At 43.3% G+C, this 68,760-nt stretch overlaps 1 protein-coding gene across 1 annotated transcript; it reads right to left on the reverse strand.

Annotated features, from left to right (window-relative positions):
* Nucleotides 1-22,869: 22,869 nt before the first annotated feature.
* On the reverse strand, nucleotides 22,870-30,252 carry LOC148336754 (alpha-2Db adrenergic receptor-like). The gene is made up of 2 exons (XM_088296421.1): nucleotides 29,494-30,252; nucleotides 22,870-24,121 (listed from the first exon to the last, which is right to left on the reverse strand). Exons 1-2 carry the CDS (start codon nucleotides 29,803-29,805, stop codon nucleotides 22,967-22,969), a joined length of 1,467 nt encoding a protein of 488 aa, XP_088152547.1. The 5' UTR covers nucleotides 29,806-30,252; the 3' UTR covers nucleotides 22,870-22,966.
* Between the last annotated feature and the right edge of the window lie 38,508 nt (nucleotides 30,253-68,760).

The following is a 68,760-nucleotide window of genomic DNA, read 5'->3' on the forward strand; positions in this document are numbered from 1 at the left end:
AACGGGAATTTCATAAAAAATATTTTCTCAGGTTAAACAATCCTGGGAGCTAGTTTTCCTCGACGTCATTGGCCCGCTGCATGAAACAGACAGAGGAAAAAAGTATGTTGTCTCCATAACTGACCTCTACAGTAAATGGGTTGCTGCGGAGTCCGTGAGTTGTAAGAGTGCAGACCAAATAGCTGAAGCCATCATGGCCAAGATGTATACTTTTGGCATCATTAGGAAAATCATTACTAACCTACGCATGGATATGGTGGATGCGGTGAGACATGGTTCATTACACATTGACGTTCTTCTTTATTTGGTTTAGTTTGCATTTCATAAGTCATCTATGTAACTTCTCTTATTGCTGAAACATCCGCAGATAAACAAATGCATCTTTGAGAAGCTTAAAGTCAAAGAGATTGTAACTGCTGAGGATAACACCAAGACTAATGGGAAGGTATGGGTTTTTTTTGGTCCTGTTATCTTACATGAGAAGATACATGTCTTCTGAGTTTATCATGGAAAACAAATATATCTGAACTGTATTCATTTGTCTAGGAACAAAAAATAAATCCTAGTATAAAGCGCGGTTTGAGGAAGTACTTCAATGAGACGGATAATGATTGGGACCTCCTGCTGCCGGCAGTGGTATACGGTCTGAACACAGCTTTGAACGTGAGTCTTCTTGTTTGTTTCATCAAATCTTTTGTCGACATCAAATAGGGATACAAAAATGCATGTTTGTTTTATGTATGCAGGCATCTACTAGACATACCCCCTTTTTCCTGATGTTTCACCGGCATCCTAATTTACCTGAAGTCATGAATGCATGTTCCATGAGCAATGATGTGGAAGTGGGCGATCCAGAAGAGGACATCGACACCATTGTTCAGGAAAAGTCACAATTGACCGAGATAGTAAGTTTCGTTCAAACTTCAAAACAGAATATGTGACCCTCCAAGTACAAAACACATTACTTGAGTCAAATTTAGATACTGTATGTACATTTTCGGAAAGAGCATTGAAAACATGCTTTTTGATGTTCTTCTGTGTTAATTTAAAGATTAGAAACTGGGGAGCTGTATCTTTTTTCCCCATCAGAGGTATTAAGGTAATTAATTGACATCAATTCCAAGTGTCAAGTGTGAGTTACTGTTTTTTTCTGGTCTTTGAATCACAAATCTGAAAATAGATTATTTTCACATTAGTCGTTGCTTTTTGGACTCAAGCTCAAAACTGCTGTGTGACTTCCAATTCGATTTGTGTTGGAGGTTCACATATGCTTCATCGGTGTATTAAAATTCAACTCAACTTCAAATCGGAAATGCCGTTTTTTTGTTGTGTACGATATTCTGACATTATAAATGTCATTTTTAATTACAGGTTTTAGACAACATTGAAAAGGACAAACAGAGGAAAGCATTGGAGACCCAAAAGAGAAAATTAGTTCCAACGTGCTCAGTCAACACGGAAGAACTTTTGGTCCCTGAACAGCCAAAGAAGCAGCATTTTATGGAGACTCTGCAATCCTAAAATTATGGACGATGTAGAGAGGACCAAAAAAAGAACTCAATGATTGTTATTGTAAAGACTCTGATACTTTGTTCAAGATCACAATCCCTGAATTAGCCGCTCATGGACATGCCCAATCCCCTGCATACCCTCACTAGGCTTGGAATCAAGAAAATAAATGAACACTTGCGACTGAAATTACCGACTACCTAACTACAATAATTATGGTTCGTACAAAAGAGGTTCACCAACTCCTCTCAGTCCGGGGGGGTCTTCGCTCATCTTGATCCTGCAAATAGAACTCTTGATTGCGTAGTCTGTCAAGATCCATGATAATATACAGATTACAGTATTTTCCGGTCTATAAGATGCTACTTTTTTCCTAGATTTTGAACCATGTGGCTAATACAGCGGTGCGGCTTTTCTGTGGATTTTTCTCTAGTTCAGAACAAATGCGAAATAATTTTTTTTTTTTTTTTTTTGTATTTTTCTTTCTTTTGGGTCTGTTCTGTTTTAATTAGTAACGTTGTTGCTGTGTTACAAGGCACTGTTTTAAGAATCTGTTTATGTACCTTTATGTGCATTCCCAGTACAAAATCATTCTGTACATGCAATAAACAACAAATTATTTTTCTACATAGAAAACTGTGGCTAATAGTCTGGTTCGGCTTGTATACCGTTTTGGTTTTTCCCGGAACCGAGTTGCTGCGGATTATATATAGGTGCGTCTTATAGTCTGGGAAATGCGTTACACAGAAGGCTTTCTACACATCCCTGTTCAAGTGACAGTTTTTGGAGTTTGGTGGGGGAGTAAAAATAAACAACTGAGCTAATATTAATTTTACTTTACCTGTATTCTTATTATTCAATTGGAGTAGTGCAGGTTATTGGTCACAATGATGGAAAAAAAATTCAAAAGATTTATTGGGGTCTAATTTTGTGTGTCCAAAAATCCTACATTACATCATACTGTCATTTCATACAGGTAGTGCACAATAACTTGTATAACAGGTAAACTTGGCGAAGAGAGGGCTTCTCACTCCTTGGGGGAAATTGACATCTCTACCTGGTTACTTATAATGATACAAAAAATTAACAACTGTGTCTTGGGGTTTTGGCTAGTAGGGGGTTGAATTGCCTGACTGCTGAGTGACACCGAGGGCCATGGCGTTTCTTTTTTCTTTTTGTATTATTCACGTCAGTGGTGCAAAATGTATGTAGGGGCGCCACGCTAGCGGGGCGCCAAAGCGATGGGCGCAAAATAATTTCTGAGTGGCCATTTTATTTATTAAACTGCTGTTTGTTCACGGGTATGGTTTGATCAAATCACCAATACTAATAGAGGCACTTCACTGATGGGTCCTTGAGTGTCACCGGCGCCCTCCTCCTGCGCGTCACGCGCACACACAGACGCACACAGTCCAGTGCGAGCGGTGAGTGTTTACAATTCAAACGTCTGATGATGCGAAAGATGGAGAAGCAAAATAGAAAGTGCACAGGGGCACAAAACCGATAAAGAAAGGGGAAAAAAGATTATGCAGGCATAAAAAACAACTTTTCAAAGTGGTTAAAAGAAGGTAGGTAAGTTGTGATGTGATGTGAACATTTATAGAGTACATATAGAAAATGAAATATTTATTATTATATATATATTATATATTTTTTTTTTGGGGGGGGGGGGCGTCTGTTATGTGTCTGCATACCCCCCAGAAAGTAGGTAGTTGCAACCCGGATTCACGTCGACGGACATCTGTAGAAATGGGGTGTTTGCGCCATTGTGGGAGTGAACACAGCTGGCTTGTTACGTGGCCAATGGAAGTGTCTCCTCTTCCCTTTTAATTCAGTGCACACAGTCTTTGATTTTGTGGGAGCAGAAATAGAGCTTATGCAGAAGTACGAATCATGCCTAGCACGCTTATAAGGAACTGCAAGCAGAGCTCCACGGGTGAGCGTTGATCAGCGCTGTGAAGTGGACACTTGGGGATGCTTTCGACCTGCATTGTTGGTGTCTCTGTTTAAGATTTTGGTGGGCCTTCAAAAATTTTAAATTGGACCTCAACACTGTTTTAAGTTTGGCAATGGCTGCATGCTAAGAGTTTGAATCACAACACATGTACCTAAAGCGTTCTAGATTGTCCCAATATACAGATCACTTTTCAAGTATCTTGGGTATCTATTTTCAGCATATCTTGTCTTATGTTACATTTGTTTTAGAAAATTGGAAGTTAGGCTTTCCCTTACTCGTTCCAGACAATAAATGAGAAAATCAAGTTTTATTTCAATCCCTTATTCTATGTTGAATAGCTTTTTCCAAACATAATATCCAATTACCAAAGGAGAACACGGACCTGCATCTTACACTGGGTCTGGCTGCAGAGATTTAATCAGAAATTGTTTTTACTTGGCGGCTTGGATGTTGTCTTAGGCTCCAGCAGGGGGGCAGGCACACTATTGATAGTCTACTATTTCCTCATCATGGACTCAGGAATGAAGCGAGACAGCTTCCTATACATGCGCTCCTCTTCCTTAAATGACATATTTTTAATGAGAGCAAGCATTTGATGAAACGTCAAACATCCCCTCCAATCGGACACCTTAAAAGAAAAGTCACTTGATCTGCTTGCGGTGCGCAGCAGTTTCATGTCATAATGAAGCTATGACTGTTTACAGACAGCAATTCAGACACAACACCATCATCTTGCCTCTCATATTCTTTTGACATTTCCCTTTATTTCTCTCATTTTGAAAAATGTCATCAGTGTTCAAATCCCCTTCGGTTCAAAGTAAAAAAATCTACAAAGGCAAACAAGTCTCCTTGCTGCAGCGCCGTGCTTATCTAATAGTGGGGCGGCCCCCCTTTTGGGTGCGGTTGATGCTGAGGGGAACACGTGCGAACCTGGTCAACATGCTTTTTTCCTCCGTACGACAAAGTGTAATTGCCCATCCACTCCAATAGTTAGCAGTGGCGCTCTCCTTGCCCACTGTGCGCAGCGAGTATTAACTCTACGGTGTAGGTTTGTTTGCACCAAAAATGCTGTTATTTATAGTTGCGGCGGAAAGTGGGTGGTGGGGGCGTGCGCATATTGTTTTCTTCTTGCTTCTAACAGATAAGTGAGAAGCACTGCTGTAGCCAAAGTGGAAGGAAGGTAGTGACAGCAGCCTTTTGACCTCAGAACCAAAAATAACACCTTTTGGCTTGATGACATCTCGAGTGACTTTTCAGTGGTATCCGAAAACTTGGACCACAAAAGTGCGAGGATATTTTCCAGGGACCGCTGGAAAATAGTAGCGGGACTCTTTAAGCGCAGACACAGAGAGATATAATTTTAACAAAAGGTATTTATTATTACAAATGAAAAACACAATAGCACTATATATCTATATCAATAATCAACACGCGACACCGACAGAGATCAAACGAAAATTGCTGGTGGAAAAAACTCACACCAGGAAAAAATGACGACGGAACAAAAAGCGCTTGCAGAAGGCAAGGAATACAAAATAAATTGCTTACCGCGGAAGGGCAAGAAAAAACCAATTGGAGCGAACGAGAACCAAAACGAGAAAAACCTTAACTGAAAACGGAGATACATAAACAGAAAAACCATATGCAGAATGCAATACCGAGACGTCTATAATTCACCACGCGGATCATGAACAATGCAGAAGAATCTTCCGACGCTGAGTAGCCAGCGTAGGAGGCTTAAATAGTGGCATAATCAGTGGGTTGACGAGAGACAGGTGCGTGGCTGGTGGGCGCGTCTCTCCAGCCATGACGACATGAACCAAGAACGAGCGCTGGAGGAAACGCCCCCACTCAGCTGGGAAAACAAAAACAACATGGCATGACAGAAACGGATCATGACAAAAAGAGCTCAGCAATCAAGGCTGAAGTTTTCTTAAAGCAAGTTAAACTGTTACCTAGACATTACCTGCACTATAAATACTTGTTTTATGGTTGCGAAAGTTCAAACCTTAAACTGATTAGCGATATAAATTTTGGAAAACTGTGATTCTAAAACAGACACCCTGTGTGGTTGCAAGATTACAGAATGGGTAGTGATCAGCTTTAAAGAACCTTGTAAAATGAATTCAGAGTTTTGCTTTTTTGTTTTGATATAACCACAGATGGGCACTTTATCCTATTTTGCCGGTCCGTCCTCCGTTCATGACATGGGTGTCCTTCCGTCTTCGTCTCTCTCTCCTTATTCTTAAAATAATTGCCCACCGTCCCTGTCAGCCCCTGTCCATTTAAAGCACTCCTGTCCTTGCATCTAACCAGTCCACCCCCCCCCCCAAAAAAAAGGCAGGGTACACCCTTGAACTGGTTGCCAGCCAATGGCAGGGCACAGAGAGACGAACAACCATCCGCGCTCACACTCATACCTCGGGACAATTTAGTGTTCAATCAATCTACCATGAATGTCTTTGGAATGTGGGAGAAAATCGGAGTACCCGGAGGAAACCCACGCAGATACATGGAGAACATACAAACTCCACACAGAAAGGCCGGAGCCGGAATCGAACCCTGCAGCTCTGGAGGCCATCGTGCAAACCAGTCGGCCGCCGACACAAGAATTTGCTATAAAAGTCTGCCAAGATACAAACAAATGCTCTTCAGAAACACACAAGCTTTATCATCTGACACCTCTAGTGGATAATCCAGAGTTCATCCCATGAGTTAAAAATGCTATATTTTGAAAACGGTACAATTCAAGATAAAGAGTAATTTATTTGAAGTTGAAATTATGGCCTTTGAAGAAATTCCGGGCTGGACTCAAATTAATCTCACAAGACATAGTTGAGCAAGCTTTGAGTAACAAAATCTTCCTCAAGGTACTGCATGACACCAAACTCTCTGAAGGTCCAAACAATTTCAACCCTTAAACATGGTGTGGGTGAGGACTGAGTAATCCCAGCAATCGTCTTGGAACTCCATGGAAACTGGCACTCACAACTGTTCCTATTTACCCATGATTTGGCCAAGTGGATACGCTACAGTGACCCCCCTGAGGTGGGATTTGCTACAAGCATATGTATCCTATTTTTAGTGAAATATGTGAAGTCATGAAAATCGAGCACCAGTATCGTTATTGCCGATAATAGCCCTGTTATTATAAAACACATTTTAGCTGAGCATGCATGCACGCTAAAAGATGTTTGCATGCATGCGTACATTTTTGAAAAGGCAGCGGGAGCATAACCGAGTTTGGTTTTACTTTATTGTAGTACTTAAATAATTAGCACACCAGGTTCTTCTTATCATTGTCAGAGTCAGTATTGTTGTTGTGCAGCCTGTCAGAAATTATGCCGGCTTTTGCAAAAGCTGGGACAACTGTGCAAGTGTGGCGGAATTTGCCCGGTGGTGCCTCCCAGTCATGGAAAAGCTGCGTTCGCCGTCTGTCATACATCGCTCATAACTTCATTTTGAACACCCTGTTTCAACAGTTGGAGTTCCTTTATCAGGCACCTTGGAATGATGGCATGTTCCCAGTTCATTTGCTGCACTATACAGTGTACCGGTACCTACTGGGGGCGTGCCTTTAACATCCTCTTTCATGCGCACCTGTATTAGTCCCTACACAGTAATAAAGTTGGTCATGTTTTGGTAAAAGAGGTTGGATACCGTTTTATTTAGCTTAAAGCAGATGTAGGACCCAGACAAAAACTAGTTCCCACTCCCACCAGGTAATGTTATAAAACTGCAATCAATCCTCAAAATTTATGTGAACGTCTTTCCTTAGGTCGTCAACTTTAGCCGCTCACTGCAAATTTGAAAATTATTGGCCTTAACATTTTTAATTTTGTGAGCATGACGTCTTCCTTGCCATAGGCGCTCACTACAGCTTACTGACAAAAACGTTGTCATGATCCGCGTCGGATATGACTGGGGTTTTGTTATTGTTTTCAGGTTCATGCGGTTTTGTTATTGTTTTCTTCACCTCCCGGCCATGTGCACTTGTTATTGTTTTGATCTGCTGAGTAGGGGCGTTTCCCCTCAGCACCTCGCCCTCACCAGCCACGCACCTGTTCCCCGTCAGCTCACACACCTGATGCCCATCCGCACTCCTAATGACTGGACTATATAAACACCTCATCCCAACAACTCATTGTCGGAACATTACTCCGTTTGGACTGTCACGACCGCTCCCTGATCTCCTTCACGGCCATGTTCTTGCTCTCGCTCCCTCTCATGTCTCTGGTTTTTGTCACTGTCTTGTTCCTCGGCTTTTGTTCTGTTTAGTCACGTTTAGTTCGTCTTAGTCTTTTTGCACCCTGCCACGTTTGTTTGTCCACGCCATGTTGTTTGTCCTCATTTGATTAATTTAATAAATTCCCTTTAGTTTACCCTTTTCCCTGCTTCCTCGCACCTTTGGGTCCACCTCCTCCTCGCCTACCGGCGAACCTGACAAACGTTCTCTGGATTTATACTATTCTTTTTATATATATATAATGTAATGAACAACTTCTTTGTATTGGATTCATGTTTTGATTTATTTTATTTTAGTTTTTCATTATTATGCAGTGAACAGAAAAATGGTCAGTAAATCTTTTTTGAGCAGGGCAAATGTATATGTATTCTAAATCGATAATGGCCGGATGTATAAATAGACATTTCTACTGTATTGCAAATGTCAAGAGAACTGCATCTATCCAGTTGGCAAATTAAATGTGACGGTCCAGTAAACGTGTCTTTCTGTGTACTCTGAAATGAATCAGAGGCTCTCCAACTACTTTCTGGGTTCTAGCCCCATGTCCCTCAAAGTTTAATTTTCAGAGTTTTCCCCTGTGAATCCAATCAGTTGAACTGTGACTGCAGTACGTGACAGGCAGGCCAGAAGACACGCTGTGACAGAGGCCTCAAATTATTCTTGGAAAAGATGACAAATGACCAAAAGCATTTTTCAGGGTTATATTTTATGTGGTAATTCAACACCACCATCCAATAAGATTGTATTTCTAAATAAACATAAAACATACTGGATTGCCATCCTGGCACTCAGTTTGTACATGATATATTGCACCTGCATGTGACAAAAATCAGCAAATTACACTGCAAAAAATGACTGTATCTACAAGTAAAAAAATTGCCAGCAAAGTATTGTACAAACAAATTGAATTACTGTAAAAATCTACTGCAACATATTACTGTCATTTTTTTTTTACAAGTTTTTACTGTATGAAAATTCCAATTACTGCAGCAATTTAGTGTAATCTAGTTTACAACTGTTTCTTTTATTCTAATAAATTACAGTAAAGTTGCCAGTAAATGCATGTAAATCAATACCATAACTTGTTGGAAAATGTTTTAAAAGTTAATAATGGTTCCACATTAGCTGTTTTGCAAAATATGCAGATAGTGAATGAAACAAATAACTCCCTGTCAGAACTGCTACAAAATACTTTTATTAAATTTCAAATCCAAATATCTAGATGCAACCCTGAGTCCAAAATATTAGCTGTGGTACAAAATCCCCTTCAGTGGTAGTAGTAGAAGCTGTTGGGCTTCAGTGGTGGTGCTCACACGGATCCCTTTACTGCTGGAGCAATATAAAGCACAACTTAGAAAACTTGTTAGCAGAGGAACAAACAGCAGGAAAAAAGAGAAAACTTTTATACATCCCATTTAAACACAATTCCTACAAAGTGATCTTTTCCAATTTGGTCCAAAAATGTAACCGAATATAACTTTCTCTACCGACGTCAACATAACCTCACCTTTTTTCCCAAATGCCCGTCTGCAAATGAGTACATAAATGAATGTTACTACTTATAATGTTGCTGTTTATTTGAAAAATGTGACGTGTAGACGATGCAATCTGCCAAGTCAAGTCAAGTCAATTTTATTTGTATAGCCCTTAATCACAGACAGTCTCATTTTGCCCTTGTGCAAAATGTTACATCTGTCTCAGTTAACGCGATGGAAAATTACCGTTGATGAAACAAAGTTACTCACCAATCGGCTGAATTTTTAGTCTTGCTCTCCTAATATCCTCAAAATTCTAACCTCGAAAATCAAAATAATATTTACCTGTAATTTATATATATACATATATATATATATATATATATATATGTGTATATATATATATATATATATATATGTACGTATATATATATATATATATATATATATGTATATATATATATATATATATATATATATATATATATATATAATTAACCGCAAAGTTATGCAGCAGGTTATTGTAAATTGTTTTCATGCATACATTGTAAAATAACAAAACAACAAGTTACTGTAGGTTTTTTTTTGTTACAGTTACAATTTGTTACGGTGTACAACTCGACACACTCAAGATGTCAAAATTATCCAACCCAGTACAGGTAGAGATGAGGCCAGAAAAATCAGCCGACCATTGCACATCCCTTGTCATACTTGAAGGAGTTATTCTAATACAACAAATTTTGAATGTGATGCAAACTTTCCAAACCAATCCTCATTTGAAAAAGTATATTGAGGTACGATGAAAGTTTATTACCAGGGATGTCGAGGGTGGTGTGCTGGTTGTGGCACCTTACATACCAAACTCCACCGTTCACTTGAAGTGGCTTTTCTGGTCGCAAGGGTGGTTAACTAGGGCACACATATTTTCGAAAAATATTCCACTGACTGTTTGTCAGCATGTGCAGTACATGTGTTATAAAACATTTTAAACAGTTTATTGGTGGTAGAAAGACAAACAGCAACATCTTGTGCGAGCGCACAGTCCAACTCCCTGATTTGGCAGCCTTCTGCGCAATGCCGAGGCCCGCGGCGAGGAGACTCCACTTCTCCGTCCTCACCATCGCACAGATGGTCACTACGCAGGCTGTCGGCTGTGTGTAGGGCATTGCTTCTCAATTATTTTCTGTTGCGCCCCCCCCAAGAAGAAAACAATTTGTGACCCCTCCCCACCATCCACTCTCCTCCACAGCTAGAAATGAAAGCATTTGTTTATAAAATAGTTATACACACACCTCAGCATAACCTTGTATTATTTTTTTTACATAAAGAAAGAGTTCAACTTACAAGAATAATCTTTTTACCATTGTTTATTAGACTGTAAAAGAAAATATTTTAAGTGCATCAATTTGCCTGAAATTTAAAAAAATAATATCCTTGTTTAAGCATTTAAACATTTTTGACAGGCTTGCTGCACCATTTGCTGCTGAAAATAAAATAAAATAAAAAATAAATAAATTGACTTCAGCCGCATTAAATCAGGAGCACAATATATATAACACTTTAACCTGCAAAACATTAATGAATAAAACAATCTGTGCTGATTTTTATTTAATCCAATGGGCAATGAGAGCGCCACTGCCAACTACTGGAGTGGATTGCAATTACACTTTATTGTAGTATGGCGGAGAAAAAAAGCACGTTCCACAGGGTCACACGAGCCCCCCTCAGCATCGCACCGCGCTCCCCCTCTATTTGAGAAGCACTGTATTAGCCTGATGGGTCGGCCGCTGTGTTACTGTTCAACTGGATTCCACATCAGCTGTCTTCCGATGCTAGCTGTGGCCGTTAAGGTAATAACAGTCCAGTCATTTTGTGTTTCCCAAGTCTTAACCTTAACTTAACTTGATAGCGAAATACAATACATATAACGTGTTAGACATGTTTTTTTTATGAGTCTAAAATCTAGTCTACTTTTGTAACCTAATTATCAGATATGTTGAAGAGTGAGGAACACATGCCCAATGAGACAAAGTGTGTCTACCAAATTCACAAGCACACCGAAGTAGACTACCCAGGTGCGTGCTACCTGACCCCAAACACGGTAAACACACTTTTTAATAATAAATAACACATATGCTCTGCCACAAAAATACAGTTAATGCCGGTTTTTACAGCAAAAATAGCCCTTTGTTTGTAAGCTTGACTTTATTTTTTTTCTTCTTCCATGTAAGCAAAATTCCATGCTTTTTCTTTTTGTTTGTTCCCTGTGGGGTTTTTTTGTGTTTGTACTTTAGTTTGTAGTTTTTACTTGCTTCACAGACATTCTCACTTATGAAAACGTTTTAAGTCATTTGTTTTCATGTTATTTGTTGAATTTGTGAATTATCTGGAGATACTTCCAGAAACCTTACTTAGAAATCACCAAAATGCAATGTAAAAGCACAAAAGAACAAGCTGCATTTTCACAATATTCTCTGAAAGAAACATGCTCATTATACTCATATGACTGTGCAAATGATTCTTGTCCTTGGGTGAGTGCACTAAGTTTCTGCTCCAATCACTCCATTGGACCAGCACAGTTTGAGAACCGGCTGAGAGTGTGCCAGGTGGTCATTGCAATTTGCAGCTCAAAGGTCCAGTGAACACAATTGAGGTGGGGATGAGGGCTTTGTAGCAGCAGCAGAAAAGTTCCGGATTTTGCAATGAAGGAGGTTGCGAATTTAAGTTCCATTGTCATAAGGAGCCACTTAGCCTCTTAAGCCTTTTTAACTCACCTTGGTCATTCTTCTGATGATATCTATTGCTGCACTGAAAACAACCTTACCTTTTGAAATTCCTTTAAATGTCAGCATCTTGCCCGTCTTCGCATGAATAAAACAACGAAGCAGGGATATTTTTCCCTTTGAATCTAAGCTAATATAAATTATTATTAAAAAGAAATCAGGGCTGTTGGTATTTCGAAGTTTTATTGCCAGCAACTTACTTTTGTTGTTATAGCTAACTTGAGCACGATTGATGCAATGAGACATTTATTTCAGTGATTGGTTTTCTGTAAAAATGTAAGTGCCTTTTTGGGAAACATTGTTGAAAGTCTAACTTTCAAATAATTTGCCCTGTATACAGGATTCGATGCAACCGTACTCGATTCATGTAGCACTTCTGCTGCCAGTCAATAGTCTTGAATAACGCCCTTTGTGACCAGCAATGGGCGATATGGGCTAAAATGCTTAAAAAAAAAAACAAAAAACGATACTACGATATTCTACAAAAAATAATATAAATGTGCACTTGCTTCACAGAACAATTATGGGTAGACAGCATTGGTGAACAGTAGCGCTTGTTTGTATTTTAAATTGCTTCATTCATCTTCTGCGTAACGTACAACAACATTGTATGACAATATTTAACAATGAAGAACTCCAAATTATGTCTAGAATAACATTGATTTTTTGGGGGAATATTTATTTCTCCTATTGTATTGTATTGTATTCCATTACGACAGATATCATCCCATTTTGAGCTGCAGTAAATACTGGTGTCAACTACGAAATCAATCAGAATGAGAAAAGGTGTTTACTACAGCAGTCAGAATGGGAAAAATGTTCCATTCGTTTATTAATGAAATTCAAATAAAATGATTATGGAAAAGACTGCTGAGATACAACAAGGTATATGTTTTTTTGTCTTTAGTCTTTAACTTGTTGGGTGAGGCTGCGATGATGCGCAACCAATCAGCTCACAGCATAAAGCCACTCATTCTCTTATTGGTTGATCTCGCGCCAGGAACAAATCATGCACCTTTGTATGACTGCTCGTGGGTATGTCCAATGCCTCTGTCAACTCATATTGAAACAATATGGCTGCATAATTTGATGTGATTACTTACATTTAGCATCAACCTGTTACTACTTTAGGTAACGAAAAGGTGCTGCTGATTATTATAAGAACAGAAGACAAAGTACAGAAACACACAAAGTATTTCTGTGAGTATACGAATTATTTAACTTCATGCCTCAGGAACAGCAGGGCCTGTAATGTTAATCTTACATTTTGCATTATATCTTTAACAGTTGTCTTTTTAACACTTATTTAGGTGCAATTCAAACTGCAATACTTCATTATTTTGCTACATTTACCCTCTGTATTTGAATACATTGTTTGCATTTAAACTGAATATTACAGAACTATCACGCTTTATTGTAATACAGAAAAAAAGTGTATGTTCCTGAGGGGCAACACCCCCTGGCATTGCACAGCGACCCCCAAGGGGGTCCACCCACTATTTGAAAAGAACTACATTAAAGGCAAGTTAAAAATTCAAGTCACTGTGACACTGTCATGGTCTGTGTTTGTTGATTTTGGTTTTTGATTTGGGTTCAGTATTTTGTTTTGATGTTTTTCCTTGCGTTCCTTTGGTGTGTCTCTCGTTAAAGCTTATTCTGTCCACCTGTGCTTGTCGTTCACGCCCTAGTGTTGACCAATCAGCTCCCTCCAACCTTTGTGTCTTGTCCAGGTGTTCCTTGTTGTCTTGTCAATTTGTATGTATCTACTTCCCTGGTTCCTTTCAGTCTTGACAGTTCATTGTCTCCTGTCCATGCCAGTTGTCTGTTTCTCCTGTCATGTTGTCAAGTATCTTTTTTCCAAGTTCATTTTCTAGCATTTGTCTGGTTACTTTGATCCGTGTTTTATACAAAATTTTTGCTTTTCCTAGTTCTATGTTTACCTTTTAGTTTTCTTTCCTGGCTTCCCTGCATGTGACTCCTCCACCTCAATCCTCCACCATGCCGAAACCAAAACCTGACAGACAATCTTGTAATGACAATCTATACTCAATACTTAGTGCGGATTTATATGCATGGGCGGTTACAGACAAAGGCGCTCTCGTGCCAAAGCAGAGGCAGCTGAACAGCTGGTGATCTGCTTTAACCTCAAAATGATTATAGACGCTCTATGAATATAAATTCCCCACACTGGGGAGAAGAAATTCAGTCTGATCATTGTAATTGAAGTTAACCATCACCATAGAGTTGATATTGTTATAATCATGGCTTGGAATGAATCAGATAATTTAATGATGGTTAAATTTTTGGAGGGCAAAATTCTCGCTAATTTAATCATCAAGAATGTCCTCTGTCAGACCTTAATGACTCCAAAATCCTCTTAGTCTTTAAATCTGGCAGGCCAGGTGGATTGCTTCACACACTTTCTTTCTGGGCAAATGACAACACCAACTCTCTAAAGGCAAGGTGATTGATTTAGTGAACGTTCTATTTGCCACTTCCAATAGGCGGTATAGGTGAGCAGTCACCAAATTTTCGTGAAGTACAAACACTCTTTAAAATTGCTGAGAAGAAAGGGTAAATCAACCAAGCAAAGTCCATTTCTGACGAAACCGCTGCAATAACCGCACCCATACTCACTTCTCCATTTCTTTGCAGTCTGTCATCTGTCATCACCCATCACTGATTACTGTTTTGTGATAAGAGCCACCATATCAGTTAGAAGCTTGGCAAGAATGATTTGTCAAATTTCAAGCCTATTTCCCATCGGCTGAAAGCAAAGGGGGTAAAAATGGCATGCGCATTAGTGTTTCTCGACAATTATGGTTATAAAGAAAGTTGCTTTGAGACTTGTTTATTGAAAGATACTGATGCGCTCTGTACTACATATTACCACTGACAAAAATGATCCTTAAATTATTTTCTGGTTTCTTGCATAGAAGAAAATCTTAAATTTGTTTTCATTCATCAATACTGCCCAGTGGGCATTTCGGGTTACTTTCATCTAAGTTTGTGACACATTTGCTCGAATCCTTGACCGACCATCAGGTTCACAGCTCCACATCCAATTTACTGCTTTTTGCATCTGCCTGACATGTATGGTGTATGCGATGATGGACCATTGTCAGTCTTGTTTCCATCCTTTTTATTGGGGGGTGTTGTTTAATGTGTTTATAAATCAAAGCTGTTTGGAGTGTAGTGGTTATCAAAGTTTATTTTCTGCATAGATATGCATAATTGCAACAGGGTTACATAATGGGAACTTATTAAAACAATACAAGTGATTATCTCATAAAAACATAGATATGAATATTTAACACAATTGAGTTGCCAGGCCCGTTCAGAAAATGAATGGCCTGCCTTTGACTTGCAGTATGAGAACATTTCATCAGCAATCTTATTTAGCACATTTATCTAGCGCAGCTCTCCGCAGATCACGCTGTTTTTTGCACCACGGACCGCTTTTTCGTAAGGACATATTTTGACAGACTGGCAAAGCTTCTGCGCCGCGACAAGGAGGTAAACATCTTTCTAATACTTCTGCACACTGCAGTGATAATGAGTAAGATTTATTAAATTAACGGCAACTGAGTTTACTGCCTGCAGTGCACTCAACCACCAACATTGTTTATTATTATTACTATATAGGAGCATCATGATTTTTTTTTTTAAATAATTACATTTTAAATGCTTGAATAGATGAAAAATGTATTTAAAGGCTCCTACAGTTAAACAGTTTTGAGTTTGTTTTTTTGGCTTAGGGGTTAATTTTTTTTTAACACTCAGTACACAATGCAGTTTTATGTTGAACAATTATTATTTCTGACATGAAGTACGTCATGAGGAAAACAGGATAAAAATCAGATGAAAGCAACTACACAAATTAATAATCTTAGAATAAGATAGTGTAAACTTTCTAACATGACGAATGGATCAACTTCTATCCTTTAACTCGTTTTAAGCACCAGTTTGGTTTGTACACTGGTGATTTGAATTCACTGATTGTCCTCTGAATGAATGTGCTGTGAGGAGTTTGAATTTGATCATTGCAGTCAGTTGTGAAGACATGAGGTCGCAGGTAGAGGTTGGAGCGAAAAAAGTAAAAATAGAAAAGGAACAAGGTGGGCTAGTGTCTCTTGTGCGACGGGTGGGTGTGATGTATCTGGCTGCTGACGCATCCGGCCCTCTTCACAGGTGCACTGATTGAGGAAAGAAAACTCCGGTGGAGTAGCTCCATGAGCATCCTCTGAAGGGGTAGTGAACCAGGCCGAGGAGCAGTCCACGGTGGAAATTCATTTTGTCCCACCCGATCTCATAGTGTGGTAGGTCAGACTGTCATTTTGTGGGACCAGATCCATATAAAGACCGTCGATAAAAACGAGTAGCTTTTGAGTCTTGTATGGGCCTAAACAGGATGTGTGTGGGCACACCATTCTCAAATATGTCAGCACACATTGTTATGTTGCCCCCTTGCTAATCTTGGACATGTGCCTTGGCATGCTGGCCAATGATGTCTGTGGCCCTTGGCCAAGTTGAAACCAGGCTCATCAACAAACACAAGGATGTGAGGTATTTCACTCTGTCAGTTTTCCTCTTAAACGAGACCCAGTAAATCTGTTTTATGGTTATTTGATGTTTCTGCGATATCCCAGTCTATTGTGGAGATGCTGATGGAGGTGACATTTTGGAACATAACATTGTATTGAAGGATTGCATCTCAGGTCGGTCTCATTGTGATAGCATTTTAACATGATCATGTTATAGATCTCTTGTTCTTGTTGTTCATTGAGATGTTTTCCTCTGCCACCCATGCGAGGTTGTCGTCCAATCCCAGAAATTCAAGTCAAAGGACTACACTCTGTGACAATTTGCAATGTATGTCTTATGTATTTGAGTTACCAATGTAATTTATATTGCTGGATTATTTAATTGTCAGAATCAGAATGCCCTTTATTGTCATTGTACTCAGTGTGCAAAGAGATTAGAGAGCTCCCACTCCAGTGCAGTACAACAAAAAAATAATTAAATATATAAAGTAGATTAATTAAAGATTAAATAATTAAATAGAAAATAAATACAAAATTGGATGAATAAAAACACATTATGTTGCTGTTCTACAAGATAAGGGTAGGTGTGTGTGAGAGCACGAGATCAGGTGAACTATGAATCATTAGCTGGAGGTTAAGAAAAAAAAAAAGAAAAACACTTGGTGCAATAGTAGCGAGCAAGTTGAATAATCCGACAGCAGGCAGTTGCCGCCGAAGTCCTTTTAAAGTCTACTGATGAGAATGAGAAACAGGTGCAGTGCCGGAGGACACGCCCCCACCTCCTCAATTCCGCTGAGACTGAAAAACAAAATAAAACCATCACACACATGGTCTATACGTGTTGTCTAAATTCCACCCGGGACAGCATGGTATCTTTGTGCTACTCTTCATCGTTTTCTACCACTACGCATCCTCACGCCTCCTCCTCTTCTTCCGCAAGCGGGAAAGTGCCCTTGGTCATCATTCACAATCATAGACAGTACTTGTTGAGTAATTAGGAACAAACTGATTAGTCATCTGTGGTGTCAGAAACTCCCCCTTCGTTCGTCAAGTTCTAATTTCCAATGACAATTGTTGTCATGAATGTAGAATTTACATGTGGTGATCATGGTAATATGTTCTTGACTAATTTGGACAATTGAACAGACTTGTGCATAGGATGACTCGCACAATAAAATCACATTGACATGTTTTGTCGAGAACAGTCGACTGTCATTAGACTGATAACGAACTAAAAAGTTTCGCTCAGCAAGACAATTGGAAAATGGGACATATATGGACTGATTGTTCTAACTGTAGGCTTATACATAACCATTTTTTAAAGATGGGGAACACTTTATTTGAATGTGGGTTCATTAGACTGTCGTACGACAGTAATCATGACATGACACCTGTCATGAACGTGAATGAATCCTTATGACAGACGTCATTAAGTGTCATTCGGTAAATTATGTCACTTTTGATGCAAAGTTGAGATTGTTAAAATGTCTTCTGCTGTTACTGATACACAGAGACCAGACGGGGTCCCTCACATTTGCCATCAAAATCAGATGTGATTAAGGTGTCATTTAAATATAAACATCTATGATATACACACAGCAATACAGATTGAGTTTAAGTCGTCAAGAAAAAAAAAAAAAGGTAATTGCAAAAATGACAATACAGATTCAAATTGAAGTGCAGTATTGCAGTGCTTTTACTGGGCAGTTGTAACAGGGTGATTGTGAGGACAGTTTTTTCCCCCCTCTCTTTAATTTATATCCCTCTGAAGATTGTACAATTTAATGAGCCTTGAGTTTCTCCTGATGCTGTGTTATCAACGTATAAATGAGACGTTTACCTTGCTTCTACAAAAGCTTGACCATAGGCACCATCATCTTAAAGGACATTGTCTATATTGAATGTCGGTAATGTTCTATAAACACAGTTAATTTACATAGCATTGTTTTATTTACTTCCAGATCCACTCAAGTTTAATTAATTCCCTCTCAGACTGATGTCTCATTGTGTGCATGTAAATAGAGAGGCATTCACGATGGCACAAACACATGTGAAGAATGCATTACTGATTGATTTGGTATGCCTTACCTTGCCCTTTCAGGAGTACATCTGAGACGCATCGTGAGCGTGTCTCTTTCGCTCTTCATATGATCTGCATAGGTGCAAGATCTCTAAAACTGGACGCACAATGTAAATGTAACCTCTTATGTCCTGTTTTAAGTGGAGTGACTAACTTTTGAATCAATCAAACAATTTCAAGTCTGTGAACGATATACTGTGTAGACTGCCAAGGTAAAAAAGGAATGAATAACAACTTCCAACAAGTTCTACAACCATCAGCTAAATTTGAATACAGTCTATTTGCCAATACACAAAGATGCTTGTACAGTGCAGCACAGATGAATTGAAGTTCCAAATGTCCGAGCTGTTTCCCCTCAATGGACTTGAGAAAACTGCAAAGCAGAGCAGCCAGTAAAAAAATAAAATAAATAAAAAATACATGTTACAAATGGAGTGGAACAATGTTTAAATGTTTCGGCAATTTGTATCAGTCTCTTCATCACTACCCCTGACTTTCTTTTTATCTTGGTTTCGTTTGCATTGTTGGAGGACCCAAATGCAGGAAAGTCAGACATGACTAACTTAATAGGTGATTCAATTTCAAGAAAACAAAAAGGCAAACAAGACAATGGGAAAACCCCAAAAATATTAAAGTTCAAAACAACACGGAACATAAGAAACTAAACAAAGACTAAGACAGTGACTTAACTTGACATAGTGAGACAGGCAGGAGGACAACGAATGTAGACATGGACAATGAACCGACAAGAACCGAAAGGAAGCACAAGGAGAAGTTACAAACTCCATTCAAGGTCAGAACCCGGATACAAACCTCCAACCCAATCGTTTTCTTGGATGTGGCAGAGATGCTGCTTGGAGCGCAGGAATGAACAGGAATCCTCATAGATGGGTGAAAATGGAATACTGATTTTTAACATGATTAAAAGTTAAATAAAGTTGATTTTGCATGATATATGCCTATTAATATATGTTCACATGCACGTTAATCATGTGACTTTGGAGTTTTTACTAAATTTGCTGCTGCATGGCAGCTAAAATGATGCACACATTTCATCGCCTTGCATTTCTCTCCACTACTGCTAGAGGGGGGGTGGCAAGGAAGATTAACATTTCTATCTCTTCCCTAATTAAAAGCAACAGATAATCTTTTTTTTTTTTTTTTAACAAACCACTCTTCATTCAACATGAAGCAATTGATGCAATCTAATGATGTGGAATTCTTGATCCTGGGTCGACCCTCCTTGTCTTATTGTTGGACTTTTTCCCCCCTCTAACTCATTACAGATGTGAGATTTTAGTCTTTTGTCCCACAGCGGCACGCTCCATGAATATGCGCTGAGCTTCAGTGAATTATCATCAACCCCTTGAGTATAAGGATGATTATATCTATTGAGAAGCTGTTTCGTTTTCTTTCTTTCTCTCTGTCCACTCTGTTCGAGGAGCTCAGTGCATCTGCTGGCTGCGCATGAATGTTTAATACATTTAGCCCCAAGCTGTGAGATGTCAACGGAATCTTGCTGTTTTAAAAATTGCAGTTTTTTTTATTTGGATCTGTCATTTTAAATTCTCTGTTATGGCCAGATTCAATAATACGCTGGTGAAGGAAAGTTTTGACGCACATTCACCATGGGTTGAAGTTGATATGTTGTTTGGGCTTCATTGGAACTCGCTGTTTTGTGGTTGTGTACAAATGTTACTTTAGACACTGCTCACACAGTTAAAAATCCTATTTTTCTAACTCAAATGCAATCCCACTTTCATTGAAGTTAGGACACCGTGTAAAATGTAAATAAAAACAATACGTACAATAGTGTGCAAATCATGTTCAATGGATATATTTAATTGTGTACACTCCAAAGACAATATATTTAATGTTCAAATAGTCATTAACTGAGAATTTATGGCTGCAACATGTTCCAAAAAAGCTGGAACAGGTAGTGAAAAATTAGTTGAAAGTTGAAGAATGCTAATCAAACACCCACATCCCATATGAGAACGGGCTAATTAGGAGCTGGTGCGTGCCATGATTGGGTCTAAAGGGAGCTTCACTGACTTATTGAGTCATTCATAAGCAAAGATGGGGCGAGGTTCACCTTTTCGTGAACAACTGCATGACAAATTTGAGAGGAAGAGAACCATCCAGACTGTTATGGATGAAAAGTTCAAAGGCCAGTGTGACCGTCTGTGATGGTATGGGGATGTTTTTGTGCTATTTACTTGGCTAACTTGCACACCTGTGAAAGCACCATTAATGCTGAAAGGCACATACAGGTTTTGGAGAAACAGATGCTGCCATCCAAGAAACATCTTTTTTTATGGACGCACCTGCTTATTTCAGTAAGACAAGGTCAAACCGGTTTTGCACATGTTACAACAGCGTGGCTTCGTAGTAAAAGAGTGCGGGTACTAGAATGGCCTGTCTGCAATCTCGACCTGTGACTTGTCCCCCATTGAAGTGTAAAATACGACAAGAGCGACCCCAGACTGTTGAACAGCTGAAGCTGTACATCGAGCAAGAATGGTAAAGAATTCCACCTACAAAGCTTCAATATTAGTGTTCTCATATCCCAAATGTTTATTGAATGTTGTTAGAAGAAAAGGTGATGTAACACACTGTTAAACATGACCCTGTCCCAGATTTTTTGGACCGAATTGCAGCTATAAAATTCCAAGTTCACAAACAAAGTCACATTTTTTACACATCCCAACTTCAATGGATATGGGGTTGTATAATTGATTCTTATGGGAAGGTGGTTGTCAGGTTCGCCGGTCGGCGAGAAGTGGGTGGACCCAAAATGCGAGGAAGCAGGGCTAAGGGTAACTTAAAGGGAATTTATTTAACAAAACAAAACCAAAAGGTAAACAAGGTACTAGGACAAACAAACGTGGCAGGGTGCAAAATAACAAAGACGAACTAAACGTGACTAAAGAGAACAAAAAAAACGAGGAACAAAGACAGTGACAAAGACAGTGACAAAAACTAGGGACAAGAGCGGGAGCGAGAACATGAGCGTGAACGAGATCAGGGAGCGGTCGTGACAGTCCAAACGGAGCAATGCACCGACAATGAGTTGTTGGAGTGAGGTGTTCATATAGTCCAGTAATTAGGGGAGCAGATGGGCATCAGGTGTGTGAGGCTAACGGGGAACAGGTGCGTGGCTGGTGGGGAACGAGTGCTGAAGGGAAACGCCCCACTCAGCTGACCAAATAAACAGAATGAAGACATGGCAGGGCGGTGAAGAAAAACAATAACAAAAACACTGAGATGACCAACACGGGTCATGACAGTGGTGGGTTAAATCACGATCACAACAATTGCAAAGGCCACTACGCAACAACATTGAACTACAGGGCTATTGCAAAAGCCATAATGGAAGTGGCCGAAACTCCCGTGGGATGGGACGCCAAGCTGGAATAGTGATACAAATAAAGTTGTTGTTTTATTGTTGGAGTTTGTGCCACTGCAGCAATGTCAGAAATGATTTATGCTGTTTTTCCAAATGATTTATTTGTGATGTCCGTGCATACAACGGGCTCAATCTGCACGAGAGGACAGCTGTCCTATTAGACGTTGCTGATGTTGAGTTAATGTTAAGCTAAAACGAGGCTGAAGCGCTAGATTACAGTTTTGATAAGTGAAGTTGGAAAAATAAGCTGCCATTTATTTCCATCGTGCTTTTCAAAGTACTGTAGCCTCTTCAAAAGACACAATGTCAGACGTTCATTTAGTTATCTCCTTTTTTTATTTTTGCAATATGGCTACTGTGTGCCGGAGCCAATACCAACTCCGAACAACCCGTTCCGTCATCATTACACACAAAGTTGACCAAAAGCAGTTGCATTATACTGTTGGGTCAACTTCCATATTTAATTATCATCTTTCATGTTCCCCCACTATGAATCAATTATACAACCCCAATTCAATTGAAGTTGGGACGCGTACAAATTTGACTTTATTCTTTGTAGCAATTGATCACAATTATTCCCTTTCACTATGCTCTATATGTTTCCTCAGAATCCCTTTTTACTCTCAGTATTGGGATTACAATATGTTCAGACATTTTATAGTTCCAACAGGGATGACAACCCTGCAGTCATTTTTCCAATAAAATATTCAAATTGCAGTTGTTTGAGTGAACTATTAAGCATTGAGAGCTGAATTTGAGACCTCGGCTTTCAAATGTTTTACAATCATCTCGCCCTGGCTTGTTGCGCCGCCATAAACGGTTGCTGGAGGAATTATTCAGTTGGTAGATAGGTAATAAATGAATCTTCAGAGACAAGCCCTTTAATGTTCATATCCATACCAGTGGGAAATTGCATTCAAACTGTGCAGCACACATTTGTGTATGAGGGCATACATTCACAGTTTATGCTCGTTTATGAGTCTGGAAAACAATCTTTTTGAAGGCCCGCCTGAAGTCTCGGTTAAAAATAGTGTAAATGATTGGATTCAGGCAACTGTTGCAGTAGCCGATCCAGAAAAAGAGGTTAAAAAGTGCATCAGGGATCGAGCATTTCTCTCTGCAGAGTGCTTGGAGACTGTAAGTAAAGAAAAATGGGAACCAGCAGAGGACAAATACTCCCATCACCACAGCCAGAACAAACGTGAATCGCTTCTCCCTCATTTGTGCCACTTTGTTTTTGGACAAAGACATCTGTCTGCTTCGGAGCGGCACAGGAGAAGGGAGGAGGAGGTGATGGGAGCTGTGATCCGATGACGATACCCACGATATAGACGCGCAAGATGGAGGCGGAGGCTTCAACCTGCTTGCTGCTCCCTCGGTATTCTTTCCCTCCTCCGTTTTCCTCTTCCCGACAGCTCTGCCGGAGAAGCGCAGCGAAGCAGGAAACAAGGAAGATATTTTTACGTCATCCTCCTGGCTCTTCTCCTCTAAGTTAATATTGTCCAACTCTTCCCTCTTGTGACTGCTGCTGTTGCTTTCGATGTTGGAAGAGCTGTGTCTGTTCTCAGGCGGTTGGTTGTCCGGCTTGTACCGCGATTTTCTGCACTTGGCTCCAACTCCTCGGATAGTCTGATCGGCCCCACCAAAGCAGGTCTCAGATTGGGATGGTTGTCGCTCCATCACATTTTTAGCCACAAAAACAGTGGAGGCTCTCTGTTTAGCAACACGGTAGATCTTACAGTAGACCAGTATCATGATGACTCCGGGTGCAAAGAAGGACACAAGACATGAGGAGAGGATGTACCACGTCTGGTTGTTGAGGAGACACTCCTGCCGCGGGGGGGATTTTTTCTCATTTATTAAATCCCAACTCCCCTCTGTGTGAGCCATGAGAAGAGGTGGTGAAGAGATGACGATAGATATCAGCCACACAACACTGATCATCAATTTAACCCGTTTGGGTGTCCGTTTGCGGTTGTAGCTGACGGCTTTCGTGACCGACCAGTAGCGGTCGAGGCTGATGGCACAAAGGTGGACGATTGATGAAGTGCAAAACAAAACGTCGAGAGCCAGGTAGAAGGAGCACCAAGTGGAACCAAAGTACCAGTAGCCCATCACCTGAAACGAGGAGAAACCAATTAGGACACGACAGTACAAAGGAAACTGAGTTTAAACCAACAACATGCCAGTAGCAAAAAGTCAAGTATTAGAACCAGTACACTTCCACAAACGTAAGATATTGCATTTGGCGATGAGGTGACACTCTCAACATTCTCCAGGTGAAAAAGAGGAACGCTCTTTGCTTGCTTTGAATGAGATCAAAATAGACGTTACCATCATGTTTTTGTAAGGAGTCGATTGGCTGAGATCAGTTTTATATAAGCACTAATTGTTTAGTCTGTTGTAAGAGAGACCCCAACCGAATGTTGGACAGCATCTGGCAATGGGCAGAAAGAAAATCGGAACCTTATATTGGAAGATGGAAGCTGGCAAATCAAATAAAGTCAAATTATTTTACAAGAAATGTTTGTCTAATTAGCATACAGGATACGGTATTGACCACAGGCATTGAGTGGCAACTATGAACAGGCTTTCACTTGTATTGTACGATCACATACAATTTACTTTCTAATGGCCTGTTAAAAATGTTGCCAAATTGGAATGGAAATGTGGTGCCAATTTAGAGAATGCCAACCTTTCTTTTACTCATTGTTAAGCTCTGCTAAAACAATGGTGGAGCATTTATGCCTAAACTGTCGCAGCTGAGACAAAGATCAGCTGAATAATCACAGGATGGTGAATCCAACAATTGCTGAAGCAAGCTGGAAAAAAAATTTCAATAATAGCTCAAGGCAGGCCTCAACTTTCACTAGAAAAAAAAAAGATAAAATGTGTCAGGCAAGAACAGAAATCATACACACCAGAAGACTAACGCATAGTAATATTCCTTCTACAAAATATGATAGGAGAAAAAAATCAGTCTGATGCAAATAATATGGAAGATGACTTAAGACAGTGTTTCTTTGGATGAAGACACTAATCAGAAATTTGTTTCGCCTCTACAACTATAACGTAAAACAAATACTTCACGTAATTGACACTGTGCATCACTTAATAGTAACATAACCAGACCTCAATTTGTTATAACAAAAATCCTGCAAATTTATTTCACAATAAATAGTGTGCCTTCTTGATGATCAGTTACGCTAGTCTGATAATTGGCAACTCAATAAAAATTGATAAGCAAACACTTTCAAATCTCAACTTTAAATTTATTTTTATACATTCATTTTCCATATCAAAATCAAAATTATTTGAGGGCATAGTATGCTCCAAAATACTCCCAGAAAGCCGGTGTAAATCTGATTTAAAACCACATTCTTCATGTGCAGTGCCCTCACTGCACACAGTTTCTTTAGTAAAAAAATGTACTCGACAAAAGTGTAGTGAGGCTAAATTTTAGATTCAAAATTCATAAAAAGCTTATTAATTGGAGGTGTACTCGTTTATGCAGAAACAGTTTAATACTAGAATTTACTGTCAAATAACGGTTGTAATGTTTACGTATTTGTAATAGAATGAATATTATATTTGTTTTGGATGAGATTAACAGATGAACATTTGTAATAATCTACCTGGATCTGAGTCTGGTCCGCTCTCTTCATGGTATAACTTATGTCGCTACTTACGCTGCGTTCACAGCTAAAGCCTGCCAGAAGTGTGAAATCTGGTGTTAATACGATGATTAGCACCTCAACCCTTTGACCTCATAACTGTGAAACTAAATGCACTAATCAGAGAAATTATGATGCAAAAGAAAGTGCGAGTGTGCAAGTGCATAAATGAATGTATGGAACTGATTTGTGCTGTGAAGTTGGAAAAAGTCCAAATAATAATAACCAGACGGTGGACAAAAGCATTTCATGGGTATTATTCAAAACCAAAATGTGGAGTTTTAAATGTGTGTTCTACAAATAAAAAAATTTAAATTATTGTCAAGAATAGTTGAAGAAATCAGTTAAACATAAAATAATTCTAACAGAAGGTATGGGCAATTGAAATAATTAGTGGCTTTGTCAAAAACTGTCAAGTCAAGGCCAGCAAATAGTCTGGATCGCAAGTCGATTGAAAATCATTGGTGCAATTTGAAGAAAAGAAAATTTCTTAAAATCTTCCAACTTCATATATCTGTCAGACAGATACTATTTAAGTGATTTTTTGAGTGAACAAATTTGGAAGAAATCAAGCTTGGGTGTGGTCATGGTCAGAGAAAAGATACTCAACTTTCCAAAAGCTGATTAGCTACAATAAATTCATGATTTAACAACGGAAGAAAGTATTTTTCACACTGGGCCTGGTAGCTTTGAATATTTTATCCTTAAATAAAATCACCATCAGCAAAAACAAGCAGTTCATGTTTTTTTGGGTTATCTTTGTCATATTGTTAAATTTGTTTGATTATGTTACGAATTAGTGGGGAAACGTTCCAAAAAGTACACATTTGAGAAGAGGGGAGATACTTTTTCTGCACTGTGTTTGATTCTTCTGCAGAATTGTCAAACACCTCCCCCCCGCATTTGGTGATGTGTGTGCTGCATGCACAACATACAGTACATGGATCCACACAAAGGGAAGTGCATTCATTGGCTTGATGATACGGTACTGTCTGAATCGGCTTATCCAACGATGGCTTTGTGGAAGCGCAATTGTGTTATCAGGAGTGATATTACTCTGCTCTGACTGCAGCTGGTAGGAAATCTCAAGCGCCTCCAATGACAGCAGAAAGAGCCAATAGATTTTCGAGTCAAATTTTGAGAAAAGCGAAAGAGGTCGAAACACTTAGTAGTCAAAAGCTGACAGCTGGTCGTCCACACTTAATTTTACGACTCAAAGATTCAACACACCTCACAGAGGGGGGGTGGGGTAAGCTGCAACACAGACTAATATCAGAGAGCGTCAAAAATAAGGTAAAAACTCATTCCTTAATGTTTGAGACTTTAGTTTAACGAAAGTATGTCACAGACATTAAAACTGGGGAGAATGTGGCATGTCTCAATTAAGTGACAAAAGGCAGTTAGCTTGCAGATATTCAGTCATAGTATGTTTGTTTTACCCCTAATATGGTCAGTTTTGTCAAATGGTAAAAGGACTGTCACTTGCATGGTGCGTTTCTACCGCCTTAACACTGTTTCCTCATTCACTTGCTGACAAAACTTAGATTACAATTTGAACGCAAGTGCTCTTCTCTTTGGCTGTCCAACTCGGAAGCATTCTCGAACACATGCCATGTCAGACAACGCCTCCTGGGGTCTCAAAATTGTGACGAGTGCAGATTTTGCTTTTATTGCACATGCCTGTTGGGCTACCTCCTATTATGTACTCAGGTTTAGTTGCAGTGATTCCATTTTACTACGGCTGACAAGGTTTCTCTCGCACGGCGACTGCAGCGACAATTGTTTGGACATTTCAAAAGATCATGTTTGCCCATGTCTCATGACCATTTAAAATGGCCTGAAATCGGTTGCCAGGTATCAAATTATACATAGCTTTAGAACACAATGATTGCTATTGCCTTGACACCTTTTGATAGCGTGGGTGAAAACATATTCCAATGCGATTGGGCATCTAGGATTTAACCGTTAGACCATGATTAAAATATGAGAAACATGAGGGACCCATCACAACATCCTGGCTCGACAGAACCTCTTTAAGTCTGCAGGAGTCACTAGCGCTGTCCCTTCATGGTCCGTCACCTTCTTCTTCTTTTCATTCGCCGCAGCGTGTCATCATTTTCAGTCAAAGTCTATCTTCTGTATTCTCCTTTTTAACACCAACTGTACTCCTGCCTTACCACCGTACATCTGCTAACCTTCTAATGTTGTCCTCATGCTTTCATTCCTGGCGGCGCTATCCTCATTGCCCTTCTATATATTTACTCACCAGCTCTCCTCTGGATGTGTCCAAACCATCTCAGACTGTTCGCTCTAACGTTAAAACATCTAACCTTGGCTGTCTCTCTGATGAGTTAATTTCTAAACCAATCCATCCTGATCACTCCTAAAGAAAACATCGGATTAATTTCTTTTCGTCTCTTGGGTGCCACCGTCTCTTATCCGAACATCATGGTTTACCTCACCACCGTCTTATAAACTTTCCCCTCTTCTGTTTTTTTTTCTAATAAATAACACACCTGACACTTTCCTGCAGCCTTTCTAACCTACTTGAATCTTCACTTTCCTACCAGACTCACCACTGTTCTGCACTGTTGACCTCCACCACTCGCTATCTCTTCACCCTGCTTCCTGCTCCGCCCCTCTTCATCCACGCACATATATTCATCATTCCTCTCCCTTTCAGAGCTTGCCTCCACCTTTCTAAATGTTGCGCCACCTGCTCCCTGCTTTCACTGCGGGTCACAGTGTCATCTGCGAACATAATGAGAAACAGTTTCTTCCCAAGAGCCATCTCCATTCTAAACTCACACACACACACACGACCACCCCTACCTTGCAGAACAGCAACGTGATGTGTTTTTATATACCCTATTCAGTATTATTTTCCATTGCACTAACTATTCTCTTATTTATCTAATTTATATATTTATCTGAATTATTGTTGTATTGCACTGGAGAGGGGAGCTCTCTAATCTCGTTGCACACTTGAGTACAATGACAACAAAGGGATTTCTGATTCTGATAATGAGGATTCCAGTCAGCCTATCTATCACTATTTCAAAGAGGGAGGGGCTTAGAATTGATCCCTGCTGCAGTCCCACCACCACTTTAAACAACCCTACCCCTCATTCACACCTACAGCACATCTCACCACTGTTCGGCTACCCTCATACATGTGTTGCCTTATTCTAGCTTCTCTGCCACTCTTGAATTCCTTGTGCAGGTGCAAGTCCTCTCTGGGCACCCTATCACACGCAGGCTTTCTCTAAATCTACAAAGACACAAAGCAGCTTCTTCTGACCTTCTCTGTACTTCAACACTTTCCAGTCAAATAATGCACATGAGGTACTCTTTGTAGGCATGAAACCATTCTGTTGCTCACAAATACGCACTTCTGTCCTGAGTCAAGGTTCCACTACTTTGTCGCATGTATCAATTTTGGCCAAAGTTAAAGTATCTTTGACACTACAATAAATTACTGTATCTGAATAATCGGGTTGGTTTTGAAATGACATGAAAATTCTGATATATGGTTGAAAAGCTCACTTGTGTGCGGGCAGCGTGGGATCGATTCCCGCTCAGTGATGGCGTCTGTATGTTCCCTGCTCATTCCAAAAATGTCTTGTTTGTTTTCATGTTTGATACATCAGTTGAAGCTCAAAGACTAATTTTGTTATATTGTAATGATGATAAAATGTTTTTTTTTGCATCCAGTACTAACCAACACATCTCATTTACGTGAACAATGACGAAACAAAGGTAGAGAACCCACTCACAGATTCAGTAATGAGATAAATCCTATTTTTTTATCCTCACCTCATTGGCCAAGGAGAATGGGATGACCAACGTTGCCACCAGTATGTCCGCTGAAGCCAGAGACACTAGGAAAAGATTTTGAGGAGCCCGCAAGGCACGGCTGGTAAAGACGGCCACCACAACCAGCACATTTCCCACAACTGTCAGTAGGATGATGACTGTGACAATGAGCATGATGAGCACTGACGCTGCCTGGGAGTGTGGAGGCAGAGGAGCAGACCTTGACGAGGAAGAAGGCGCCTGACTAATATTTTCCAAAGAAGAGGTTGCGGGGACAGTGGCCATTACAGGTGAGAGCACATCTGAATCCATTCTTCTTAAATCACAGTTTTTGACCCGACTGCCTTATTCCAGTTTGGAAAACACTGGAGAAGAAAGAAAAATAATCCTCCCAAAATGTCTTTGAATGCGGAGGTGGTCCATCATGGTGGTGGAACAGTTATCAATTAAACAAATGATTAACATTGCTAGAGTATAGATTAGATTTGCATGATTTAAATTCTCACAGCCATTTTGTTTGAATATTTTAAACAAATAAAGTCATTACAAAATCCAGATGTTGACTTACGAATATCGTACTTGGTTCCAATATCACACACAACACAAAATACAACGCCATTCTTAAGTTGGAGTACAGTTGCAGTCCCAACAGAGTCATGTGGAGTGAAGAAAGCATCTCCCCAAAAAATCTTTGGAAAGGAGGAAAAGAGGAAAAAAATGGAAATGCGTTGGACAAAACTGGAGGAGGAAGAAGATGTAATAAATAAATAAATGTGATTGGTTGAAGCACTGAGAGAAAGTGCTGCCGTTTACCGATGCTCCACTGCTAGAATAAAGCGGGAGGAGAGAGGGTAAAATGAAAGAAGGAAAAGGAGACGCACAGTCAGGAGAGAGAAAGTGAGAGAGAGAGAGAGAGAGAGAGAGAAATAATATTCTAACACCCAGGAAATTGGCGAGGAACGAGAGGAGAGATGTTGGAATGACAAATGAAAGGACTCTGATAGCCGAGTATGGCACAGCTAGGAAGACAGAGAAGAAGGAAAAAGTAGACAAAAGAGGAAAATAAAATAGGAGAGGTGGCATGCAGAGTGGAGGGAAAACAAGTTGATGGAAAATGGAGGAGCTAAGTCAGGACCAAAGGGGGATAAAATAAAATAACAGAAAAATAGCAGTAATTAAAAAATGTAAAAAAAAGAGAAGGTATGATGACAATTAGACTCCATTGGACAAGGTCCAGGAGAGGGACTATGTGAAGGAATGTCAGTGAGAGGCAGAGGGCGTTCCTAATGTGACACTTAGGTAGCGTTTCATACAAAAGAAGTCAATTAATATTCTTTTTTAAATTTCTCTTTAATCTATAACATGCCCAATTAAAACAAGCAATTGGTACTCGTAAAGCATAGTTTAAATATAAAAAATATTATTAATATAGCATATTTTGCAATATGCATTAGATTAGATGAGACTGTGAAATGATTATCGGATGCAAAGGTGCTCCTTTGCATCTGATAATCATTTCACTGTATACTGCAGTTTAATACGGCATGCGGCAATATTATGTTGGGAGGGGAGAATGATTTTGAATTACAAGAATGTGTACTTTCATGTCATGTAATGTGTACTGATGTAAAGTTAAAAAAAAAAAAGTTAAAACGATTTCAATCAGTAATAAAATAAAAAATTGTGGCTGTCAAAATGTGTGAACTCTGGAGTTAATTTTAACATTTTGAACACAGTTAAATATTCAAACTCAGTTAACTCAGTTTTATTAACTTCAAAAATTTATTTTCATACTTTGCAAAGCCAAATTCAAATACTGGACCATATTAGCTGTACATGTTTAGCACATTGTCTCACAACAAAACAATGTGCTCAAGTTACCACTGGGCCTTGCAAACCAACACTGCTCGAGTGTGGTGATTGTGGGAAGAACTAAACGTACTGTAGAGGTTTTGAGAATTGTTTGACCGTGCCAGCGGCAAGAAGGCCCAAACAATTTAGCTCCTAGGATTATTTGCATGCACACACAAACCCGTCCAGCATGGTAAGCTGGCGGCTCAATTTAATGTTCTCCATCCAATTCAAATATGTTAGAGGAACTCTTCTGCCAGGGTCTTTCCGGAAGGTCCAGGCCAATCAGAGGCACTTTCCAATTCACCTTGACACCGTGTCTGCTTTGTGAGCTGACATTCCCGGCCAAAACGTGACATACCTTGCCAGTGTCTTTTCAATTCTCTGGTTGCTAACATGCAATTTTTACAACATATTCTTTCTCATTGCGTCTGGAATCACTGCTTTGTTACCCTTGAAAATTAGCTCATTCTCCACAGTCAATTTGCTTCTGTAGTCCCAGTCCGGCCTTGCATCATCTGCTGTCTCTGACTTTTCATTAGGCGTATGGAGGATGAACCTTTTCAACACAGTGAGGTTTTCGTCCTAATTTCCTCCAATCCTGCATGCGCTATCGGTAAGCACATGACTGCACAGACTTGTACATCAGAATCAGAATGCCCTTTAATGTCATTGTACTCAGCGTACGAGATTGGTGAGCTCCCCTCTCAAGTGCAATTGTCACGGTCCGGGTTGAGGTTGGTGAGGACCCAAACGCAGGGAAGCCAGGCAGGGGTAACTTAAAGGGCATTTAATAAACAGAAAACAAAAGGCAAACGAGGAACTTGGAAAAACTGGACAACGACAGGAAACCAACGACAGGGACAGGCGACAGGAACAGGCAACAGGGACAAGCGACAGGGACAATGACAATAGACCAACAAGTAGTGATTGGTCCAGCGACACTGAAGCGTCGATGCGCGCGCCGAGCTTCCAGGGCAAACCCCGTGTCGGTGCGCGTACCGCTTTAAGAAAGTCACGTGACCGCTACCAGAATCGTGTCGACACAGCGGTCACGCGCCAAACTGTGTTCATAAGGAAGCGCATCTGTCAACAGGATGGACGCTCAAAACAAGCATCGAGTTATTGGCGCGTTACTTTGCGTTAAAGACCCGCAAGATGGAAGACGTCACTGTTGATGCGCACTCAGAGGTGCAGCGCTATATGTCAGCAGGACACGTTGCACGTACGGAAGACCCGCTCTTATACTGGAAGTCCATGGAGGCAACGTTCCCTCACCTATTTATATTAGCCACACAGGCGTTGTGCACACCGGCCTCTTCAGTGCCTTGTGAGAGGATCTTCTCAAAGGCGGGGGAAATTGCCTCAAAAAAAGAAATAGACTGAATAACAAAACGCTGGAGAAACTAATTTTTTGGAATAAAATTCTTTAATTACAATGAGTCCATTGTCATTCACAACACTTTTACTTGGGCATTCAGACAGATGTTCTCTTAATTAATCAACTGCGTCTCGAATATCAAAGATTTGTTTTATGAAATTGCGTGTATGTAAAAATAATGTGAAAGCAAATGCCTAATCAGGATCAGAATCAGAAATCCCTTTGTCATTGTACTCAAGTGTGCAACGAGATTAGAGAGCTCCCCTCTCCAGTGCAATACAACAATAATTCAGTTAAATATATAAATTAGATAAATAAGAGAATAATTACTGTGATGGAAAGTAATACGAAATAGGATATATAAAAACACATCACGTCGCTAATCAATGGAATTGGATAAAATTATTTTGACAGATCAGTGTCAGATGACCCTGTCAAATGTTTCCTGCAAGTCCACCAGGTGTCAGTATTCAGCAACACAGTGTCAACACAGTGTCACGACATTGTGTCACTGTGTCGAAACGATACAGGATGCCTCATCTACCCATCACTACTGGACAACGACAGGGACAGGCGACAGGGACAAGCGACAGTGACAATGACAATGGACCAACAAGAACTGAAAGCAACCAGGGAACTAAATACACACAAATTGACGAGACAACGAGGAGCACCTGGACAAGACATGGAGGGTTGGAAGGACCGGATTTGTTAACACAAGGGCTTGGGTAAACGAACACAGGTGGACGCAATAGACTAGACGAGATAAGACACAGGAACACAAGGCCAAAACATGAAACCAAATACTAAACCAAAAATAACAAATACAAATCATGACAGTAATATATCAAATAATTTAATAAAATCAATCAATTAAATTAATTAAAGATGAAATTATCAAATAAAAAATAAATATGTATTTAGATAAATAAAACACATTATGTTGCAGTTCTACAAGGTAAGGGTAGTTGTGTGTGAGAGTTGAGCATGGATAGTCTTTGTTCTGATGCACCTTTAGAGCCTGCCAGAGGGCAACAGGTTGAGCAGGTGTGAGCTCGGGTGAGTTTTGTTTTTGATGATATTGAGAGCTCTGCTGAGGCACCGTGCGGTGTAGATGTACAACAGGGAGGGGAGAGGGGAGCCAATAATCCTCTGCGCTGTTTTGACTGTCCTCTGGAGCCTCACTCGGTCTGCCTCAATGCAGCCGCTGTACCAGGTGGAGACACAGTACGTCAGCAGGCTCGTGATGGACGAGTGGTAGAAGGCCAGCAGCAGCTTGCTGTCCAGGTTGAATTTCCTGAGGACTCTCAGGAAGTGCAGACGCTGGTGGACCTTCTTTATCACTGTTGTCATGTTGTGTGTCCAGGAGAGGTCATCAGAGATCTGTACTCCCAGACACTTGAGTGTGTAGACCCTCTCCACCCACACGCCTTTGATGTAGAGGGGGTGGCGGTACAGTCTTGTTCTTCCTGAAGTCGATGACAATCTACTTGGTTTTTGCGGTGTTCAGCTGTAGTTTGTTGTCCTCACACCAAGCCATTAGTCTTAAAGGGGCCTCTGCTTTCGATGCATAAGCAACTCATTCTGGAATAGTATTGTTCCGACTCCGCAGCAAGAGGCATCCACAATCAGTTTCACAGACCGAGATGCACCATAAAACATTAGCACTGGAGCTTCAGTGACCATCCTTTGATGCTTTTCAAAGCTCTTGTTCTACTCCTCCATCCAGCACCATTTTGTGGTCTTCTCCAACAGGATCCGTTAGTGGGGCAGTGACAGTGAATAACTGGGGCGTAAACTTGCCCAGGGACGTTACCTGTCATGATCCATTTTGGTTTATTTTGGTTTAGCATTTAGTTTCAGTTTTTTCTTGTGTTTCTTTGTGGCTCGTTAGTTTGTTATGTCCACCTGTGCTTGCTGTCCCACTCCCTAGTGTTGACCAATCAGCTCCCTCCAACCCTTTGTGTCTTGTCCAGGTGTTCCTTGTTGTCTCGTTAATTTGCTTGTATTTAGTTCCCTGTATCTTTTCAGTCCTTGTCTTGTTGGGTCATTGTCCATGTCAGTTGGCCTCCTGCCCTTTCCTCGGCTTGCTGCTTGTTTTTATCTTCAAGTCAAGTCACTTTGTCAATTACATCTAGTTTTTACATCCTTTTCAACTCTTCCTTTACTTTTTCTGAGTTCAACTGGGGCTTTTCACGACGGACGAACAACGAGCTGTGCATCTCTGAGCTTTATGAACTGTTCTTCTTTGATGCACCCCAGTCCTTCAAACTTAAAACGTATTTTTAAGTCCACTTTCCAGATATAGTTCACCATATTAACATAAAATTCAGTTTCAGAACCTGACTGTTCTTCTATCATGTGTATTGGATTCCTGAACGACAAAGTCTTGGACATTGCATTTGTTTGAGAAAGGTTTCCGTATTCCACATTTCCTGCATGTCTCCCTATATGCTGGGCATTTTTCTTTCTGGTGGTCTCTGCCACACTATTTGCAATCTTGCACTCTGCTCTCTATACGTGATGTTTTGGGCACTCTTCTTTTACTTCATTGATTGTTCATTCAGCTTGTGCAGTTTGCAGTTGATCCATTTGTGAGCTGCTGCTTCTGCAGCACAACATATTGACACCAAATCCATAGTCCTCGGCAGTTTCGGCCTCACTTGGTCATCCCTTATCACATCAAGAATTCTGTCTTTTATTAAACTATCACACCGATCATCATATTGGCATGATTTACCTTTTGATCTCAAATCTGTGACAAATTAGTAAAACCTTTCATTTGGGGTATGAACATAAATATTAAACACGTGACTTTCAACGGTTACATTTTTGGGGGTATAAAATGTTCATCAAACACACCAAACATATTGCAATGTGCTGAACTGTCCATTTTTTGCTTTGGATTTAATCCCAGTAGCTGTTTTATAAAGTTCAAACTTTTGCTTCCATCTTCTCCTTTTTCAAGAAATTCCTGTGTGGCTTTTCATGATTTATTTTCACCATTGGTGTCCTCCTTGGTCATCTCCCATGAAGTCCTCTTTGGTTGAAATGATAAGGGATGGTGCGATCTCACACTGATATACCTAGACTTTGAAGTGCACCTTTAATTTCTTTGGAGGTTGTCCTGGGCTGTTTTTTAATGATTCATGTTATCCGTCTCTAAATTTTTATTCAATAATTGTCCTCCTTGGGCCACGTCCATTGAGGTTGGCTACAGCCATTGGTGAATCTTAAATTTCTGAACATGTTCAACTCGAACCAGGAACTTAAAGTTTCTTGGAGATGGTCTGAGAGGAACCACCTCGGTTGAACAAGTTTTTTTTCCATCTTTTCTAGGGCTACTGCCATTTTTGGCCAGGCTTGTTTCATGACTTTGGTTATAAAAAATATTGCTGTTGAACAACAATTCAGCAATGTGTCCACATGTATAAGTGTATGCAGATTAATTTCCCTTTGTTAAACTGCCAGTCAGCTCAATGTTGTATTTGTTACATCACTCATGACTCTAAGACCTTTGAAAAGGAGCGCCAGCACTGTATTCTACCATTTTAATCAATTACAGTGTAATGAATTACCAATTTTGTTAATGTTGTTTCTGTCTTAATCAAAAGCATATTTTCATACCCTACATGAAATATATTTGGGTTGAGGATTTGAGTAATTTTTCTTCTCTGGTCACAGTAATTGGACACTTTGTGGCGATTATTCGGTATTATCAAGCAGCTCTTGTGTTCAGCCAATTGTGTTTGAAAGTCACATGTCCTTGCTTTTAGAAAATATTTTTAGTTTAGACAACAAAGGTGATGTGATCATATGATATTTAATAATATCCATTGGTGATAATCATTTTCAAAACCTTTCTTTCCTCTAGAAAAAATACCATTATAAAGAGAAAACGTGCCCATTTATATTATAAATACTTACACACATGCCCACACACACATACACATGCACGCACACAGCTAAATCAAATAAAAATGTATTTTAGGTAACATTGTTCCGGGTCAATCCATTCCCACTCATCTGGATATAAGTGGTAAGAGGGAATAACCTCATGTTGCTCTTAATTTAGCTGCATGTGTGAAACTGAACAACGATCAGTGGCCTGATCAACCTAAAGATGTATATTCAACCAAATTACTGTTCTCTTGCCTCGAGATGCGGCCCACACCACAGTGGGAGGTAGGTGACGCATCACAGTGTGATATGGATCCAGTCAAGAAACAGTTTTACTTTTTTTAAAAATTTTTTTACTGATCCTTGACCGCCTTGATACTTCATCTGATGTCAATTCAACATCAATATGACATCACTTGATTGAATTTGATATTGATGTTAAGCATGATTTTTTTTGTAACTATTGGCTATTTTTGCTAAACTTTTCACCCCAGTGGCGATAGCTCGAAGACTGCAAGGGAAGCCCAGCTTCCCCTAAGATGCCCCCACCTACTCACAGCTTCTGCTCCTTGACTGAACAACAGCCCCCACTGTTTCACCAATGAAAATACAATGATTTCCATTTGAGTTTGTAATCGCTACCTTTACTGACTCTTGTAGTACCTTGGGGAGAGCAGAGAGGGGCGTGGCCATATTCCTCATTAAATGTGGCGTTTTTCAAGTCGTCACTTATTTCCTACTTTGCAAATGCAATACACTTGATTAGGTGAGCGATTTCTAGAAGTTGTTTGCGATGACGTATTGCTAGAACCTCTGCTGAAGAAATTGGAGGTAGGCTTGCAAAGTTCGGCCTCTTTGAGGCACCGTAGTGCCTCAAAATGCACGCTCTTCTGACTTACTATAGGTAGCTGCTATCTATTAGTTATTTCACTAGATGGCAATAAATTGTAAACATTATACTTTGAACTCTTCAAATGTTTGTAGAAATTGTAGTTTTGTATCAAACACTTAAGACAAGAAATGTTACATCTAATTTTCTTTTTGTCTGAGCATTCTTTGGACAACGGTCAGCAACATCAGACTTGCACATGGCAGCCAAACCAGTATCACACCTGTCTAAAACCCGAGCTCATAATAGTTTACACGTCGGTATGTGGGTAATCAGCAAAAATGCAAACCACCTGTACATCAAATAAAATACATATAAATTCATAGATTTGTGAGGATTTGTTTGTAAGACTCACTCATGGATTGAGGATTTTATACAATTTTATGTTGTGAATCAGCACAAATTGATTTGAATGGATTTTGTAATAATCAAATAAAAAATAAATATGGCTTCAATATTTGCCATTACCAATAAATTAAGTCAAGAATGTCAGGAGTGACACTTTTCATCAAGGTGAGTAAAAAATGGCTGACAAGGTCATTTATATTAAATGTTATTCCTCCTTCATTCCAGATCCATTTAGATTATCAAACATTAATAAACTCGGAAAGACCAGACAAATACTGTATAATATAAAAACTATTATGTTATTTAATTTCTTTTGTCCTGATTAGCATATTTGGTATTGGAGTAATCCAAAAGTAAATCAAAGAAATCAAGTTACTTTAATATTATTATACTCTGATTATGTTACTACTACTTTAAATTGGTACCTTTTGGAATACACTTTTAAAGTAGTCCTCCTAACTCACACAAGCAAATGAATAACATGCAGACTCCATAGCGAGCTTTCAAATTGAACCTGAGACTTGTGGGAGAACAAATAAACATTGGTCAACAGGGCCACCCTTAAGATACGATTCATTTGATTTCCAAACTACACCCTTCAATATGATCTCAGAGATGAGTTCAAAACATTTCAGACTTGCCTGGTTTCAAATGCTAGTTGCACTGTTAAAGAAATCTTGGCTCTTTGGAGGGTGAGTGTGGGGCAACCGTCAATTGTTCAGAGAAAATAATTTCTTATCAGAGAGAGCCCTGCATGAGTATTAATTGTACTGTCATTTTCTTTCAGCTTCTGTTTGAGAGAGTCAGAAGCACATCAGACTCACCAGACACTGGAACAGCCTATTTTGTCTCATCTCATCCTCCCACCTTGTCGCTCAAATAACTTCCTAACCAGTCCGACCCGTGTCAACTTCTCTTTCATGTTGCATTGAGGTTATTACTGCGTCGCTGGTTTCTTTTCCATTTTTCATCCAGACGTTTTATATACAGTATCCTGCTGTTTGTTTATGGCGCATACAAAAAGTTCATATATATATATATATATATATATATATATATATATATATATATGTATATATTAGTGCTGTCAAGTGATTGATTTTTTAAACTAATTAATCACAAAAAAAATCCATGATTAATTGTGATTAATCACATTTTTTAAACTACTATTTTTAGCAAAGCTTATAACAGATATTTACTTGAATAATATCTTGAAATCAATGCAAAATCACCAAATATGAAGTATATTTAATTCAAAAACTGTTCTAATAGCTTTCTTGGATTCTTGAATACGATCTAAATGGAGACATCTTTACATACATTTATTTTCAAAACATTTCTCAAAACTGCCTACATGTGTCACACTCCAGCAGTGTTGGTTTGCAAGGCCCAGTGGTAACTTAAACACAGTGTTTTGTTCTGAGACCTGCTAAAGACAGCTAATATGGCACAATATTTGCAAAGTATGCGAATTATTTTTGAAGTAAATCAAACTGAGTTAACTGAGTTAAAATATTTAACTGAGTTACATTTTTTGGGATTAATCACCTGAGTTAATGCTTTAACTTATATATATATATATATATATATATATATATAAAATGATTTGATCATTTAAGTACATTGAGTATGCAAATATGAAAATTGTTACATGCCCGCTATAGAATATTTCAGTTAAAATTTCCTAAAACAAATTATTTGACCCAACTTAATGTCACTTGCCATCTTACCAGCCAATCACTTGAAGACGCAAACAATGGGCTTGTGGTGGAAGCACAAGTCTTCTGAAAAAACTGTCCAAACCTATCAGCAGTTTTATTTGGATTTATGCCCACAAGTTGCAGATGTCTTCTATGATTCAAAAAAGGACACTTTATGTTGATTATGTATATGTATGTGTATATGTATTTTGTTTACCATTACAGTATTCTTATTACAATACTTCTATCACTGTAGTATTTCTACCACTGCAGGATGTTCACTATTACAGTACTTTTATCATTGCAGTATATTTTATCATTACAGTACTTTTATCATTGCAGTATTTTCTATCATTGCAGTACTTTCCTGTCATTTCAGTACTCTTACCATTACAGTACTTTTATCATTGTAATATCTTTATCATTGCAGTATTTTCAATCATTCAGTAGTTTTTATCATTACAGTGTTTCCCGCTCTGTATAATGGACAGGCATTAGGAGTGTTTCCTTACACTCGATACGTTTATACTGTGTATATTTGCATGCTTTTTATGAATGTCTGCTGCTAATGTTATACATTAACGGCTACATTACGCCGCCGACTCTGTGTGATCTATATCTTTGCTGCTGTAACATTTCAAATTTCCCCATTGTGGGACTAATAAAGGACATCTTTATCTTTATCTTTTTTGTGGACCAATACAAATGAGGTTTGAAAAGTTCAATATTTTAATAAATCAAACACTGATTGCATGTTTTAAGTGTGATTATTCATATTTCTTTTTGTTTTACCCCGAAATGCTTTGCACTGGTTAAGGGATACTTGGCTGAAAAAATATTTCACGGGGTAAGTCACTGAAAAAAGGTTGAGAACCACTGAACTAGAAGATATCATCAAACGCCGGGGCCTGATGTAGACCCCCTAATAGAAGCACAAGAGAGAGAGACACCTAGAAAGACACTAACTTTTCAAAAGCAAATCACATATGTGGCCAATAAAAATAATACTATGTTGTTATTGAAGAGGCAGATAATTACACAATGCCTCATACGATGAAGCGGAGCTTAAACAAATGGGCTCTCTGAGCTTCGGCAGCAACCTTGTTTAATTTAGCCGTCATCACGTACTGCCTTAAGGTTCGTTGAGGGGGATAATGAAGACTCTAAGAGGATCTAGAGCCTACGCAAATACCAAATGTCTATCACAGCCTCCTATAGAATTCATAAATAAGCTTCATACTGTGAGTAGGAAGTGGTAATAGAGCAGAGAAACACAATCAGGACTGTTGTGTAAGGTTTTCAGGATTGGATACCTTTTAATCAATACAAGAATGTGCCAAGCATTTTTACTGGTAGTCAGATAATCTGTCTTAAAATTGACATCACGTTCGTCCACAATAATGACTTTGTATTGTCCTCTTCAAATGTCATTCCACTAAATGATGAATGAGTTGATTGAAATGACTTCTATTGCAAATCTTTTTGAGTCGCAGGCAAGCTGGAGCCAATGCCAGCTGACTTTGGGTGTTGAGCAGAGCGTACACTAGACTGGCTGCCAAACAACTGCACATTCCATCAAAGAAGCACTTAAACCAGGCGTGGGCAAACTACGGCCCGGGGGCCCACATTTGACCTGTTAAACGTTTTAATCTGGCCCGCTGAACTCGAAAAAAATTAAATGAATAAACCTTGTTAATGTTTTATTTTCTAAATACTGTGGTTTTTCAAAGACATATATTGTTCTAATGCTTTTGTTCACTTTCATTTAAAATTAAATGTATTTTTTTTTCTCAGATGATGTGAGGTTACCAAAACACTCCATCCATCTGCTCCTGGTCCAGCCCCTCTGTCAAATTTTGGAACTGCTATTGAAATTAGGCAATTCCATAATAATGAAAAGAAAGGGACAGCGGTCACCTCATATAATGAGAACCAAATCCTAACCATGACAAACTAAATTGCAATACATCGCACAACAGCCTGAATCCAATGCGACAGCATTGCAGAGCTCAATAAGATAGAACTCAGAACCAATTCAATTACTGTACTCTAAAGCTATCAACTCATAACATTCCAATATTTTTAATGTATGGATGGCCATGTAACAGGAAGAAAAGCTATGCTATTCACAAAACAGTTTTGGGCGGGATGTCGTAATTATAAAATACTGAGATTCTGCTAAAAAAATGTGTTTATGGTCACCTTTCTTTGGGCTTTAACGTTATCAACTAATATTTTCAATTGAATAAATCTGATGAAGTAATCTTGGAATTGTTTTTCTGTCCGTCTGCTGCTGCTGTCTCTGTCATTAAATATGACTATTTAACGTCAGTAAACAGCTCGGCAAGGCTTTGAAATTACTGCTTTCAGCAGGACAAAAACCTTGAGGGATAAGCGTTAATGCGAGCAAGCCCTTCAACAGCAGTTCCACTGTTGTGTTGTGGTTGATTTTGCACCCAAACTTATCACGGGCAGATATTTCGATATTTTCCCCCTTGGACTCCGACTTTTATTCATCTATTTTTAGATTGATGTATAAAGGGAAAAATAGGCTTCACCAAAAAGATCACTTTTTTTCCATCCAGGGAAAAAAGGTTCTTGAGCAGCACCTATGCATAAGCATACTTAAGATAATTGTTGTATATTACTAGCAGTGGCTACAATGATTTGTGTCCTGCAAAAGTCTTGAGCAAGCCTAAAAAACAGAAGCTTTTGCTATAAGATTCTTAGGGAGGAAATAAAAAAAACTAAAAAACACATTCTGGTATTTTATTCTTCCAGGTATCATTAATTTAGCATTGTTTGGTAGACAGTTCTCGTAGCCAGAAAAGCAACAAGAACACATTGTTGTGATGACATCCAAGTCAAACCAATGCTATGTTTTGGCTTAAGTAAACAACTAACAAGTTTCATTATTTTTACTTCTTCTCAATATGAGCACTAATGAAGTCAAAAAGCGAAATTATTATGGATGCAGAGATTTTTTTTTCATTGTGCTAAGTTGAAAAATGAGGAGTTTGACAATTTTACTGTTTTATTTTTTCTATGTTGGAGTCTGTACTTGTTGGATCATTACTTTTCGTGGAAAAGTTTACCTAACTCGTTCTTTGATCAGGGAGCTACACATACATCTACAAATAGTAAAAAAAAAAAAACAGCTATAGATCTTTAGCACATCTCAGAACAAAACACCCTGCTTAAGTTACCACTGAGCCATTCAAACAACACTGTTGGAGCTTGTGGGCAGAAATAAATGTAAGTTTTGAGAATTGTTTCTAAGAAAAATGCCCGTAAAGATGTCTCCATTTAGATCGTATTCAGGAATCCAAGAAAGCTATTAGAGCAATCTTTGATTAAAAATACACTTCATATTTTGTGATTTAGCATTATTCCAAGATATTATTCAAGTAAATACCCGTTAAAAGCTTCACAAAAAATAGCATTAACAAAAATGCAATTAATCACAATTAATTACAGATTTTTTTGTGATTAATTAGTTAAAAAAATGCAATCGCTAGACAGCACAATTTCTCATTTCTCAATTTCTCTCTCAGTACATATTGAACAGTGAAGTACTTATTTCCCCTCTCTATTTTTAGAGTGGCCCTAATATGACAAATCACATGCATATTACAGAGACTGACCATCAAATACAGTGAACCCTCGCTACTTCGCGGTTCACCTTTCGCGGGTTCAGTGCTTCGCGGGTCTAAAAAATATTCGGGGGCATTGTAGTTTCGCCGAGCGGCACGACGGGGCGCTGGAGCGGTTCGACGGCCGGCGTGCGCCGAAGAAGAGCGTGGGCGAAGAGGAGAGTGGACGAAGAAGAGCACGTTCCCCCGGGCAAGATCGGGGGCGACGTTTCGCGCGGTTCGGACCGTACCAGAGCTCCGGAGGAGGAGGGCATGCTCGCGTCACAGTTAAGCCGAAGAGGAGCACCTTCCCCGGGCACGGGCAGAGCGACATTTCGCTCCGTTCGGGACCGTGCGAGAGCTCCGGAGGAGACCGGCCGGCGTGCGTGGCAGTTAAGCCGAAGAGGAACACCTACCTCCCGGGCATGAGCGGAGCGCGAGGCTGTCAGTTATGAATGAATAAATGAATAAATAAATAAATGAAGAATGCCACCTTTCATTTCACAGGGCACACCGGACGGCGTACCAGCAGGTAAGAGTCGAAGTAATTAAATAAATACAAAAAGAAGTAATTGAATAAATACAAAAATAATGGCTGGGGAATAAAAAATCAAGTTTTAATAATAATTTTTTTTTTTTTGTTATAACATGAATTTCACTCTCTCTCTCTCTACCCGTATATATATATATATATATATATATATATATATATTTTATTTTTTTTTTATTTTATTTTATTTCTTTTTTTTATTAAGCATTTTTGAAGGTGCGCCGCTACTTCGCGGATTTTCAGTTTTCGCGGGTGGTCTCGGCCCCCATTAACCGCGATAACCGATGGTTCACTGTAATACACTAAAGAAAAGGGCTTCTACAATATTCAGAATTTTGTGACTAGCAAAATGATGTATTGTTTAGAGGCAGGAAAAATATTCCTTGCAATATAAAATCAAAAGTTATTTTCCATCCACTGAAAGTTGTTCAACAGATCATGAAAGTAAATTAAAGCAACACGGTGTTTATCTCAACTGTCTGGGCCACGGAGCAGAGCTCTTCTTCTCGTAAGATCATCAGATCTCCTACCGTCTGCCGCTCCTGGACCACAATGCACTGCTCTACACCTCCTGATACAACCATCTCCACCATCTCCTGTCCGGTTCTTGAATGCAAGTCATCTGAGGTGAGCAGCAGTGGTCTGTAGCTTGGCAGTGATGTATTGTCAGTGTGAACGAATACAACACTGTGCTGAGTGTCACTTGAAGCTTTTTCATCTGCCCCTGCGGCACTGGCAGTCTCTGATCTCCTTAAAACCTTTCCTGTTCCACTTTCTTCTCCCTCTCCTCGATCTCTTCTCTGTACTTCGTCATCCCTGGCCTCTTTCTTGGGTCTGCCTGTGACCGGCTTTGTGTGTTGAGCGTTTACTGCTGCCAATTCTTGCATAGCTGGTTAAGCCTTCAGTCTTAGTCCTTCCTTGAGCTCCTCCTGTGAATGGTGCTGCGCTTGATGCCTCACAAGACTTTGCCTCAGAGTGTAGGACGCACCGCAGTGGCAGCTGTGGGGCTTCTCTGTCACGTGAGAAGATTTGTTGTGTCTCCTCAGCTTGGTGGCCATAGTGTAGCCTATAGTAAAGCACACAACAGTTAACTATGTTTCTGTAGGTATATGGAATGTAGAGTTGGCATTTTTATATAAAAAAAAATCATTTAAAAAAAGGATACTGTTCGATCAATCATATTGAAATGGGAAGAGTATAGACAAAGGCAAACCCGCCAACACCCGGCTGTCCCTCTAAACCTTAATCCCATACAAGGTGAGCACTGATCAGAGATGCAGCCCGGAGGCCCATGATCATGGATGAACTGCAGAGAGCCACAGCTGAGATGGGGGAATCTGTCCATAATATTAGTTGAACTATTAGTTCAAATCTGACCTTTATAGAAGAGCGGCAAGAAGAAAGCCATTTCTCAAAGATAAACATAAAATGTCCCATTCGCAGTGTGCCATAAGCCACATGGGGGACATACAAAAAGTGTCGAAGGTCCTATGGTCAGAAAGAACCATATTCAAATTTTTTGGACTCAATGCAAGACGTTATGTTTGGCGTAAAAGTAATCACTGTGAAAACACCATTCCCACTGTCAAACATGACGGTTGCATTATCCTGGTCTGGGGCAGCTTTTCTTCAACAGGGACAGGTAAGATGGTTAAAATAGATGGGTGATGGAGGGAGCCAAATACTGGGCAATTTTGGAAGAAAACTTGATGTGAGTCTGCAAAAGATCCAAAACTGAGCATAAAGCAAAATCTACAATGGAATGTTTCAAAACCAAACATATCCAGGTGTGAAAATGGCCAAGTCCGAGTCCAGAGTTAAATCCAATTGAGAATCTGTGGAAACATCTGTGAACTGCTGTTCATCGGTCCATCTAACTTTACTGAGCTCCAGCTCTTTTTTTTTTTTGGTTTCCCTTGCACATTTAAAAAACTACTTTCCTTCACTTCTGATTTCTAAACTGGTAAGGCATTAATTTGCTGTGCATATGTAATAATATGGTGAGACGATTAACCATTTATTTGGTTTCACCGTCACAATGCCCCAATGAGGGAAGCAGAAACTACAAAGTGGCCCGCGACCAAAATTTGTTTGACCCCCATTATGTTCTGATGGGGGCTGTCACATTTCTCAAGTTCTGATCTAATCTAAATGTTTTGTAATATTGACGCCTTTTTCCTTTATTGTCATTTATAGAGAACTATGGCATCACCTCACATGTTTTTGGGAGACCTTGCATGTAAATGCAGATGTGTGCTGCCTAAAAAAAAAAAAATCAATAAAGCCTTCCCGAGTGAAATGCTGCCAACCTGCTATTCAGAATTTTCAGTGAGAAAAACATACCTGTTTGGAGGGGAACTGATTAGCATGGGCTTCATTGCCCCAAGGTTGCTCAGTTTAAATCCTGACTTGTACTTTACGTACTCACCTTTTTTACAGATATGGCAAAGATGGGGCCGATCACCATTATGCAATCTTTCGTGAGACTTGAGGGTATGAGGGTCCCGCAAGGATTTTCCGCAGTAACTACAGAGGAACACGCCTGCGGTGTGGGAAAGCCTGTGGCGGCGAAGTTCAGGTTTCTGAGCGAATCTTTGGTCACAATCCGGGCAGGGATATGGCCTTTACCCATTGTGAGTCCTCAAATGGCTTGAAAGGTTCCCTGAGATAGACACAGATAGATAATGAGTCACAGACTCCATTTGTTGATAAGGCCGGGTATACACGAATCTTAACATTTGTTTCATTTTACTCATAGTATTTACACAACAATAATACCAGCTCAATAATAGATTGTTTTTCCTCCAAATACACAATACCTCAACAATTGGACGAGCCCCACCAACAGCCAAATGCTTAAATTAAACATGCACAATGTAATTTACAAGATCAAATGAAAAATCCGTATAAGAAATTCTGTTTATCCAGATATAAAACTAGGAGTTTCCTCCTTCGATGCAGCAGATTGATTTGCCCACAGCCTCCCAAGGTGCATGTTCATTTGGCACTAACTGGTACTTCGCATCTCATATGAGATGATGATGTTTTCAAAAGAGAAATTCAAATGTGTAGCATCTCGAGACTGACTGGCGTGGAGTCTGACTCTTGTGCACGTTCAACACCAAGAAGAAAAAAAAATACATTTGGGCAATTCTCTCTCAGTTGCAGTGTACCCTTTGTCCCAAGCTGCTGGCAAACTCTGGTTCTCTGAGGAATCACTTGATGCTTCACACGGTGGAGAAATCTCACACCTGTCAGCACTGCAGAAAAAGTTTCAAAAAGATAACACTGGAAGCCAGTATTTACTCAAGGAGCTTCAACATGTGAGATCGTCAACAAAATGTTTCAAGTGTAATAAAAGTAATTGAAAACGACATATTATCAGATCCATCGCATTGTTGTTGCCATGGTGAAGTGCTGTTTAAGGTACACTGGAACAAAAATGTATTTTAGAACTGTCCTTTTTTACAGTTAGGTTTTCATCTCAAATTGTCAAGTCAAGTCAATTTTATTTGTATAGCCCTTAATCACAGACAGTCTCAAAGGGCAAAATTATGATCAATTTAAAAAAGTGGGGCTCGTCCAATTGTTGAGGTATTGTGTATTTGGAGTAAAAACAATCTATTATTGAGCTGGTATTATTGTTGTGTAAATACTATGAGTAAAATGAAACAAATGTTAAGATTCGTGTATACCCGGCCTTATCAACAAATGGAGTCTGTCGTTTCTGGGCCATAACCTTCCCAGTCCACCAGATACTGGAACCCTCTTCCCCGGCGCCTCCCTTCCAACACCTTGGACACCGTGAATGCCGGGTGATCGTCGATCATCAGGGGGGGTGGAGGGGAGACGGTCGGAGGGCTCAGAGGGCTGGAGGAAACAGGCTTGAGGAGAGAGACGTGAAATGTGGGATGGATCTTGAGGGAGTCGGGAAGCTTGAGCCTGACGGAGCATGGGTTAATTATCTTGGTGATGGGGAAGGGACCAATGTATCGAGGGGACAGCTTACGTGAATCCGTCTGCAGGGGAAGGTCGCGAGACGAGAGCCAGACAATCTGGCCGGGCTTGTAATCTGGAGCCGGAGTTCGATGACGGTCGGCTAGGAGCTTGTTCCGCTGCGCCGAACGGGTGAGGGAAGCCTTTACCTCGGCCCAGACTCCCTTGACCCGACGGAGGTGCTCCTTGACGGAGGGAACCGCCACCGCATGCTCCTGTTCTGTGAATAAGGGGGGTTGGTAGCCGAGACAGGCCATGAAGGGAGACATACCTGTGGAGGCGCAGGAGAGGGAGTTGTGGGCTTCTCGATCCACGGCAGAGCCTCGCTCCATGACACCGGGTTACGGGCCACCACGCACCGCAGCGCCGCCTCCAGGTCTTGGTTGGCCCACTCGGTCTGCCCGTTGGTCTAGGGATGGTACCCGGAGGAGAGACTGGCCGTAGCGCCCACCGCCTTGCAAAATTTTTTCCAGACCTGTGACGAGAACTGGGGACCTCGGTCGGAGACTATGTCCAACGGGATGCCGTGGAGTCGGAAGACGTGCTGGGTGAGAAGTTTGGCCGTCTCCAGAGCGGTGGGCAACTTGGAAAGGGGGACGTAGTGAACACTCTTGGAGAAACGGTCGATGATGGTGAGTATAACAGTGTGTCCATCGGATGGGGGGAGGCCTGGGACAAAATCCACGGCGATGTGGGACCAGGGACGGCTCGGGATAGGCAGAGGACGGAGGAGACCCGCCGGGGCTGAGTGAGAAGCCTTCCCTCGAGCACATACCGAGCATGCCAGTACGAACTCTCGCGTATCCTTGGCCATGCTGGGCCACCAGAAGTGCTCTTGGAGGAAACGGAGGGTGCGAGTAACGCCCGGGTGGCAGGTGAGCGAGGACGAGTGCCCCCACTGGAGCACCAGGGACCGCACGGCGTCGGGGACGAAAAGACGGTCTGAGGGGCCCGGTCGGGGATCGGGTTGCTTCTGCTGAGCCTCCCTCACCGTGTGCTCGATCTCCCAGGAGGCCGCCCCCAGGAGGCACGAGGGAGGCAGGATGGTTTCCAAGGTCTCCGGACTGGCGGGAGGCGAAAACATGCGGGATAGGGTGTCCGCCTTGCCGTTGTTTGATCCGGGCCGAAAGGAGAGGGTGAAGTTGAATCGGCTCAAGAAGAGGTGCCAGCGAGCCTGGCGGGGGTTCATCCGCTTGGCTGACTGCAGGTAGGCCAGGTTCTTGTGGTCAGTCCATACGAGAAACGGGATTGAGGTGCCTTCTAGCCAATGTCGCCACTCCTGAAGAGCCCATACTACCGCCAACAGTTCCCGATTTCCGACGTCGTAGTTCCTCTCAGCGGAGGACAGGCGTCGGGAAAAAAAGGCACATGGGTGAGTTTTCTGTGTTTCAGGATCCCGTTGGGAGAGGACGGCTCCCGCACCGGTGTCGGAGGCATCCACCTCCACGATGAACTGTTGCGAGGGATCGAGATGTCTGAGAACCGGGGCACTAGTGAAGGCTTCCTTGAGGTGACCGAAGGCTTGGGACGCCGCCGGGGTCCACTGGAAGGAGGTAGAGGTGGAGGTGAGCGCGGTGAGGGGGCTGGCTACCTTGCTGTAGTTGCGGATGAAGCGGCGGTAGAAGTCGGCGAAGCCCAGAAAGCGCTGAAGCTCCTTGCGGGTCGAGGGAGTGGGCCACTCCACCACCGCCTAGATCTTGGCGGGATCTGGCTGGAGTTGACCTTAGGCGATGATAAAAAAAAAAAAAAAAAGTGCACCGAGGCCAAATGGAACTCGCACTTCTCGGGTTTAACGAACAGGCGGTTTTCAAGGAGGCGCTGCAGCACCGAACGGACGTGACGACGATGGTCTTCGAGTGATCGGGAGAAGATGAGAATGTCATCCTAGTAGATGAAGACGAAGCGGTTCAGCATGTCCCGGAGAATATCGGTCATCAGGGCTTGGAAAACTGCCGGAGCATTCGTGAGACCAAATGGCATTACGAGATACTCGAAGTGGCCCAGGGGGGTGTTGAACGCCGTCTTCCATTCGTCGCGTTCCTGAGATCCAGCTTGGAGAAGATCTGGGCTTCGCAGAGGGGCTCGAATGAGGGGTCGATGAGGGGCAGCGAGGTCTTGTTCTTTACGGTTAGCCCATTCAGGCCCTTGAAGTCGATGCAGGGGCGAAGCGAGGAGTCCTTCTTCTTTACAAAGAAGAAGCCTGCTCCCAGGGGAGAGGAGGAGGGCCGAATGAGACCGGCGGCCAGGGAGTCCCGGATGTACGTCTCCAAGGCTTCCTTCTCCGGTCGGGAGATGTTGTACAGACGGCCGCTGGGAAGTGGAGCCCCGGGGAGAAGATCGATGGCGCAGTCGTAGGGTCGATGGGGAGGAAGGGTGCGGGCGAGGTCCTTACTGAAAACCTGGGCGAGGTCATGGTAGTCGGAGGGCACCGCAGAAAAGTCTGGTGGAGTCGGGGCGAGAGGAGGAGATCGGGGAGCCGGGTCCGCGGAGCGCAGGCACTGCGAGTGGCAGAGCTCGCTCCAACCCGTGATAGAACATCTCCTCCAGTCGATGGTGGGGTTGTGCATCTGGAACCACGGGAAACCCAGCACCAGGGGAACTTGAGGTGAATGAATGAGGAGGAGCTGGATGGTCTCCCGGTGGTTGTCTGAGACGATGAGGGTAAGAGGGGAGGTCTGCTGGAAGACCTGGGAGATGAGGTGGCCATCCAGCGCCACCACTCGCCGGGGGGAAGGGAGAGGCTCCAGGGGAACTCCTAATCTGCGAGCCAGGGCTAGGTCCATGAAACTACCGTCCGCCCCGGAGTCGACCATTACGGCGACCAGGAGGGACTGGCGTTGCCACAGGATGCGAGCGCGGATGGACATGCGAGGGGAAGAGCCCGTGGCTGACGCGATAAGGCTCGCCGTCGGGCTCTTGGTCAACAGCGAGCCCCCTCTTTTGGCTTAGCCGGACAGTCTGCTATGTAATGTCCGGGGTTGCCACAGTAGAGGCACAGTTGGTTCGTGAGGCGTCTCTGGCGTTCCTGGGGATCCAAGCGTGTCCTTCCCAATTGCATGGGCTCCTCCTGACCGTTGGGAAGTGGAACCGGTCCCAGCGGGCTGGTGTCGGTGAGGGACGCGGCAGGGCGCGCAACTGGTCTGGCCGGCCTCCGCGTCCGATCGGCCTGTCGCTCTCGTAGCCGGTTGTCGACTTTGACGGCGAGGACGATTAATTCCTCGAGAGTGGTGGTCTCGTCGCGGACGGCCAGCTCGTCCTTGAGTTGGTCCGTCAGACCGTTAACAAAAACTCCCCGAAGCGCGGGTTCGTTCCACCAGCACTCGTGAGCCAGGATGCGGAACTCAACCGAAAAATCGGCTGCGGATCGGGGACCCTGCCGGAGAGCGAGCAGCCTCCGAGTCGCCTCTCGTCCCTTGACGGGATGATCGAACACTCGCCGCAGCTCTTGGCAGAATTCGGGGTAGGAGGACATCGCCGGCGCCAATGCCTCCCACAGGGCGGTAGCCCATTTCGCGGCGCGGCCGCGGAGCAGATTGACCATGTAGGCAATCCTAGCTCGGTCGGTTGGGTAACTGAGGGATTGTAGGTCAAATACCAGCGAGGTGCTCAGGATGAAGTGGCTGCACGAGCCTAAGTTTCCGGAGAAAGGCTCCGGCGTGGGAACATGAGGCTCCCTGCTGCCCGGAGATGGCATCGCGGGAGGAGGAGGGACCGGGGGGGTACGTCAACCAGGCGAGAGCAAGGTGAACGACGACATAATCCGGCGTCTGGCTCCTGGCAGGGCTGAGCTTTAACCCCGCGGTGATTGCCGTTGATGAGCTGCAGGTGCGCAGGAGCCGACGCCCTCTCAAGCCGGAGGCGTGCCTGGTTGGAAACTGCCGGAGACCTGAAACAACAATAACTTCGCCAGGCCCACCAAACCCGAACCCCCACACAACAAAAACAACAAATTCTTAATTCAGTACCTAAACATTTAAGGACTTCCTTCAGTTTTTTTTCCATTGAATTGAATTAGAACTGTGGTGCATTATACTGTTATTTCTAGTTAGAACTAAATAACTAATTTTTTGTGGTTAGGTTAGTCATGGAGCACTGCAAAATAAATCATCATAATACCCTTTTAACAGTGTCCAAAAAAACTGAGAATCATCCACTATCTCTGCAAAGCTATGTTTTTTTTCCATTGAATTGAATTAGAACTGTGGTGCATTATACTGTTATTTCTAGTTAGAACTAAATAACTAATTTTTTGTGGTTAGGTTAGTCATGGAGCACTGCAAAATAAATCATCATAATACCCTTTTAACAGTGTCCAAAAAAACTGAGAATCATCCACTATCTCTGCAAAGCTATGATTTTTTTCTTCTTTATTTATTTTTTCATTACCATATTTTCTGGACTATAAGGCACAACAACTTTGATGATTAAAACAGAAGAGACCCAAGACAGAAAAAAAAATTCGAGATTCATTTAGCGTATTTTCTGAACTATAGAGCGCCCTGACAGGTGAAAGAAAAATCCACAGAAAAGCCGCATCGTTGTATTTGCCACATGTTTCAAAATCTACGAAGAAAAGTAGCGGCTTATAGTCTGGAAAATGTGGTACTCATTTTATGTACTAGGTGTCTACGTTTAAGTGTAAGGATTGTGTCAGGAGTCGCCTTGCGGCGATGAGGAGGTGGACCCAAGAAGCGAGGAAGCAGGGGTAGGTGAAGCTTTAAGGAGATTTATTGTGGAGCTTGGTGGGGACGAACAACGGGGCGTGGGCAAAGAAACAACACAGGCAACTGAACGAGACTAACTGGACGATGACAAGGACCAAACACGAGACGGGAACGAGCCAGGCGGACAGGGAACGAAGACAAGTGCAACAACGGGAGCGAAGCGCAAGTCGTGAGAGTCCGAGGTGACGTGGCAACAGGAGGCAAACAGGGTAATGACCCGACACTGCGTTGTCGGTCTGGAAGGTTTAAATAGTCCGGGTACTTAGGGGAGCAGATGGGAAGCAGGTGCGTGATGATGACTAGGAACAGGTGCGTAGCTGGTGAGAATGAAAACAATAACAAAGGCACATGGCAGGGAGGTGATGAAAACAATAACAAAAGGCACATGGCAGGAAGGAGGGAAGAAAATAACAACAAAAACACTGACGTGGCAGACACGGGTCATGACAGTACCCCCCCCTCAAGGGACGGCTTCCAGACGTCCCAAACGAAAACAGTCAAAAATGAAACCAAGTCCAAGAACGAGGGTGGGCGGAAGGGGGCCGGTAGGTGGGACCAAGGCCCGCGAACTAGGCCGGTCTGGCGGATGTCCAGGGGGCCAGACCAGCGAGCCCCGACGGGGCCATTCGGGCGGACGTCCGGGAGGCGGGACCAAGGCCCGCGAACTAGGCTGGTCTGGCGGATGTCCAGGGGGCCAGACCAGCGAGTCCCGACGGGGCCATTCGGGCGGACGTCCGGGAGGCGGGACCAAGGCCCGCGAACTAGGCCAGTCTGGCGGATGTCCAGGGGGCCAGACCAGCGAGTCCCGACGGGGCCATTCAGGCGGGCGTCCGGGAGGCCCGATCAACAAGTCCCGCCGAGTCAGGAACGTGGAGCGGCGGCTGGTCGTCGAACCCCGCCGAGACAGGAACGTGGAGCGGCGGCAGGTCGTCGAGCCCCGCCGAAGCAGGAACGTGGAGCTGTGGCTGGTCGTCGAACGCCGGCGGGACGGGAACTTGGAGCGGCGGATGATCGTCGAGTGCCCGCGGGACAGGAACGTGGAGCGGCGGCTGGTCCTCGAACCCCGCCGAGACAGGAACGTGGAGCGGCGGCTGGTCCTCGAACCCCGCCGAGACAGGAACGTGGAGCGGCGGCTGGTCCTCGAACCCCGCCGAGACCGGAACGTGGCACGGCGGCTGGTCCTCCAACCCCGCTGAGACAGGAACGTGGAGTGGCGGCAGGTCATCGAACCCCGCCGGGACAGGAACGTGGAGCGGCGGCTGGTCCTCGAAGCCCGCCGAGACAGGAACGTGGAGCGGCGGCTGGTCCTCGAACCCCGCCGAGACCGGAACGTGGCACGGCGGCTGGTCCTCCAACCCCGCTGAGACAGGAACGTGGAGCGGCGGCAGGTCATCGCACCCCGCCGGGACAGGAACGTGGAGCGGCGGCTGGTCCTCGAACCCCGCCGAGACAGGAACGTGGAGCGGCGGCTGGTCCTCGAACCCCGCCGAGACCGGAACGTGGCACGGCGGCTGGTCCTCCAACCCCGCTGAGACAGGAACGTGGAGCGGCGGCGCTTCGTCGGGAGCCGCTGTGACAGAGACGAGAAGCGACGGCGGGTCGTCGTCCACCGCCCAGGCAGGAAACTGGAGCGCCAGCGAATCGTCGAGTTCCGCCGAAAAAGGAGCTTGGGGCGACGGCGGATCGTCGAGCACCGCCGAGGCAGTGACGGGAAGCAATGGCGTGTCCTCGGGCGCCGCCGGGACAGGGAATTGGGTTGGCGGCGGGCCGTCTGGCACCGCCAAAGCAGGGATTTGGAGCTGCGGCGGGCCGGGCGCAGCGGGGACCGGGACTGGTAGCGGACGCAGGGCGTGCCCCGCTGCAACAGGGACTTGTGACGGACGCAGGGCGTGCTCCGCCAGAACTGGGACTTGTGGCGGACGCAGAACGTGCTCCGCCGGGATAGAGACTTGTGGCGGACGCATGGCGTGCTCCGCCGGAACAGGGACTGGTGGCGGACGCAGGACGTGCTCCGCCAGAACAGGGACTGGTGGCGGAGGCATGGCGTGCTCCGCCGGAACAGGGACTTGGAGCGGACGCATGGAGTGCTCCGCCGGAACAGGGACTTGTGGCGGAGGCATGGCGTGCTCCGCCGGAACAGGGACTTGGGGCGGACGCATGGAGTGCTCCGCCGGAACAGGGACTGGTGGCGGACGCAGGGCGTGCTCCGCCAGAACAGGGACTTGTGGCGGACACAGAACGTGCTCCGCCAGAACAGGGACTGGTGGCGGACGCAGGGCGTGCTCCGCCGGAAGAGGGACTGGTGGCGGGCGCAGGGCTGGGTCCGCCGGACCAGGGATTTGAAACGCTGGCGAGGCGCCGGAGCGGGGGTCAGCAGCTCTCGGGAGGCCAGAACGGGCCCCCGCAGCTCGGGGTGAACCGGGACAGGGCGTATCAACTGGCGGGGAGCCGGAACGGGGTTCAGCAGCTGGCAGGAAGTCCGGACGGGACTCCACCGCTGGGGGGGAGCCGGAACAGGGTTCAGCAGCTGGCAGAGAGCCGGGACGGGGCTCGGCAGCTGGCGGGGAGCCGGGAAGGGGCTCGGCAGCTGGCGGGGAGCCGGGACGGGGCTCAGCAGCTGGCAGAGAGCCGGGACGGGGCTCGGCAGCTGGCGGGGAGCCGGGAAGGGGCTCGGCAGCTGGGGAGGAGCCGGAGCGGGGCTCAGCAGCTAGCGGGGAGCTGAGACGGGGCTCAGCAGCTGACGGGGGGCCCGGACGGGACTCGACCGCTGGGGGGGAGCCGGAACAGGGTTCAGCAGCTGGCAAGGAGCCGGGATGGGACGCTGCGGCTGGAGAGGAGCCGGGGCAGGGCTCAGCAGCTGGCGGGGGGGCGACAGAGGGCCGGGCGCAGCAGTCGGACCGGGCACAGCCGAACCGGGGGCCCTGATCCCTTTCAGCCTGCCGCCATAGGGAATCAGGGGAATGGGGAACACGAGGGACCGAGGTTACTGGGGCTGGTGAACGTGAGCTAGGGGGTGCCAGGGGAACGTGAGCAGGTGCTAAAACCGATGGTGAACGAGGTGTGCGACGTGACCGTGACTTCCGAGATTTTGGACGTGAAGCGCACGAGGTGGAGTGGGAGGTGGTCTTGAAAGACTCGAACGAAAAGGGTGTCAGGAATGGTTCGGGGGGAAGAAGGTGACTGGTACTAACTGTGTCCGGGGTGCGCTGAGCGTCTAACAAGGCGTAAATGTAGTCGGCATCGTACTCGTGATCCGAGTCGACAAAAACGTGCGGGGCGTAGTGCTCAAAAACTTCTGCTAAATCATTATCAACTAAAGCGTGAGTGGGTGAATTGGCCTGGTGATCAAAATTGTCGTCGGAATCGGAATCAATGGTACAGTGGGGAGGAAGGTTGGGAGGGAAGTCGAGGGCGTTACCGTGAAACGAAGACGAGGTACGGGGCTGGTCGGCAGGCTGGTGAGGGGCAGGCACCGGAGGCTGCACGGTCGGTGCAGCTGACGTGGGGGCTGCATGGGTTGCTGCAGCTGACGTGGAGGCGACGTGGGTTGCTGCTTCTGACGTGGAGGCGACGTGGGTTGCTGCAGCTGGCGTGGAGGCGACGTGGGTTGCTGCAGCTGGCGTGGAGGTGACGTGGGTTGCGGCAGATGACGTGGAGGCGGGACCCCTTTCAGCCAGCTGTCGGTCGGCCAGCTGTGCCAGCCTCATGCTCTCCACCATCTTGACCTCCAGCTCCGCCATCTGAGCTGTCAGCTCCATGATAGCCTCCCGGGGTGGTACCGCGGCGGCGCCCTTCTCCGCGATCGAGGCCACCTGCTCCGCTATCTGGGCCAGTCGTGCCCCCAGCTCAGCGCGGCGGGAGTCCAAAAGGTAGGCGGTCTTTTCGAACAAGTCCTCGTAATCTGGGGAAGCGGGGAGCGTGGCAGACGTGGCGCTGAGCTGATCGGCGGGTTGGTGGGGGGGGTCCGTGCGGCGGTGTCCATGACGCCGCCGCGAGCCCCTCGCTGGGTCCTTCTTTCGAGGTCGGGTCATTCTGTCAGGAGTCGCCTTGCGGCGATGAGGAGGTGGACCCAAGAAGCGAGGAAGCAGGGGTAGGTGAAGCTTTAAGGAGATTTATTGTGGAGCTTGGTGGGGACGAACAACGGGGCGTGGGCAAAGAAACAACACAGGCAACTGAACGAGACTAACTGGACGATGACAAGGACCAAACACGAGACGGGAACGAGCCAGGCGGACAGGGAACGAAGACAAGTGCAACAACGGGAGCGAAGCGCAAGTCGTGAGAGTCCGAGGTGACGTGGCAACAGGAGGCAAACAGGGTAATGACCCGACACTGCGTTGTCGGTCTGGAAGGTTTAAATAGTCCGGGTACTTAGGGGAGCAGATGGGAAGCAGGTGCGTGATGATGACTAGGAACAGGTGCGTGATGATGACTAGGAACAGGTGCGTAGCTGGTGAGAATGAAAACAATAACAAAGGCACATGGCAGGGAGGTGATGAAAACAATAACAAAAGGCACATGGCAGGAAGGAGGGAAGAAAATAACAACAAAAACACTGACGTGGCAGACACGGGTCATGACAGATTGGTGTGAAAAAAAAAAATAGACAGTGTCTCAGACATACTATATTTTATAATTTTCCTTCGATGTCAGGCAGACGATCAACTAGTACATCTCCAAAGATCTTCCACGGGTGCATTACGTGTGACGGAAAAAGATGGCAAAATGAGCTAAATTGCGGAGTGATCACATTTGTAGTTTGGATTTAAAATCTTTATGTGACACCGTTCCGGGAGCTTTTCTGACAAACCTTGTCGAATCTCTCTTGGTATGCCTGATGTTTGGGCCAGTGAATGCTTTATTTTGTTTTAAGTGTATTAGGACTCGACATGATAACTATGTGCGAAAAAGAAAGGTCCAGGCAAGATACAAAGTACACCTGTGAAATGTGTAGAAAGGAAATACGTTTAATAGAAATACGAAGTTTGCAACTTTGCAATGATGTCATTTCAACTCAATTTAGAGTGTCCAATCAACCTGCCATGCATGTTTTTTAAATGTGGGCGCTAACCAGAGTACCCGGAGGAAACCCACGCAGGCACAGGGAGAACACGGGAGGCCGGAGCTGGAATTGAACCCTGCACCATGCCGCCCACAGTATACATTATTATTAGGGCTGTCAAAATTAAAGCGTTAACTCTGGAGGTTAATCTATGTTGTTAAATATTTTAACTCAGTTAACTCAGTTTAATTTACATAATTTGCAAATATTGCACCATATTAGCTGTAAATCTTTAGCACATCATCTCAGAATAAAATAAATAAACACTGCTGGAGTGTGGTGCTTGTGGACAGTTTTGAGAAATGTATCTGGGAAAAATGTATCAGTTTAGATCGTTTTCAAGATTCAAAGAAAGCTATTAGAACAGTCTTTGAATTAAATATACTTCATATTTGGTGATTTTACATTAATTCCAAGATATTATTCAAGAAAATATCTGTTACAAGTGCGGCAAGGTGGCCCGACTGGTTAGCACAATAGCCTCACAGTGCAGAGGTCGTGGGTTCAATCCCGGCTCCGGCCATCCTGTGTGGAGTTTGCATGTTCTCGCCGTCCCTGCGTGGGTTTCCTCCGGGACTCCTGTTTCCTCCCACATTCCAAAAACATGCATGGCAGATCGAGTGGACACTTTCAATTGCCCCTTGGTATGAGTGTGAGCGCGGATGGTTGTTCGTCTCTGTGTGCCCGGCGATTGGCTGTCAATCAGTCCAGGGTGTCCCCCGTCTACTGCCCGAAGATAGCGGGGATAGGCTCCACCACCCCCGCGACCCTAGTGAGGAGAAGCGGTACAGAAAATGGATGGATGGATCTGTTACAAGCTTCACAAAAAAGTAGTTGAAGAATTTTATTAATCGCTAGAAATCATGGAAAGATTCTGTGGTTAGTGAAAAAAAATTAATCACTTGACAGCACTAATTATTATCGATAAAACATTGTTAAAATAGTACAGATTGGAAAGTTATAAGTGTATAGAAAGGAAACTCCAATGCATTGTTTGTTTATACAAGGAAACCATTCTCAAATTTATATATTCGCACCTTTTTTTTCTTATTTTAAAATAAAATAAATTTGATTTGTCTTACTATTGTATCCATTTAAAAACAGATTTTTCTTTTCTACCAAAGAAACAATATAATCATTTCAATAATTGTGATTTCAATTGTTACTAAAATAATCGCGATTAATATTTTTTTCATCATCGAGCAGCCCTACTGTGAAATACATGTGGACGAAATGTCCAAGGCATTCTCATTTGAATTGGATGAATATCGTACATCAGTTGAGTGATATTCTATGGAAAGAACAGAATTTTCTGAATAATAGATTTTTGAAAGAATCTGTCACGTAAAAAGATGCATTTATCTGAATCCTACCTGGTGGGCCTGAAAGGTATCTGCAGAGGAACAGTTTTGGCCACAGTCCATACAGGTGAAGGACTTCGTCCCTGTGAGACTAAATTGATGTTTCATTAAGTGGGCAATCTGATAGAACTTCCTCCCACAGCTGGAGCACCTGTAACGCGTCTCTCTCTCTCACCTCTTTGCACCAAGAGGAAGCTTCAACTGTTGCCTCGACTGCTCTTACAGCCACAGCATTAGAATGTGATGTTGCCATGGAAACCACTGCTTCTGCAGAGGACTTTGCAACCTCTGTGAGACTCTCCTGCTTGTCTGTATGTCTGTCTGGGTGTGGGTGGTGGACACAGAGTTCTTTTACTCGACGGGTCAGACAGTGAACCTGCCGTGGTTTAGAAGCCAGGCGAGAGCTGCAGCGGACAGGGAGAGCTGGACCGCCTAAGGTTCTCTGCCTGTCTGGAGAGTTCAACTTTGACAGAGTGTTAACTGTAGCCTGACGCTGTGGCCATTTGATGTCAAAACATTATTGGCTACTTTAGCAGTCGTATTAACTGCAGTGCTGCATTCCTCTTCTCTGCCTCTGTTAGGACCAAGTGAGAGTTAGTTAGGTTCCTTCTTTTGTCTTTCCTCAGTAGTCTCAGGATTGACCACAGACATTTCTGGATCCCTTAATTGTTCCACTGAGCAATCTGAAAATTATGGTTTGTAGTTGTTAGTCGACTGTTAATTGTACATGTTGGCTGTTGTAATATTGATATAATTGCGATATATAACAAGTAGCTAAAGAAATGATATTTTTCTTATCGAATGATGCGGCAAGCAAAATCAATGTCTTATTAGCTAATCATTTGAAATTTTTCTAGATAATGTGGTGGTCTCTTATTTATCTAATTTATATATTTATCTGAATTATTGTTGTATTGCACTGGAGAGGGGAGCGCTCTAATCTCGTTGCACACTTGAGTACAATGACAATAAGGGGATTTCTGATTCTGATTCTGGTGGGTGGCACTGCACATTAAAGTCTGCATCTTACAGGTCAAATTGCTGACAGATCCGCTACACTAATTATGAAGTATAATTTGGTAACTTGGTGATGAAGCGATGCCTTCAGACGTCAAAATAAATCATTGTGTTTCATTTGTCTGTTTGGGGCTTGATTTTCTGTTCACACTTTAGGCTGCTGCTTGCCTTATGAAAATCCCCCTACAGCTCCAATGCATCACCAGTTATCATAGCAACACAAGACATAATCCAGCAGAGGAGGGCGGGGTGAGCAGTGGTCTTGTATTAACCAAGACCACCCCCTTAAAGCAGGTTGAACTTAACGAGGCAAAAAATAAATAACGTGTGTAAAGAGTAATGTAGCTTTTGATCATTGGGGTACTTTTGACAAGGATCAAAAAATAATTTTCTACCAAATAAAACAGCAAACGAATGTAGAGTATTTTGATTTTGACCCTCTGTGTATCTGGTGACATCTTACATTTAGCTTTACTTTGTCATCAAATGAAATATACCCTCTGAGCAATGCAAATTTCCCTTTAAGTGGCAACTGTTTAACATAGTTGTATCCCATAATTATTTGAGAGATTCTTTTATTATTTATTATTACTTATCTGTTTCAATCTCCATGTTAATAAAACAAAGAGTTAATGAAACAAGTTTGAATGAGGAGATTTTAGTGCGACCATTGTAATGTTTCATCAATCCTCACACAAGAAAGAAGCCTCTAACCAGATATAATGAAGGATTAGTGGAATGGGAGAGTGCAATTCCTTTGACAAATCACATGATAAATGGGCCTCGAGTTTGCTTTCTAGTTCAGTGTTTTCGTTTAATTGGGGGTAATTTTCCTAGCCAGAAATGATTCAGTCTCCAATTACAGCCAGTTATTTTCAACTAAGACTACCACAGACATTTTTGATAGAATTTCAGCTGATAAGAACAATTCATTTTCTCACAAAGCTGAAAGTTAGATATCAGAAATGTCTTCATACAAAGACTTATCATTGAGCCATTTTGTGAAATATTAATTTTCCTGGACGCCTGATAGAATATCGAATAGAATATTAACTGTTTTACAGCAATTCCATTAACCATACAAAAGAATATGAAATTGCAAAATTAGCCCAAGCTTGTAAAATAGCAGAATTTAGATGTTCTCACACAAGTCAGACAGATGTTCGTACAGCATCATTATGAGTGTGAAAGTCAGATTTATTTGGGCTGTTTCTTTCGTGGACACTAATTCCAGCATAGCGTCTCCTTGTAACTACAATCAACACTGTGTCGTATCCCTTTACTGCTTTGCTGTCCTTCAGAGATGTTCCGTGCATTAAGTCTCTCACTTACATCATTTCTTCCATCAGTTTCACCACCCAACAAAAGTTCCGTTCCTGGTTGGATCTCATGACACACACGCAAACACACACCCACACACACATGCCCACACACATCTCTGCACACATGCATTGCGCTGCAACATTGTACGGAGCTTTGCTTTGCACCTGGCAGGCAAAATTGAGGAAGACAAAAGCTATCATTTTTCCCCTTTTTTGAAGTTGTCGCGGTCCGTTTTTGTCATGCTTCATGTTTTTGTTGTTGTCTGCTCAGCTGACGTGGGGGCGTTCACTCCAGCACCTGTTCCTGTCTTGTCGTCACGGCTGGAGAGACGCGCCCACCTGCCACGCACCTGTTGCCCATTGATACTGTGGCGGACATTAGGACCATGCCTCTCACCCAGCAGGCATCCCGTTTGGGGGCGTATTCATGTGAATGTTTGTTGGCGCGAATTTGTGATTGTGCGTTATTCTGTTGTTGGCAGTCTTGGAATAAAGACGTGTTCACAGTCAGTCGTGTGTGCTCATTTCAACTGCCACATTGGTGACCCCGACGCTGAGTATGTTTCAAGTCGTAGATGAAGAGGTGTCTTCCTCGGCCATGCCGCCCCAACTCCCTCATCTTGCAGCCGTCACCGCTACCGTGAGGCTACCGGAGTTCTGGCAGAGCGATCCGGCTTCGTGGTTCCAGCATGTGGAAGCGCTTTTCCACCTTCGTGGAATCACCTCCGATGACCCGAAGTACTACATGGTCGTGGCGTCCCTCGACCAACTGACTACACGTCGTGTTATGCAGCTATTGCGAGCACCTCCACATGGCGGGAAATACGACGCGCTCAAACAGCTTCTGCTGAGGAGGTTCTGTTTGTCGGACTCAGAGAGGGCAGATAGGCTCCTTTCCCTGCCCGGTTTGGGCGATGGCACGGCGGTGGATCTCATGGACAATATGCTGTCGCTCTTGGGTTCGGATGAGGGCGGTTTTATTTTCCCGCACATTTTCCTGCTGGCTACGAGACGGTTCGCCGTGCAAAGTGTGGCGGCCGATTCCACCCTTGGGACGACACCAGACGTGGATCCGTCAACGGTGGCCGCAGTGGTCGTTCGAAAGCGTCGTGAGAAGGTTCTCAGCTTCTTCCATCAGCGGTTTGGCGCCAGGGCTCGGCGTTGTGTTCCCCCCTGCACCTACGAAGCTCCGGGAAACTCCAACGCCGGCGTTCAGTAGTGGCTGTGGGCGCCGGCAAAGAGAGCGAGCTGCTTTTCCTTACAGACTCGTCCTCTGGAAGACGTTTCCTGGTGGACTGCGGGTCGCAAGTCAGCCTGCTTACACCCTCCGCCGTGGACAAGGCGGGCGGCGTTAGCGGACCACCCCTGTGTGCGGCTAACGGCTCGCCCATCATCAGCTTTGGTTCCAGGTCGGTGACTCTGTGCTTCCATGGACGTGATTTCCAGTGGAACTTTCTTGTTGCCGCAATCACGGTTCCCATTATCGGCGCGGATTTTCTGTGTGCACATGGACTGCTCGTTGATGTCGCAAACCGCCGTTTGATTGACGCTGTTTCTTTTGCTACTTTTCCGTGTGAGGCTGGGGGACTCGGGCCATTAACGCATGCGAATTATTTGGCATCGGGTGACATTTATCAGCGCCTGCTGACAGACTTTCCCTCCCTAACGACTCCAGCCTTTTCCACCGCATGCACTAAACACGGGGTGGAGCATTTCATACCCACGGTCGGCCCGCCAGTTTTTGCTCGCGCGCGTCGCCTTGACGCGGCCAAATTAGCGATAGCAAAAGGGGAGTTTGCTACAATGGAGCGTTTGGGGATTGTGAGGCGTTCTAACAGTCCGTGGGCCTCGCCTTTACACATGGTGCCTAAAAGGGATGGTTCCTGGCGGCCTTGTGGTGATTTTCGTCGCCTTAACAATGTGACTACGCATGACCGTTACCCCATTCCACACATTCAAGACTTTTCCACCCGTTTGGCGGGCACCACCATTTTTTCAAAAGTGGACTTGGTCCGTGGTTACCACCAGGTGCCTGTGCAGGCGGAAGATGTGCCCAAAACCGCGGTGATAACCCCGTTCGGTCTTTTTGAATTCTTGCGCATGCCTTTTGGACTGAAGGGGGCAGCACAGACTTTTCAAAGATTGATGGACTCTGTGTTGCGCAACCTCGACTTTGTCTTTGTATATCTTGACGATATTCTGGTGGCCAGTCCTTCACCAGAGGAACATCTGTCGCACTTAACAGAGGTTTTCAAGCGTCTTGATTCGCATGGTCTGATCGTTAACCCAGCGAAATGTCAATTTGGTCTGGCTGAGATTGATTTCTTAGGCCACCGGATTTCAGCACAGGGCGCGGTCCCCTTGCCCGCCAAGGTGAAGGCAGTGGTGGACTTCCCCCGCCCGGCCTCAGTTAAGGCGCTGCAGGAGTTTTTGGGCATGGTTAATTTTTATAACCGGTTTCTCCCGCGTGCGGCCCACCTCCTGCATTCTCTTTACAATGCCTTGAAAAATAAGAAAGCTAATGATACTGTCGAGTGGTCTGCCCGGCGGGAACAGGCTTTTCGACAAACTAAGGACGCCCTGGCGAGTACGACTCTCCTGGTCCACCCGATTGCGACTGCGCAAGTTGCCTTAACTACAGATGCTTCTGATATAGCTGTTGGGGCAGTGGTTGAGCAGCTCGTGGCAAATGTGTGGCAGCCTCTTGCGTTTTTCAGTCGTAAGCTGCGGGATAACGAACGCAAGTATAGTGTTTTCGACCGAGAGTTGTTGGCTTTGTACCTTGCGACGCGCCACTTTCGCTTCCTTCTTGAAGGACGCCGTTTCACGGCTTACGTGGATCATAAGCCACTTACGTTTGCGATGTCAAAGGTTACTGAACCATGGTCGGCCCGTCAGCAGCGGCACTTGGCGGCCGTTTCAGAGTTTACGACGGACGTTCGGCACGTGGCCGGTAAGTGTAACCCTGTGGCTGATTGTTTATCACGCGCGATCGTGTGTCCAGTCCAGCTCGGGGTTGATTTTTCGGAAATGGCTGCCGACCAGTCCGTTGATCCTGACATCCGCAACCTCAAGGCAGTGAGTACGGCTCTTAAGCTTGAGGAGGTGGTGTTGCGGGGCGGTCGCACTGCTCTCCTCTGCGATGTGTCCACGGGCCGCCCTCGTCCTGTAGTTCCGTTGGAATGGCGTCGCCGGATTTTTGATTCGATCCACTCCCTGTCACACCCTGGCGTCCGTGCATCGGTCAAGCTGGTTGGGGCAAAGTTTGTCTGCCCCGGGCTTCGTAAGGACGTCAGGATGTGGGCAGCGGCCTGTGTAGCATGTCAGCGTGCCAAAGTCCACCGACACACCAGGTCGAGCCTTGAACCTTTTCCGATTCCGGCCAGGAGGTTCGACCATGTGCATGTGGACTTGGTAGGTCCCCTTCCCCCTTCGCAAGGTTTTACTCACCTACTCACTATGGTGGACCGGACGACTAGGTGGCCAGAGGCGGTTCCTCTGTCCTCCACGACCTCGGTGGATATAGCCCGTGCGTTTCTGTCGTCCTGGGTCGCGCGTTTCGACACGCCGTCCGATATCACCTCGGACAGGGGCCCCCAGTTTGTATCTGAGCTCTGGTCAGCCTTGGCAGTATCGTTGGGTGTGCGCGTGCACCGCACTACTGCCTACCATCCGCAGGCTAACGGTTTGTGCGAACGTTTTCACCGGTCACTTAAAGCTGCGCTGCGAGCTGCGTTATCGGACGGTAACTGGGTCGACCGTCTGCCATGGATTTTGCTCGGCTTACGTTCAGCGCCGAAGGAGGATCTTAACGCCGCCCCTGCTGAGTTGGTGCTCGGTCAGCCGCTTCGCGTACCTGGTGAATTTCTGCCAGACGGTTTGGACGCTCCGCCCTTTTCCTTTTTGTCGGGGGGCCCCTGAGCCCCGCACCGGTTCACCACTGTGTTCCCAAGGTATTCGTGCCGTCCGCGCTTATGTCAGCCCGTTTTGTTTTTGTGCGCCACGATGCCCACCGCTCGCCGTTGCAGCCACCGTATGACGGCCCGTTTAGGGTGCTGGAGCGCGGCGATAAGAGTTTTGTGCTTGATATGGGTGGGCGAAGGGAGTGCGTCTCGGTAGATAGGCTAAAACCAGCTCATTTGGTTGCAGGCGATGTGCTGTTGCCGGCCCACGTCCCTCGCCGCGGTCGCCCTCCAAAGTCCACGCCCTCGCTTCCGCGCGACGACGTTGTGTGTCGTGCTCCCACTCCAGTCTCGCCTGACCCCCCTGCCCACCGGGTTTCAACTGCACCACTAAAGGATGGCCTGCGTAGTCGTTGTGGCAGGCCGGTGAAGCCCCCTGTGAGGTTTTCGTTCTGAGCGACCTTCTGGGTGTTCGGGGGGGGGCTGTGTGGCGGACATTAGGACCATGCCTCTCACCCAGCAGGCATCCCGTTTGGGGGCGTATTCATGTGAATGTTTGTTGGCGCGAATTTGTGATTGTGCGTTATTCTGTTGTTGGCAGTCTTGGAATAAAGACGTGTTCACAGTCAGTCATGTGTGCTCATTTCAACTGCCACAATACCATGATTACACCGCTACTTGAACGCGCCGCGCTGACGTCTCAGCGTCGGATTATTCCTTGTGCTCATGTTCATGTCCCAAGTATTTATTCTCGCCGTTCTTGTTACCTGCTTTACGTGTTTCTCGACCTCGTTTCCGTTCATTGACTATGCACCCAGCCTTTGTCCTTCTCGGCCGTGTTTACTCGCCAATTGGTTCACCTTACCCTTTTGTGGTAAGCGATTTTCGTTCGGTTTGTGTTTCTTGCCTTTTGCAAGCGTTTTCTGTTTTCCGCGTTGTTTTCCTGGTGTGAGTTTTCCACCAGCGATTTCTGTTGCACTTTCGGTACCGCGTGATTGTTTGTATAGATCTGTTTTTGTTTATAGCCCTTTCTGTTAGAATAATAAATTCCTTGATTACGAACATCGCTTCTCTGTGCCTGCGTGTGTAGAGTCCAACCCTGCTGTTCCGGCGGACTCTACTCTAAATGGAATCTAGATAAAATAGTTTCTGGAGACGCACCCATGCTTAAATGCAGCAAGGGATGCACAGCTATAACATTGAAATGACTATGTAATATAATATGTCATTCCTTGCTCAGTGCCACACACTAATTAGAAGCATAACCTTTTTATTTATGCCCTATAGTTGAACACAGAATGTCACCACTTAGTTCTTTCCATGTTTACTCGCAGATAGAAAAGCAAAAAAAAATGTTGTTGCGAAGTCAGCTCACCTGATCCAGACAGCTTGGTGCCATGGAAAATTCTTGTTCTCTGCCATTTGCGTAGGTGCCTTAAAAACAAAACAAAAGCCAAAAGTCAGTACAAAGTGTAAAGACATTAGATGCACAATTTCATGTGTGAGAAAGTGAATATTCTTTATAGAAATGTTCATGATGGTATTGCAACTCGAATCAATTACCATCGTAAATGCGATGGGCAATCTGACTGATTGATCGTATAATACGTGGTTGCTGGTGTGCCGTTTTGTATTTATTAAAAGCAAGCTCTCTCACAGATATAAAAATGAATTTACAGCTTAGTGTCACATCTTCAGCGTAGTACAACCATTTGTAAAATTCCACAACAAATATTCCAAATCAATAAGAATTACATCAGAGCAAGCAAGATTTACAATTCACATCTCCTCTCTCTGCATGTTCAGAGATGCAATGCTGCAGGTCATATCTGACTCAATAGGGTCAAAAGCACCCACAAAATGCCAGAAATATGAGCATGCAGGAGGGTTGAACTGTGATTTTAGTACATCATTTTATCTCTGTCTCTCTTAGATTAGAAAAACAGTTTAGGTGAAGGAAAAGGATTGACTATCTCTCCACGGGGCATTGTCTTAATTAGCAAATGTTTTATCGTGGACTTGAATAATTACCTATGAAGACATCAAGGTTTTAAATAGAAAATGTTGCCGCAGATGTAAAGTCATCAAGGTCTCTTAACAGATACAGTGAATCATATTGGAAACCCAAATTGAAGATGTGTCCAGTTCATTTCAATTTTTCTATAACAGTTAACGCTTCAGCATCTCAGATCTAATTCAGACAATTGTATGAAACCACATTTTTTTTCTGAGGTACCAATGCGATCGAACATGTTCCACATTTGCCAGGGAATTTAGACAACGCAGAAATTATACAGAAAAAGACCTTGTAAAAAGCAATTACACAGGTACATTGAAAAAATAACTATATCCATATATGCTCTTTTACAGCACCTAGTTGGCCTCGACCGCAATGAACAATTACCATGAATACAAAAACAATTTAAAAGCACTTTTTCGCTCTTAAACAAAATAAATCACAAACATTGCACCGATTCTCTTTCTTTGTTGAGCATGCAATGTACAATCTCTTCTTTTGTGCCGTCTGTTGGATGGACTGATTCTATTGTCATGTTAAGGTCCTGGGGAGTTAGTGAGTCAAACTTCTTTAACCATTGTGGGTCCCCTTCCCTCCTCAGCAGGTCTCCCACCTGAAGAGCTCGGCCAACCCACCACAGTCCAAGTCTTCCCTTACAGGACATTGAAGGCCCCACAGCGAAGCCAGGGGGTACAAATTTAGAGAGAAATGAAGTCAGAGAGGAAGGAACAGAAGGAGCAACACATGAAGCCATCATCCTAAAAGAAAAAAAAAAGTAACTTTTAACTTCATTTGATTGAACTGAATTTAACATAGTATCAAGCAACTAACATTTTGGTTTTAATCATAACCATTTATAATAATGCCATAGTGCGGTACATAATGGAATATAAACTTTGTAAAACATGTATTTTGATATACTCACACCTCATTTGGCAAAACACGTCTCCTCTTGCACTAATTACAGCAAAAATAAATATAATAAATATATTAACTGTTAATTGGATTCTATATGTCAATTGTTATAGCTTAAGTGTATTGAAACACTTTGAAGTAACTGTGAGCAAAGGCATTTTGGACCAACAACCCCCAGCAGCCTCGTATAATGAGCGAATTTAAAAGTATACTGCGATTTGAATGCTTTTGCGCTTGATTATATACTTGAGTGTAAAAATACACACGTGCACAAATCAGAGATGTTTTAATTGTGTAGACCGGTGACTGGGTTTGCCATTACTAGCATTATTAGCTAACTGGATACTGACTGTCAGAAATTAATAGTGGCATCAATGTTTTGCAGTAAAAAATAAACATGAAGACGCGGAATGAGTTTTTGCATTTCATAGATGAATGATGATATCTCCCGTTAAAATTCTTCCGATATGTATAGTTGAAAAGCTATCGTTATCCAGCGACAACAAACTAGCCAAAGGAAGTCCTCATTGTTATTAGTCCGGCTGGAAATGTGTGCTTCACGTCTTTGAAGTTCCGTTCACACTCAACTGTTGTACAGTTACTTTCTGACATATAATATATATACGTCTGATCAAATATGGACTAGACTACATTCTAATAATATTATACATGAGTAAATAACATTTATATGCTCGAATAT

This window comes from Idiotropiscis lumnitzeri, chromosome 5, assembly GCF_059441095.1.
Source record: "Idiotropiscis lumnitzeri isolate Australia: NSW breed Sydney's pygmy pipehorse chromosome 5, RoL_Ilum_1.0, whole genome shotgun sequence".
Lineage (NCBI taxonomy): Eukaryota > Metazoa > Chordata > Actinopteri > Syngnathiformes > Syngnathidae > Idiotropiscis > Idiotropiscis lumnitzeri.

Coding starts and splice junctions, on each gene's coding strand:
- LOC148336754 (XM_088296421.1), bottom strand. CDS start 29,805: ATGGATTCAGATGTGCTCTCACCTGTAATGGCCACTGTCCCCGCAACC. Junction 24,122..29,493: donor CATTCTCCTTGGCCAATGAG/GTGAGGATAAAA, acceptor TCCTCGTTTCAG/GTGATGGGCTACTGGTACTT.